This window comes from Aythya ferina (assembly GCF_964211825.1).
Source record: "Aythya ferina genome assembly, chromosome: 14".
Classification (NCBI taxonomy): domain Eukaryota; kingdom Metazoa; phylum Chordata; class Aves; order Anseriformes; family Anatidae; genus Aythya; species Aythya ferina.
The window spans coordinates 9,491,758-9,563,846 of NC_140312.1; the positions used below are offsets into that span (position 1 = coordinate 9,491,758).

Here is a 72,089-nt window from a genome sequence, read left to right on the forward strand (position 1 = left end):
GTAATTGTCTATGAAAAATTATTGTTTGTTTTAAAACAATAAGGAAAATAAAAGGCTCGTTCAAAATGAAATGAATTTTAATAAGCAGTTTTGCAGAAGGCAGAGTGCAGCCTCATCCTGCCATCTTGATTCAAGTTGCGGATTTTTGTTAAAAAATCAGCTCTGGTAGTGTGTAAGTGACCCCTCCATAATTTAGATAATCAGAACTGGTTGAAGTTGTCCACTTGAAACACTATATTTCTATTTTAGATGATCCTTCGGAAAACAACCAAAATACCTACAGAACACGTAAAAGTGCCCAAATCCAACCTTTGCAATTATTTTGCATTTTCAATGTCAGGAGAGAAAATAGACTTTTATTTATTTGTTTTTATTGACATTTTATTTTTATTGGTCACAACCTAACTTTTCAAAATTGATCAAGTTTGTAACTTCACTAAACATTAAATAGGAAAAGGGGAATCATCTGAACACTATCCATTTTGTGGCGTGGAATAACAAAACAGGAAAAAGGAAGATTAATTGATAAGTCTACAGCATTTCAAATCTCAGGAATGTTTAAAAACACTTTTTAAAATACTGAAAACATTTTTTTTTCTAAGCTCCACAGAAGACATGGAGCTCTAAGCTTTCAAAACTTTCCATAAAAATTGCTTTTTTGTTTGAGAGCTGCTGGGATCATAACATAAAGAAAAGGAGAGATGTGTTGCAGTGTATCATAAAGGTGGAAGTTCTATTTTGGGTTAAACAGAAAAAAAAAATGTTTGCAGAGTGACAGCTTGCTCTGGGACTGGGGCTCTTTTGGGGTGAACAGTTCTTACACAAGTCCCTGGTTTCAGGGAGCAGTGGTCGCAGCTGTGGGGAGCTGAGGTTGCCTATTCCGCTCCAGTGCTCAACCATCACCCAAAATGCCATCCACTGTGTCACTTTTCCTTGCACTTTTGGTAAGCCTCACAGGCTCCTTCAGTCCCTCCCATTTCCAACAGTCCCTCTCCCTGTCTCTGTCTCCGTGCTCTCTTATAGAAGGAGACATTTCCATTGTCTCCGTGCCCCAGTCCCTGTGGAAGATTTTTTCCTCTTTTGTTTTCCTTATCATCAGGAGGAAAAGTGAATGCAACAGCACCTTGTCACTGCTCAGAGCGAGTGAGAGGTTTCCCATCGTGGGCTAGCAGATAGCCTTCGTGCTGTGCTGCAGTCCCTGATGATCTGACAGACAGGCTCAAGGCAGATCAACACTTTCACCTCTGACACTGCCAAGCAGCAGGGAAGCCCATGCACCACCGGCCTCGGAGACTTTCTGACCACCTCAAGGCATTTAGGGAGCATCTGTAAACCAATCCAGATTTGTCTGTAAGGTTTCGTTCCTACCTCCCCTCTGGCCAAGGAAAGACCGAACTCAAACCCAGCTTGATGCCAGAACAAAAAGATTCAGACAAACCAGGATTCCCAGTGGCACGAAACATCGGCACTGCCAGGAGATGACACAGCAGCTCGCTGGGACTTTCACTATCTGATCAGACAAATTCTTAATCAGCAGAGACAGTGCTCACTGTCAGAAAAATGTCACATGAGTCAGCTTTCATCCGTGGGGAACAGGTTCTGCTTCTGCAGGACTAATGGGTGTCCAGTTGTTTTCCATATTCATCGTCTCACGCTGCACTTCCTCGCTGTTCCCAGGCTCTCACGGCCCTCGTGGCTGCAGAGGCTCAGCACGTAAATGTAAGCAAGGCTTCAGCAATGGGAATCAAAGCCAGCAAAGGCAAAATTGCTCTTGTAACTAAGCTGGATAAACACGGTGGAAAGGTTGTGGTTATAAACACTTGAATTAGCTTTTTAAAAAATATTTTAGTGATGGATGTGAAAAATGCAACCTCTCATTTAAAAGCATGGAGTTTCTCAAGTAACAGATTTGATGTTGGAAGAGTAATAGATGTCAATAATTTCCATAATAAACATCCTCAGTTTAGAAGTAGGAGTAGAAACTGTCAGCGTAGTTAAACATAAAATTAAGACATGATTTCTCAACTCCTCACGAGCTCAGTGTTTTGCTGAAGTGGTTTACGAACCGCGTTCACCTCTAATAAAGTCCATGTATTTGCATATCACGACCACAAGAGAGAGCTTTAGCGTTGGATGTTGTGCACTCCTGTGGCAGAGAACTCGAGCAGCTCAGTAGCCCAGTATTAACTGGCACTTTTCAAGCCTAATGAGGATAACAAAACAAATCATCTAATCCAGACAGCACAACTATTGCCTATTTTCCACAGTACAGAAAACCTCCACGTGCCCTGAAACACAAGCATTTGAGAGGTAGGCTGCCAAAACTGTGTGGCATCTAGAAACTGCCACTTTTGTCCAGCAGGTTCATTTCTTCTGAAAACTTGATCTTAAAAATTTCTGAGCAGCCTCAGACAGAGGAGACATGATGGGATGCTTCCAAAAGGAATGTGTGCCATCCGTTCAATTCTGTCTCTACAGACTGGTCTGGGTGATATCATCTTCTATATAACCTTACATATATAAAACATATATAGCCATATGTAAGTATATGCATATATGCACATATATATGTATGTAAACCCAATCTTTTCCCTACACCACCCTTCTCTGCTTAAACAGCCTTCCTATTCTGGCCTGCTAAGCAGCTAGTCTCATTCCATTCAAATCCTTACCTAAGACTAATTTCTCCCATGATATCCATAAGGACTTTAATAATAATGATTATACTGCAGTCCAACCATCTCAAGGTCTCCACCCATCTCCTCCCTATTGTGTATTACCTTCCACTCATTTTCTCTCAGATAAAACAAACTCTTGAGGGCAGAGACCTGCTGGCTCTTCTAGTCTTCTTCTGGGTGTTGTAAAAGCAATAAGGCAATATCACACATAAAGCACAGTATTCAAATGATACTGAGTCAGATGTAAATGAAGAAAAGCAGGTCATTCAGAGTTACCTCACCATGAAGTGTCTAGATGCATTGCATTCCTGCATCTTCCCGGATATGGCATGTAATGAAAATGGTGAATAATCTTGTATGTGTATTATACCTTTCATCCCAAAGAGCACTCAATTACTTTACTAATTGACTGTGCAAAGTGTCTACATGAGAACCTCTTTGCTCATCAGCAATGATGCAGCCAGAGCGCCAGCAAAGCACAGGGCTGGCACAACTCACAGAAAGATGAGACAAACTCACAAGCTCTGTGGGAGGCAAAGCAAGGGGAGAAAATGAGAGATTTGCAGATGACCTTTAACTTGATGTTTCTCTGCCTTTGCCCAGTTTCATCTGAACAACTGTTTGATTGTCTGTGAGCCATGCCTTTGCACGCAGTCACCATTAAGCAGACCACATCTGCAGGGGCTGATGTGATGCTGAGAGTTGCTTCTTCCCTTTGCACTGGAATAGGAGGGCCTGATTCTGAAAGATGCCGAGCATTTATGACTCCCTTGGATTCAGCAGGATCAGCCTTATCTGTAGCTCTTGAAGCTCTCTGAGAGTGTTGGCAAACGTTGCTATTTGCTATAGCTATGTATTAGTTTATTTTTAAAACATAGCCCCTGGATGTTTCCAAGTTAATTTTTTTTTTTTTTTTTTTTTTAATACTGTTAACTATTTTTAACTAACACCTCAGAATGCTTCCTTAAACTTGCAGTGGCCTATTACGTATCTGGAAACATGAGAACAACAAATCTTTGCCCCAGATAGAACACATTTTCAATACCGAAACTCTTTATGATGCAAGTGATTTTACTATCTTTGTCTTACAGAAAGGGAAACAGAGGCACTGGAAGAGAAATGACATGTCTGAAGCTAGTCATCTACTAAAAAAGCACACGAGCCACCCAGGGTTGACGCCAGCTTTTGAAAAGATGTGCCTCCTCCAAACAAGTATGCTTCAAAAAAGTCACTCTGGTCCTACTTAGAACAGCAGGATTTTGAATAGTTAAAGGAATCTGCGCTCACAGATCTTATTGTAAGCATGGAGCCAGATATAGCCTCTCGTTTTATAACATGCATATGCATCTTCTAACAGGCATTGTCTATCTCTTCATCTGTACCACACTCATCAGATTACACTATCTGAAACTTCTTTTCCCCCCAAGAGATCATAAAAGTTTCAGCATTTACTCAAAATGTTTTGTCGTGTTTTCAGTTTGACAGACTGTGCAATGGCTCCAAAGATAACACAGCAGCTGCCAGCGCTTCTCATGTGTTGAGCGGAATTGTAGATGCCTGTCTACAATGGCATGTTTCCTTGGTAGTTTTACATACTCTGAAACAGAATTTTCCAGTCTTCTCAAATATGTTAGATACAGGACAGCCAGCAGCTATTCAGGTTACACAACAGTGACATTTTTGAAAGCTGAGAAGAGGCAAAACAACACTCCTTGTAATGCAGAGCCTCCAGTAGAGCTTCCCTCCAAAGCATGTTTGGTTTCCTTACCCTTACCCTCTGCTCAAATCCCTGAATTAGCTGTTTGCTTCCCCTATTCACTGCTTTGCTTCCCTTCTCCCTCCCAAAGGCTACAGTGCTGCTCCCTGCTCCTGCTGTCAGTGCTGAGAGCTTAGCAGGAGACCCATGGCCTCCAGCTGAGGCTCTCCAGAGAAGTCTCTTTGCAAAGATGCCTGAGAGTCAGATGCTCAGAGGATGGGATATCAAGAGCCTGAACTGGCTGGGACATTTTTTCCAACTTCCCACCTCACTATAACTGCCCAGTAATTTCTCCAGCCCCCGAAACTCACGCTGCCTTGCATGGAAAGGGACTGTTTTCATTTATACATCTCTGGTGCAGGCAGTTCAGTGCAGAGGCAGAGGGCAGGGTGCAACAGTAATTTACACACCATAAACTTTTGTAGGTTTTATTCACCTCATTGGTCTGGTATTAAACAGCATCGCGTGGTAACTGTGTAAGCTGGGAGCTATGGTGCCGGTTGCTGACTCTGAGCACTCTGGCATGCAGGAGTTTGCAGCTCCCTTTCCCATCAGCTGTGGAAGAGCAGCACACATCAGGGAGAGCTGTTTGTGATGGATAAGGGGTGGGAACGGCATCTCCACCACATAGTCAGTCATGTATTTATTTCTGTAATACTTACAACTCTGCTAGAAGCTATATGTGTGTAGCTATCTATATACAAAGAGACAGTCCTTGCCAAAACCCAAAACGGCACAGATTCTGCCAGGTGCTGCTGACGGTGAAGCCCATTAAGAAGCATCAGACAGTTATTCGTATGAGAAAAAATCTCAGCATCGCTCCTTCCTGATCAGGGCAAAACCGCTTGGAAACAACAGTATTTTATCCTTCATCTGAGGGCTGGAAAGTGTGTTTGAAATGGGAGTCCAGAGAGGTGAAGAAAGTGTGATTCAGTCCATTTATCCGAATCCCATGGGGCACATGGTGATTCATTTTCAGGGAATCCCTGTATTGATACATCTGTCCTGTGCGTGACACACAGGGTGTAATAACAAGGTTAGAGAAACAGAAAGCAGAAACAAAACAAGCTTGATTAAGGGACATAGTCTGCAAACCTGAAGAGGAGATGCAGAACTTTACCACCTGTAAAACCAAAGCAAAACTTCCTGCTGGAAACAGGGATGCTGAGGCTCCTGCTACAGCAACTGAACTTCTGGCTGGGGTAATTCCTCTCCAGTTCCCTTTCAGCTCCCAAGGGAAAGGTCTCAGGAAGCTCTGCTCTGACTTAGCTGGGTGTCATTGTCTACGTGAATGGCCGATGGTCTTTTCAGAATTTCCACCAGTAGCACAGATAACATTGGTGTCGTCTCATGTTTTATTTTATTTTTATATTATGTTATTTATCTTAGTTAGTTATTGCCACTGTATCCTAGCACCAGAGGATTCTTTTGTGAACCCTGAAAATATTCTTGCTGAGTGGCCATTTTACTGGGTAGGTGTGATTTTTTTATTTTATTTTTATTTTAGTCAAAAAAAAGGGAAAAGGTTCAGGCATTATTAACAGCTCAGCCCTTTCTCAACCAGAAAACAACTGTAACATAGAACAGCTGCATCTGAAAACAGTGTTTTTAATGTTCCTGTGTTGCCTCACCTGAATAATAGCATTCAGGGCTTTGTTTCAAGACCTCATTTGTTATAGGAGGTTAAAAAAAGACACATGCAAACAACCCTATGGAAACTTTTGCCTACAATAAGTGTCAAGCAGAAGGAATGTTATTGATTGCAATGGATTTACACCCATAATGAATTTGGCCGGCTGGTCAAAAGTCTGGTGGGTGTGTAAATGGGGAGGTGAAGAAGGGAATGACGTACGTAGTGGTTTATCTGGAGAGTGGAGCCGCAAAATGTTGTAGTTACACTTAAGTTTTATTAAAAATGCCATTCTAACGAGCCCTAGTGGCCCCAGCACATGGAAAGTGGCTTGCTGTGTTTTGAATGGCACTGAGTAACACCCCAGGGCCTTAAATCAGTTCAAGATGTGTTGGTGGCGTCTGATGTTAAGCATAGAAGGGAAATTCAAAGCAATATAGATTTAACCTAGGGACCCTTCTTTTGCCTGATGCTTATCAATAATGCAAGTGTAAGTAAGAGCCAGGAGAAATCTGGTATCGAGGCAGAGTATTATATGAATGTGTGATTTTATTAATAATATTTTTACTGTGAAGTTTGGATAGCCAATCTAAGCAGCAAGACGTTGAAATGTGGACAACAAAGAGAGAAAATCAAATATTCCATCCTGTGTATTTCTGCAGACACCACTTGATGTATTGTGCCCAGGCAAAATTAAACTGGGGGAAAAGTAAAAGAAACAATGTTTTTGCAAGGCAAATGGAGGAAGAATCAACCGGAGAGTGGGTGACAGAGAAGTCCTGCTGCACATTTCAAGTCATAGAGAATTTGTTACACCCTGACAGCTGCCCACAAAGGACACTAAAGACAAGAGGAAAGGAAAAAAAAAAAATCCCAACTTTAAGTAACTCACATATTTCTTTGCTTTTATATGCAATACCTTGCTAAGTAATTTAGAGGTGGACTACCCATGTTAAGAAGAATGGACCAGATGAACTCTGTGTCTTTAATCCAGGGCTGTTCTTCCAAGCCTTGTCATAGCTTTGACACTTCTGCAGTAGTATAAATGCCAAGAAATATTTGCCAGGTGTCTGGATTTCATGTAAACTGCACACATTTGCCACCTGCTAGAATCAAACTTGTGCATTCCAGACTCTGGTGTGAAAATCAGAAGACAGAGGTGTACCTCTGATGCCATATGGGTGGTACAGCACTAGCATGATGAGTTTGGATGGTTACATTTGTCAATGGCCATAATGGTAGCAGGAATTTGAAATGTGCTGAAACCCTGAATGTCATTTACTCTCTGTCTCTATGGTCTGGAGACAGACAACCACTGAGTCAGGAGCAGCAATCACTAACTTATGAGATGCAATTAGAAGGGAACTCCAACAACCACCTAATGAAATGCCAGGGACTTGGCACAAATACCTCTGGTGAGACAATGAAAAAGAAGTCTTAAACTCTTACCCTAAGCACTGCTTGCTTCCTTCCCACATTGACAGCTTTAGCAACAACGTGACTTAGAGTGTCTAATTATAGGATAATTACTGTTGTTGCATTTTTAAAGGTCAGTCAGTAGAAGCTAGGACCCTAGGGGAATGGAGACAAGAAAGGTGAAGAAGGAAATGGGAGGAGCAAGGCTCATGGACTTTTTGACCAAGTGTAAAGAGAGGGGAGATAGAGCCTTTCTCTCTAACTGCACTACAACATGAAGCCCTGTAACATTAATGGCTTGTGCCCATGACTCCAGTCCTCTTCTGGTATAAATGTGAGATAAGACTCAGTCCCTGTCTCTTACCTTTCTCCATACCTTTGATGTAAGTAAATCAAGCCAGTGTGGTGATATGGCCAAATAAAACCAAGACCGGTCATTGCATCTGAAACTATGTGCCGTCCTTTACTGCTCCCAGGCTGCCTCCATAGTGAGGAGGCAGTTTCTGGGCTAAAGCTCATTTTTTCTTCCTAAGATTAAGGAGAAGAATTGGTGAAAGAAGGAAAGCAAGCTCCAAAGATAACTGATACAGGGAAGATGGATTTAGAAACTGAATTGCACAGTTGCTCCAATGTTCAGTAACTACCTTCTAAGAAAGCAGAAGGTATAGTAATAGTTCAGATGACTGATAAATTAAATATTTTAAATCCACAGGAAAGAAACCAGCCATGCTATTGACACACTGTTGATCCATTTGCTCTTATTCCTATTTGAGCTACCTGTCCATTTTTTTAAACAGAGATGTGTGGGCCACTGAGAGGGTTACCCACACTTTTCCGCACATTTGTATTTGATGTTTTAAAGGGAAGGCTAATATTTGTTAGCTGTCACTCAGCTAGCAAGTGCACCCTGTAAGTGTATGCTACACCTCTAGTATATTCTTAAGCACTTTTACATTGCAGGAAATCTTCTGGGATCCTAGCCAGCAAATAATTTAATAAATAAACAAAACTCTGTGCAGAGATGCTGATCAACATCCACTTCAAAAGCTGCAGAATTCACTGTCAGAAAACATGAGGCAAAACTGCAACTAGCAGAAGGAATACTTGGATTCAAGTAATTGTCAGGGTACAAGTGGGAGAAACTCATTGCTTGGACCATCATCCCTTATATGAATAATTGATTGATACTGGGGAAAAAAATGAGGCTATAACAAAATCATGAATTAACAGCAATAGTGTTTTCAGGAATCTTGGACTTGTAAATAAGATTGGATCAACTGGTTTATTATTTTTACAGGACTTCAAAAAAATATGTTCAAAATTCCTTACTGCAATTAGTTAAATATATCTTAGATCTGTTATTATTATACTTTTCCAAATTATCCAAATTATCATTTCACTGAAACTGGCTAGATGTGGAAGTATGGATGGATCTGAAGTTACCTGAGGTTCTCCAAGGAGCTGCCTCATTATTAACTTGTGAGGTGACAGCCGCAGTAAGTCCATTGCCTGTTAACCAACACAACTTTTTACTCTTGGTAATTCACTCATTACTTCTGTCACTTCCATGCTAGCAGGGAGAAAAAGCCTTCTAAAAAAATAAAAAATTAGATTTTAGAGTTTTCAATAATAGGTTGAACATTAATTTAGCTTCAATCCACATGTATTATTTTAGTACCTTGTAGAATTTGCTTCATAAACATGAACAAATTCAGGGCAGTCACAGAATTCTCTTCTGAATAGCTGATACACAGAAATAAGCATGACAATAACCAACACCATAGGAATTGACTTCAGTAAAAATTATCAGATCAATCAAATATAAATCCTAACCCTGCTGTTGTCCTCTTCAGAAATCCTAAACTTTGTTCCTAATTTCAGCTGCATTTCTAAAACCATTCCTAAACTTCAATATTGGACTATATTACGCAAGTAAAGAGAGGAAGTCATTACCATAAAATGAAGAGAAATCAAAGCTTACAAGGTAAAAATGGGAAAGAATGACTCAGCGAGAGGAGCAATAGAAGAGCTCTGCATAGATTGATCATGTCAAGAAGAGAATAGTTTATTTTAAATCGTGATTCACAGGAAAGGTACAGGAATTAGACCTATAATGGGGGAATAAGCTGAATATATGTGAAAACATACAGGGAAACCTACTTTGATTGCTAAAACAAGAAGATTAGATTTCTAAGTGAGAAACAAGTATCCTCATTTTCAAATATTGGAAGTTATTTATTAAAAAAATATTGTGGTTCATAAAGGTTTTACAAGTAAAAGACATTTAGAGATGTGATGTTCTTCTAAATTAAATTATAAGGGAGGTAAATAGGGGCCTACATAGAATAAATCATCCGCAGTGTGACATTTCTGAGTTCACTTCAGTGTTCACCCTTGGTACCCGTCTGTGTGTCTGAGGAGGGAAAGAGCAAGAGTGAAGTACCCAGGTAAACAAGCATATTGTGCAACGCTGCATCTGGAAAACTGTGTCAGCCTTTAACTTGTTTAACTGGCCCTCCTATGGTAGTAACACATCATTACTGCTTTCCGGTGTTTATTAATGTCATTTTTATGGTTTATTTGTAGCAAGGTTCAAATTCCATGTAAATAGATGTTTAAAAAAATCAGGGGTTTCATAGCCTTCATTATTACATATTGTAATAAGGAGATTGCACTGGATATGAATGGGCTGGAGAAAGAAGGTAATGGAGCAATGGTGTGAATAGATCTGTGGCCTTACACAGGATCCCTACCTCATCAAATTCCCTGAAATCCCATAGCTAACAAAACAAACCTTCCAGTCAAACCTGCCTTTTCAGACTAAAGATGCTCAGTTTTGCTGCACTAAGGATTTTTCTTTATGCTGAAATGGTCAACACACTCTGAAGAAAATTGGTAGAGATTCATTACCAAGCGTGGTCAAATGTCCAGGACTTCTCAGAATTAGTAGTCATTATTCCTTTAATAACAGTGTGCAAGGCAAGGCTGTCATTCCCAAGCCACTCCTGGCCTGTTGGCACAGACAGACTGCAGCATGCAGTAATGTATTTCTTCTGTTCCCTCCAAGGGAAAGGATGCAGAAGAATCAAGCATCCTGAATGACTAAGCACCCACCAAAAAGGAAAACTAGAGAGTTACTCATGAAACTGAGACAGCAGTCATTCACTGCATGGCAAGAAAACTGATTTCCTGAGCTCAAAATTGCCCTTGGAGAGGCAATAAAGATCTCTCCAGATTTTTTCCTCTTTTTTTTTTTTTTTTTTTGGTGTGTGTGTGTTTTTTGTTTTTGTTTTTGTTTGTTTGTTTCATTCTTTCTTTTATGAAGCCTGAAATATGGATATATGCATGCCATCTGCGTAACACTGAAACAGGCAAGAGTTGTGAATATTCTGAAAGATTGAGTTAAAACTTCCAGTTTCTTTATGAATGTAGGAATATTTTCTGGTCTGGAGACTGATCATTTGCTTTGTTTGCCTCCCAGTTTGACCTGAACACTCTTGGCAAGATTCACGTATTTAAGTTAGGTGTTGCTTCTCCCAGTTGTGTTCCAATACAGGGAAATCTACTTTGATTGCAAAAATTGATATAAAAATCTCACACTAAGGATACTAATTTCTCTACAGCAATGCAAAATGAAGAGTTTAAAAGTGCTTAACTTGATTTAATTTGAACCAAAGTATTCTGTGACTTCTCCAAATACTTAGGAGAGGACACCAAGTCATTTTTTCAGATAATTCCCAACATAATTTCAGTGACAAATTCTAACTCCATAGGTTGCCCATGGTCTGGTTTCATAAACAAGATCTATACTTCAACATGGGGACGGATTATGAGAAGATTAAACAAATGACATGTTAATGGTATGAACCTCCAGCACTGCATCCCAAAGGGACAGTCCAGCTGCAAAACTTGTTTCTTCTTTTATTCCTTTCATTGCTGTTGAAGGAGGGGCAACATATTTATGGAGTTTTCTTTGTAGCTTGAGCAAGTCTGTATTACTGGTTTTTGTCTGTAAGACTTATTTGGGACAAGTAGAGGGAACTGGCTTGGCAAATTCTATTGAGGAGAACTAGACTAAGTTTACAAATTGAATCCAGGGAGGCATCCTTCTCCTGCTTTCATAGCTCAGCTTGGTTGGAAGATTTAAACTATACAGGCTTTATTGTGGAATGGAGGAATTGGGTGTAGTTTATGGTATAGCTTGAAATTTCAAGACAGGTTAGCTACATTCTAGAAACTTACCTTGGAATTTCTTTTCAGCAATTCTAGTCTGTCTGTTTTTCTTTCTTTTAGAGTTTTAGAATTTTAGAATTTTTATTCAAGGTTAAAAGCTCATTTAACTCTCAGGATCTTACTAAAGAAAATAAGATAATTCTGGGCTATACCCTAAAACTGATTGAGATCTGTTGTCATGATGGTAAGAGACATTTTTAGACTGGAATATATCAAATTTGACAAATTAAGCTGTTATTCTTTTATGAGGTTTTCAAAATATTCAATTTCCTTTACTGGATTACCTGAGATACCTTTGAACTTGCAGATCTACATGTTCATCTTTCACTCTATCTTCAGGGTAAGAATTGCTTTCAGCTAACAGAGAGAAGATGTATTTTGTCTTCATGCTATGTGTGACTTAAGGTCAGTTTTTTTGCATCATTTCTAATTCAGAAATCACATTTCTCTTTCAATGAATATTCTCCGTGTCTCTTCCCAGTTACCTGCCAGCTTATTCAGGAGGCAACTTGAATAATCCGAGCAAAAAGAATCTGAATGCAGACAATGGAAAAAGACCGAAGATTTTCGGTTGTGCTGCTCCGGTGTGTTGTACTCACCCGGTCTGGCTTAAGGCGGCATCATTTCAAAGGCAGAGATCTGTAAATGTCTGTTTGCTCACAGACACAGACATGCACAGGGGGTTCACAGAAGCTGGGCTGAGGCAGCTTGCTGTAAGCATGCTGTAAGGCTCAGTCCTGGCTGCGAAGGCAAGATGACCTATGTATGCCTCTTTCCTCTCAGGATGAAATAGTGCTAGACCTCCTCCCAGATCATGCTTCATTCCATCAGCAGCCCTGCTGACTTCACTGCGACTATTCAGTCTGGTTAGAAGACTTGCAGTCTGGCCCTAATTTCTCTGCTTCTTAATATAGGGATGGTAGAGAGACTTAGTCAAAATATCGAGAAGCCCTAGACAGTTACTACCAATTGCAACAGAAAAACTTTGCAAAAGCAGATCAAATCTGGCCCTGCTAGCCCTCGCCTGCCAATGTTTTGGCTCTGGGTATTTTTTATGTTCCTTTCTTGTCACTCTAAATCAGATGATTCACGCTGGTAACATGTTGTATCGCTTATCCAGTAATGCAACCTAATAAAACCCTGCTTAAAACCATTTTCCTTAAAGAACCAGAAGAATTTGTTCATTGCAGAATCAAACCTGTGTTCTTAATAAAGGCAGATTGAATAAAACAAGCCCTGTGAAGTAAAGGGACTAATTTAACAGCTCGCTGATGAAAATCTGTGGCTAGCTTCCCCCTCCCTTACCCCCTTGCATGAGAACAGATGGTTTAACACAAGTTTTGAATGCAAAGTTAATTAAAAAAAAAATCCATTCCTCTTACAATCCTTGGGCTAAGACTTTAAAAGTTCCCTGCTAAATCGGAATGCCAATGCTCTTATTTTGAGCTCTGTAATAAGGAAACAGACTCATTAATGTTCTGCAATTATTGAAGTAGAGTGATGGTCATGGATTAGCCCTTGAATTGAGCACGGCAGGCTCCCTTGGCAGCCAGACTTCAGCATGGAATTTGAAAACCTCTGTTTTGTTCCATTTTCTCCACTGCTCTGAGTCTGGTGCTGGAAGCAGGTACAGTCACCTTGATGGACACGTCCCCAGAGGGAAGAAAGAGGCATTCAAAATTTCCCATAACAAGAACAACAGCAACTTATTATGTGTTATGATTTGATTTCAGTGACCTCTGAAAAACATATATTTTTTTTCATCCTGAGCTGGGATGCAGCTAGTTTCTGGAGTGGAACATAATAATTTGTTAATGACAGCAACCTTGCATAAGAACCAGCACAGAAGGTGAGAAAACTGAATAAAACAAGCCTTGTGACGTATAAGGACTAATTTACCAACTTGCTGATGAAAATTTATTCCTAGTATTGCTGCAAGATTCTGTCCTAAAGACCTTCCAGTCTGAAAAAACACTAAATAACTGGGAGGAGTTTGGAGTAAGTGAAAAGTAATTGTATGAATCAGAATCATATTGGTTCAATGCATTTAATACTTTCACATGTTGAACACCAGAAGATCTTTAAACAACTAAATGCATCTGGAGAAGAGTTTTATTTTACTTCTCACTCAAAACCAGATTACCTCCCAGTACTGCTCTTTGAGACTAAATCCAAATGAAATGTTACCCTGATGTTTTCTTCTGTTATTTTCTTCACCCAGCTTTCTACTCAAAAACTGATTCAAACACCCTTAAGAGTAACTTTTAAGAAATGAGGATTTCCCAGACCTACAGGGATGTCTTCTCATTATAGCACAAGTCCAAAATTATGGTGGATTTGAATAGGATCAGGTAATTCTGATCTTGTCACAAATCCTGTTCCTAATCACAATAGGGCCAATACTAGTAGTTAGTCAAGTCATTCTTCTGTCCTTGTTGAAGTGTAACTCAGAGGGAGATCTAATTAACTTCCAGGAGGCAGAGTCCTTCTAGTTACCTTACCCACTTTTGATTATATCTTTTACAAGCTCCAGCAGTAACACTCAGAAACTGAAATGGACACAGAGTGTTTGTTTCACAACTTGTACATACAAAAGAGAACTAATTAGTCATTGATATCTAGACTATGAATAGAAGGGCATGAAGGGCATAACTCCAGAGATTGTTTTTTGTTTTTTGTTTTTTGTTTTTTCCTGACTTTTTTTTTAAGTCACATGGATTTTTGCTCCACTACTTAATCATGGATTGCAAAACCCCAGGAGCAATTAATTGCAGAGACAAACTCTTACCCTACTACAGTCTAATTCCTTAATAGCATCCTTAAATCAAAGAGATGTCTAAATGTTATCACACACACCTATGATTAATAGCTCCCACAATCAATTACAGATGCAAACATGCAGGAGCAGACTTGGCCCATAATGTAAATGGATTGAAGGTACCATATATGTGACCAAGAGGAGTTCAATATACTATACATATATATATATTCTAGTGCTGGTATTTTATGGAGATAAAGTCTTTACAGTTTATCCTGAATCGAGCAGATTAGCAAACTTTAAAGAGACTAAGCACAATCTATAGACAATTGTTGAATAAATATTGTTAATAACATCATATCCTTCTAGTTCAGGTGTGGCTGATGCTTTAATTGGCATGAGGTCTTATGGTAATCATGGCTTATTGGAACCAAAGGAAGTCTTTTGACACCCAGTCTACTTTTTTCCTTCTTCATTGCTCCTCAAGTATTTTTTCTCCATGTCCTAGGAATTCTAATGGACTGTGGTGAAGAACAAAGTGCTAACACAAAAATCTAATGGGCATTGAAAAGATGCAGTAAGAGGAGCTACGTTGGTAGCTGGAAAGGAAAATGGGGCAAACTAGTGTAAATCTCTTCCATATGAACAAGGGGTAACTGGGAATCGTCTTTTTTCTTTCTTCTGTATTCCTCACCTGCACTCTCCTCATGTTTTGCCCTCCATGAGACCAAAACTCAGTGACTTCTCGCCAACACCACAGAAACATCAGCCAAATTTGGCAGACCACAGTGAACCTATGAATCAGTGCAGGCTTACTTAAAATTTACAACAAAACCCCCATACTAGTTGAGTTTCACATGCTTAAGTGCTTAAAGAGAGAAGTTTCTCCCAGTTCCAGTTATCAAGAAATATCCTCACTTTTCAACTCTCTAGCCAAACTGTTGGTCAAACCACACAGCACCAAGCTACACAAGGTACTGGGGAGCAAGTCTGTGTTACCTCTATTTCCCTTCTCCCAATCTCCAGCAGTGCTTCCAGCCACCTTAACTTCACAAGCTCGGATCTTGCATCATACAGTTCTCCTAAACTGCCTCATCAGATTTTCAGAACCACGAATGAATGAACGGGGTTTTCCTTCCCACTAATGTTGTGGATTTGTATGTGCCTCTCTAATTCTGAGCCTTGCATTGCTAATCCCATTTTCTAAAGGGCAAATTATTCCCATAAATGTTAGCTGTGGGCTCTGCTTCATATACACTAGTCTCCACTGCTGCTATCTCATGCAGGGCTGTACTTGTGAGGAATTGTGGCAGGCTTAAATGCAACCCAAATGTGATGTAATGTGTTTTCTCCAACTCTGCACCTCCTTAAACATTTAAAATTCAGGCAGAAAAAATAAAACATATGCAGACATAATATCTTCACACAGAAGAATTTATTCTTACTAAGTCATAAAGAATTGGTGGTTGCAGAGGTTCTCTGAGTTGTTCTCTAGACACGAGCATTAATGTCTGAGCAGCATAAATGAAGGGCTTTCTTTTTAACAAGTTTTCTTTTCACTGATTCATTATTATTAAGGAAATGGGTGAATCAGCTAGGATAAAGCAAGGACTCATTGTGGACCTTCATCTTTTATTAGCTGCCTCCTGAGGGAGCCTGATTGGAGCCACAAAACTGAGGTCTTCACCTGACCTCGCATGCTTCCCCCACCAGCCAAAGGTTGTTCTGAGCTTGGTTCTTGTTTTGGCCTGTGATAGAAAGTACACATAACACAGGGCAGCTGTGAAATATAGATCCCAAGCCAAAGTCTGATTTATGAAAACCTCATTCAGAGCGGTCCGTATGTAATGCTTTGGGCTGGAGCCATCTTACCCAGAATTGGCATCAAATGCCTCTTAAATGTTCCATAAGAATTCGGTTGAATTTTTTGCTTATTTTAGTTTTTGTTTCTTCTTGCTGACTTCCTATATTTATTCTGTCTCTGTACATCCTCATTTTAATAGGAAATAGAAACGGAAATGTTGAAATGTTCTCAGAAAGACTTTGTTTTGCTTTGTTAGTTAAAGTATTAACAAGCTCAGGAAGAAGCAAAAAGATTGAAGGCTTCACAAAGAAGCTTATAAGACAAGACAAAAACCTGTTTCTTCCTCAGGAGTATCCTTACTACAAGTATGGTTTATGTCCTAGCAACATGAAAAATGTGGGGTTTACTAAAATTTAAATGGTCTATAAAATATTCAGGTTTGGGTTGAAACTTTGAACAGGGGTACTAGTGCAGAGGTTCAAGTAAACCCACAGCTATCACAGTCAAATCAATAATTGCACCTTCCAGAATGTGGCATCACTCTTAGGAAGGGAGAGATAAAAAGACTGGATTTCTCCTCCCCTGCCAAAATAAAACACATAAAAAATAAAATCTGCTATTAAACTGCTAGGAGTTGAAAGAAATAGTGAAAAATATGTATTTCAAAGCTGGTTCTGTGTTTGGGGCCCAAGATACATCCTGGCCTCTAAGTAGAGCCCGCACACTCTGTTTTCTCAACTTGCATACAGGCTTTGCAGAATCCCAGTCCTCTACTGGAGAATACACAGCAGCAGTACACCTCCCATTAAAGGTATTTATGCCATGAAGTCTGTTTTGTGCCAAGGGGCTGTGATTCACATGTCCTAAGGAGATGGTGTACTGTGCAGCCTGCTTCCCAAGCAGAGCAGGGTGCCTGGTTCCTCTTGTGGGATGGTATGGCTCTCCATCATAGCAAAGGACAAGATTTCAAATTCAAGTGACTTGAAAAGTGATGCCTTCCCACTCAAAACACCACCCCACCACCTCCCCAGTCATGGTATGAGATCTCTGAGAATGCCGTTTCTTGCTTAATGTGGCGTACTGGACAGCAAGAGGGGACATCTCTTTCTTGGCATATACAAAGAATTTGATCAGGCTGCCCCCAAAGCCCCATCTGGCAGCTGGACATATCTATTCAGAGAAACAGGAGTGGGGTTGCCATGAATCTGAAAATGGGAAAGAAAGCAAAAATTATTGCAGAGTCCTTCATGTGTGAATTAACTCTTGTACTTCAGAGTGATGCCTTATGTAGGCAAGTTCATGACATTTGAAAAAACAGCAATAAATTCCGGCTTTCTACATATATACATACAAGTCTAAAGCTCCACTACAATGCACTTTAGTGTTTGGTCCCTACTTTAACCCTTCCTAGGCAAGTCAGCAATGGACTGTACTATAGCTTCAGTACAAAAGCTTTGTTTCCTTTTAAAGAAAGCTTATGTTGTAAACAATGATCAAAAGGAACCAGGAACAAATAGCTGTATGGAAAATGTTTGCAATGTTCTTTGGTCTATTCACTTCCCTGAGCCCCTGTGTTTTGCTGTCGTGGTTGGCCTGTAATTTTCAGGCACTTTTGGAAATGATGATGAATCATAACATTTTCTAGATCTCAGAGGGAAAAAAAAACGGGGGGGGGGGGGGGGGGGAACAGTAAGAACCTACAGTAGCATTTCCTTGTTAAATATATGTTTGCAGCACAACATGAAATGCTGGTTTTAATGAAGAGCTGCAATTTACTTATCTTTTGAATGGATCACTTTAAATGCATGTTGGAAAGTACCTTTCACCAAACTGCCCATTAGAAGTGAACTACAAAGTAAATGGATTGTATATGGGAAGCATTTCTTATCTCTCTGAGTGGTGGAATATACTGCCCGCAGAGGCTTTTTTTTTTTTTTTTTTTTTTTTTTTAAGTAGAGGATATTTAATGACACCTTTTAAAATTCTGATAAAATTAACATGATGTGTTTTCTGTCTGCTATGAGAAGATTGTCTAACACTTTAAACAATGGCAATCCGATGGTTACAGACACGGCTGTACAAATTAGATGCTTCAAATAATAGGCAAGATCCCAGTTATGCATCTCATCCTGTTCCACTCTTTTACTAAGAGGCAATCAATGCTACATATTATGGGACAACTGGAGAAGAGTGTATTCACTTATACTTGGTATGCCAGATTAGCCACTGATACTTTCAGGGGGATACACTAAGTATTTGAAGATCTGGTGGCTCGCCTTTGCCTTTTGGGGAGGAAGGGCAGGATCTGGATCATATTTATTAAGGTTTGCTCTTGCTGAGCAACGGACAGGCAGTCAGTATTTAGTTAGAAGGGGATTATGACAGTCCATTTTTTATTATTTTTTTTGCCATTGTGAAATATTCTAATGTGCTGTTTCCCTTTCAGCTCACTACAGCCACAGCTCTAATGTCACTTATAGTAACTGTGGAGAGGGCTGAACTACCTTCAGAGACGGCAAAGGTCATCTCCATATCCACTGCTTGTGGAGCCCACAGTTCCCACACAGTTGGAAGTTGGTTTGATGTAAGGCATGGCTCAGGAGGAGATTTCTGGTCAGAAGTCTAAAATTCAATAAATGCCTGGCCAACAGATTTTGCAAAAAATAACCACTGGGATTTTACTGGGCAGCTAGGAGTTCCGATCTCAGAACTGTCTGCTCACACACATTTCTCTTGAGGTCCTTTCTGAATACAGTAAGGTGTTATCAAAGCACCTACATCACTATTGTCATACCACTAAATGAAACAACTTTTTTTTTTTCTTTTTTTTTTTTTTTTTCCTTCTCATGTGTTTTATGTCTTTAATTGGAGCTATTAGTGTCAGGCTGCCTGACTGTCCCAAATAGAGGTGTATGCATTTGGCTTTGTAGACAGTACAAATAAAACAAATAAAGACAAACAAATATTCTCATTTACCCAATTACTTCTACAAGGCTGTTAGGCCTGCCACCATTAAAAGATCATACTCAAGCATTAGCCTGGCATTGTCTCTGTCATGGCACCAGAAGCAGACACATGCGTCAGACAAGAACATCCTTTCCTCCCTGCACATCCTTTTCAAGTAATAGCTATTATCCTGATGACTCATGGACAGTTAAACCACCATCACCATCTCAAGGAACAGAGTAGCAATATCTGTTGTTGGGCTTGGCAGGATCCTTTAAACTCAAAGTGGTGTGCTGTATTTAGTGATGGCAGCCAAGTTCAATTAAGTACCACTTGACATCTCTTTGGATGCTTCTCCAAACTTAATATGACCCTCTTGGAACTGAAAATCTCACAGAAGCAGGTTTCTTCAGGAAATTTTGGTTATAATTTTAGTTCTGGATGGGGCTGGATATGAAAGTGAGGACAACCTTTCACTTCAAGCTCCGTCACTACTGTTTCTGGAAGTTTTAGAGCATGCAGGAAGGGAAAACCTCTGGACAACCCTGACCAAAGACAGGAAAAAGAGCTTTTTGCTCCACGTTTTGGGCAAAAGATAATCTTGGGGCCAAAGGGAATAGCCATCTTATTTTATCTGAGCTGACTTCTCAGCTGCTACTTGAGCCTCTCTAGTTTTTCCCCTCACTAGGAAACAGCCTGACTATAGCCATTGCCTGACTGGTGAAGTCAGGGTCAATTTTTTCCATCTGGACTGCATTAAGAGTCTTCCATTTGCTCATCTCCCTCCCCCCAAACCAACCGTACTCCTCCCCGGCCTCCCTTCTAATGCTGGTGTGCTGCCAGGCATGTTCCGTTTCACCCACAGCCAAAAGGCAGCTTCAGTAGGATCTCATTAATTCACACTAATGATGGGGAATTTGGCAAATTAGTGAACTGACTTGATCCTGCTATTATTAATAGCTCTGCCATTGACTTCAGGCAGAAGCAGATTGAGTCCCTGAATTGATAGCTCTCCTCTGACACCAAAAAGAATTTGTTTTATGAAGTAGACTGATTTTTTGTTTGGATGATTAGAGTTTAGTGCTGGTGCATACTACAGTAAAAAACAATGAACTCCAATTAATGTGATGGTACACAACAGCTTTTCAGCTGTTAAATCTTTGTGGAGAGGAAATGAAAGCAAAAAGATGAGGTTTTCTTCCCAGTCAGGAAAACGCAGCAACTTAAACACTGAGATTCACTCTATGCCTGTTTGGCCATTAAAAGCTTTAGCTCAGCGAGGATTTAGCTGATGGGACTCTGCCAGAGATTTCCATGTGACCTGGGTGAATTCGGTGCTTTTTTTTTTTTTTTTTTTTTGTACCTAAGCTGCTGAGCTGCCTTCTACAAAAAAGGAGATAATCTTTCCTTTCTACTGTGTTTATCTATGTCACTTGAGTGATGATATCATAAAATCTAGTCTGTAAGAACTCTGTGCTATAATGATGTTCTCCTAGCAATGACAAAGAAAAATCAATGATCTAGTCATCTAGACTTCTTACAGACTAGTCATTTCTGTCATCTCTTCTCAGTTAGTAGAGGCTATGTCAAACTTCCAATCCAACCACAAAACACAATCATGTGAGTCCAGGGAATGACAGATGTTACATGTACCAGTACTTAGCAGCCCCCTGTGATACGGCAAAGGAGCAGACCCAGCACCATTAGCTGAAGGTCTGTAGTAGCAAAAATGATTGTTGCCTTTTTCAAGATGAATGTATTTTAATTTACAAAGAGCAAAGCAAATATATATGCAGGCCTATTCTCTTAAAAGCATGAAAGAAGATGACTGGATTCTCCCTTTGGTGCTTTCCTTCCTAGAGGCAATGCATAATCAACTTTTGGTCTTCTCAACAGTTTAAGCTAATAAGCCAGACCATGAACCGGAGCAGCTGAAGCACAGACACATGTTGCCTTCTGCCAACTTTTGGGAGTGGGGCGAGGCAGACAGCTGGAGGCGGTAACGTCTTAAATCACTTCCATTGTGCACAGCCTGGGTGCTATCAAGGGAGAAGTGAGAATAGGGTGAGACTAAGACTACAGTGGAAATAAAGCCTATGTTTCTACCTCTGTCCATTAATGGACTTCTTTATTTCATGAGCAGGAGCAAGTGAGTGGGGACCGGACCATGAATCCACCTTGCTGGTATTCTAGCTGCACATGTTGGAAAGGAACTGCATGGCCCATAACACAGGTTATGGATAAATAAACACCCCTGAGCTTAGAGGAACACAAGCCTTGATTCCTCCTGACTTTATTCCAAGAGTATTTGGTCCAAGTAGCAAGGATGCAGGGACTTACATTTGTCCCTCTAGAGAAGCTAAAGGTAACTTCCAGCTCACAGAAGTAAATCACTAAAGACAGTGGGTTGGTATTTCTAAGCCAACTTTTTTTTTTTTTTTCCCGTCTATGGCAACATCATCACATGGTGCTTACCAGTAGCTGCTCTTCTTTATGTTCTTGTTGTTCTGGAAAGAAAAAATACTTGCTGGGAAATCACCTTGAAGACAGTTTCTTATCTCTCACATCGTACATAATCTTGCAGTGAAAGATGGTAGTACATAAAACTGGCATATCACAGATATCAGACACGCAGTTCCCTGTTTAAGATCGAGACTAGAGGAAGCACTGGTCCTTATTTCACCAAATGTGAACATGTGTGAAGTCCAAGTCAGAATCCACCAACACTGATTCTAACGTGTAAGATTTCTGTTCACTTATCTTGCAGGACAGAAATTAGATATTGAACAAATATACTACTCCAGATATTTTGGGAGATTTTTGTGTTCTAAATTCATTGGTGATTCTGCTTCATGCTGTGCAATTTGATCCTCAGCCTTTGCTGCTCCTTCACAAACCAGTTCCCACTCCAGTTTTCAGTCCTAGTGGGGCCAATATTTAATCTCCCCGTAGCTGGCGCCATGCAGCATTTCCGTCTATCTCTTCCCATGCATTGTATACAGCAGATTTTTGTAACATTCCATTTTCATTCCTTTTCCTTCCCTTCCCCCCTCACCCCAAACAGCAAAAAGTCTTAAAAGAGGGGAAATGGTCAGATCTGGAAAAAAAAAAAGGAAATCTGCCAGAAGGGATTAGCTGGAGTATGAGTAGGCAGCTGTGTGCTCTGGAAGGAATCTGGTCATATTTGTTTTCCCTTGTTCTATTTTTCCTAAAATTTCCTTTAGTTTATCCCGAGTTTGGCTGTGTATGATGCTAAAGTTAGATACCATTTAATGAGACTTTTGATTTCCTATGGACAGTGAAATACTTACTAGCTTGACTGACTTCCTTAGGCTCCAGAGTTAACACTCCAATGACATAGAGTAAAATAACTCTCTCTCCCCAAGGAACTGTAGGACCTGGCTTTTCTACAGGCTCAGGAAGTCTTTTATGATTATAGTATTTGCATTATATTAATTTTCAGAACTGTCAATGCTAGGAGCATTTTCAATAGCGACAAAAGTGTATGTACTTTTATTTTTATAAATGACAGCTTAGATTCTGAGACAACTGTGAGCTGGCAACCTGGCTAGCTGAGCTGTTCCAAACTGGCCCAGTTTGACTTGGCATCAGCAAGGAGGAAATGTCTCATTCTGCACTTGGCTTGCCAGGGAAGGTCTCATTGCTTTTGTAGCAGTGTAGAAGGAATGACTGGCTGCTGCCCTTTGCTGCCGAGTTATGAATCGTGCTCTCTCTGGGCTAGGAAGTAAAGTCTCTCCCGTGAATGGGTCTATTTGCCTGTCTACAGTACCACCCACCCTCTTACTGGCACCACCACCCCAAACCTGGAAGTGTGGCTGCACATACCAACTTCAAAAGCAAGCACCACGTAGCATCTAGCTGAGTATGAATTGTATCAAACATGAATTAATGGCACTGTTTTTCAGGCTGGATTGAGAGTGCAAGAAACAAAGATGCCTTCTTCCAGGCAAAGATATCAGCTCAAATTTCACCGTCTAAATGAAACTACTTAGTTGTCCCCTGATCTATTTTACTGCTTTAAAAAGGTTGTCAAGAACCTGCTTTGAGGCTCATCTAAGTAGCTGAGAGCTACTTTCTCCCTTCCTTGCTGCTTGCCAGATTTTAGATCCATCTGTTAAAAACACGATGTGGACTGGGACTCTGATTATAGGAAAAAAACAGAGAAAACCATGAGGGCAAAGCCCCTGTTGTACGCACTCATGGACCACTCATCTGCCAGGCTCCTGGGCCACGGCCAAGCCTCGGGCTTCCTCCAAGGAAGCCTGGGGAGGTGTTTGTACACTTTACTGCCTTAGATAATGCTCTTAACCACATCTTGGGAACTGTCCCAGAAGACTCTGTTGGTGCCTAGATCTGCCCTTTGATGTTCTCCAAGTCAAAGGGCAGTTTGGTCCAGAAAGTGGCCAAGAAAGATGAATGCAACCAATAAGTATTTCCTCAAGCAGCAAAACACACGAAGCCTACTTCTTGGTAATTGTGCCTCATAGCTGCCATCTCTAGTGTCTGAGGCAGAAGCTGCTGGGATATTTATAATGTTGCACTCTCTCTCATTTAGCTCCTCTAGTGTTTCTTAAGAGCTAAGCTCTGGTTACAGCCTTAGTAGGGATTTAACAGGATCTCTCTCTGCTATCCAGCAGTCTATTTTGGCGAAAATCACAGCAACCTGATTATTTCTGAGACCTCTGCCCCCTTGTCAATTTTGATTGGAGTTGGCCCAGGAGTTCAAAAGGCTGTAACAGTTTGATCATATAATCCTGGCTTCCTTAGGAAACCAAGCTAAGGCACAAACAAACAGAAGTCCTTACAAAATATTCCTTTGACAATTGATTTATTTATTTTTTTTAATCAACACCTTGACTGCTATGAAGATTTTTACCTTCACTTCCCACAAAGATTGTCTTACAGAACCATCACCAAAAGCATCAGAAATGGCACCAGAGTGGCACGGCTACAGGTGGGCTTACATTAGGGTCTGACTAATGTGCATCCCAGTGGGAGCCATGGGAAACCAGCATGGGACCCAAGCATTCAGACAGCATCCCCTCCACACCTAAAGCAAAAAATGACCACTTACAGAGTGATTAGCATACAAGTTTAATTAGAGTAAAGCTCAGAGTTGAGATATTTGGTGGATGAGAGGTTCGAGGGGAGAGGAACTCCCCAGATGGACAATTCCCCTCTGATGTGTCCACCCAGCTGAAATCATCCCCCCATCTCCAAATCTGGCAGCCTGGCATCAGGGATAAGAAACAACACTTATTGCCAGCTGTTTTCCAGCCCAGATTGGTGGGGTTACTTGTCCCAAACAGTGCAGGGAACTCTCTGAATCACTGAGGTTCCCCAGTTCAAGTGCTGGGAGTGGAATAGAGCAAAACTCTCTGCAAATCACACTCTTTGCTACATCCAGCTCAGCACAGCCTGACTGCAGAGCAGGAGTGCCTCGTTCGGACTCCTCCAGGCTGTGGCCCGCTTCCACCTCTCTCTGCTCTCTTCCCCCTTGTTGCTCTTTCCATAAGCACTGACAGTAGATCTGCTGAAGGGGCAATTTTTACAACCTAATCCTAATAAAAGACAGTGGCTGCCAATGCAGAAACTCTGGACTCCAGGAGCATGACTGGATGGTCTGAAGTAATATTTTTTACAAACCCTTTTTGCATCTACCACTTTCAACATAGTCCTCTAAAAATGGAATGGCAAATATGCCAAAAGCAATTACTTATGCATGTTCAGCATTATTTGATCATGGTCAATTACTACCATGCTCCAAACTAGAGTATTGAAAAACAAATCTTCCCCCCCCTCTTTTTTTTTTTTTTTTTTTTTTTTAAGTCATCAGGAATAACATTTTCACGTTGTTGAGTGATGATACCTCACAATGCTACCCAGCCTGCTTAAACAGAAAACATGCTTGTGGGGGGCTCGGAGTCCGTGGGCTGCAGGGAAAGGCACAGAAGCAGAGGGAGCTGCCTTGTCTGCCGAGTGGGATGTGCTGAGGCCTCAGCACCGCACAGGGCTCCGCATTTTACCGGGCTATAAATAAGCTAATAAATGATCGGGAATAGCCTCTCGGAAGGCAATACCCGCATCTCTCCTTTCCTCAGGCAAAGGGAACAAGATCTCTCTCTCTTTTTTTTTTTTTTTTTTTTTTTTTAAACACAGCTTTTCCCTCTGCAAGAGGTGTACGTTTAATTATAAAAGAGCCTTTTTCGGTTGTAATCTGTTTCCAGTTCAATTCCTTTGCTGGATAAATCCCTTAAACGTGTTGTCATTCCTTATTTATTGATTGCAGGTATTTGGGGTTTAATTGAGCAAGTCGGTCGTGGCCCAGGGCAGGAGTGGCGCTACATGAGCAATTAAATCTGATTAGCCCGAGCCCTTTAAGCCCCAGCTGGGTGATTGATAACCGAGACCAACATTCTTCAATTGACTCGCTACATCAAAAAGGAGAAAGGCTTAGAGGAGAAACGCATGGGTCCAACATAAAAAATAGCAAAGGAGCCGAGCAGATTAGATTTGCAAAGGAGCTGAGCTAGCGGCGAAGGGAGCAGGGAGAACAGACCTGGTCAGCCCATAAAATAAATCCATAAGTGTCTCCTCCTTTAAAACTCAGCCAAAGGATTTTTTTTCCTTAAAAAAAGAGAAAAAAAAATGCTGAAGTGACCCGGCCTGTGGCGAAAATGGGCAAAGGCGGCGGAGCTCGGATTTTAACACCCCTCAGCCTTCGGAGCAGAGCTCCATCCATAAAGCTGTCGTCTGTTTGTTAGTGTGTTTGTCTGCTCCGTCATTACGCTTTTTGCCCGGTAGTTTAAGAAAATAAACTAGCAGGGAGAACAGGAGTGAGTAACCCCCATTTATCACGCTGATGGATGTCCCGTGTCTCCCGCCGGGGGGGCAGTGGCCGGCCGGGGGCGGAGGAGAGGAGAGGAGGAGAGGAGCGGGGTGCCCCAGCCGCAGCATCCTCCTGCTCCTTTACTCAGGGGTGACCGGGTGGTACCCACCGGGAGCTCCGGGGCAGGGACACGGCGGGGATTTGGGGTACGGGGATGCCCCGGGATCCGAGTCACAGCCCTGAGAGCACCGCAGCTCTGCAGAGCCGACACAAACCCGCTTCGCCGTGAAGGGCTAATGAATTAGCCCAATTAAGCTCTCGGCAGCAGCGATGGAGAAGCACCCCGCAACAAACGCATCCGTCGAGCCGCGTGGTTTTCTTTTTGGCATCGGCAAAAAGGGGAGGGCGTGAGGGGGGGGCTGACGGGGAACCCGTGGAGCCTCCGCGGTGCCAGCCCTCGGGGGTCCGCCTTACTCGCGGAGCCTCTGCGGCACCGCCCGCCTCGTCCTCAATTACGGCGAAGGGGAAGGCCGGCAGAAATCAAAGCGGGACGAAAGGGTGAAAATCCGGGGGGGAGCAGCGCAGACCCCTCGGGGCTGAGCCCCGGGCTCGGGCGGGCGCCGCAACCTCGACGGGGCGCAGGGTGCGGGGTGCGACACCCGCCGGGGCACCGCGGGGCCGGGAAGGCTCCGAGGGCGCTCCCCTCCCGCTGCCGACTTTTCCCTCGGATCAAAACAGCTTGAAAGCAGCAGAAATCACTGGGGAGGGGAGGAGGACGTCAGCAGGAGCTGGACTTCTAAAAACCGTTCCGCCCCATAGGCTTTAATATTAAAAACCCCCTAGGAGTCTCAGACACTGTATTAATTAGTGCAACCACCCATGAAAAGTTGGGTTTGGAACAGCATTCTTTGCCCTGTGTGAAACAGCAACCCTAATAAACAATTGTTAACTTGGCCTATTGCCTCTGGTAAATTACACAGCATTAAAAAATAATGCTTTTCATATTAGGCAGTAATTAAAGGTTGGGACAGCTTTAAAACAAGAGGGGGAGGGGGGGGAATCAAAGAAAATATAAAAATGTTCTTTCAAGAGTTATGGGAGGCTAATAAAGTATGTCTGTTATAGTGCACCACTTTGCCCCCAGCTACAGCCAAACTGGAGCCACTGCAATTGCCTCTCAATAAGATAATGATATTCCTTTCTCTGCTATTAAAAGGCTCCCAGTGCAAACTTAAAATGATTTATTTAATTTAAGAAATTATGAGGTGTAACTTCAAAGCGTAAGCCGTTAGTAATGGAAAACACCAGGTTGTTTAAAATTATAATAATAATTGTTTGGAATACAGTGACATCAAAGTGCTTTCATCACCAAATAAAATATAGCACAGACCCCCAAATCCAGTGGAGTTTATTGAGTAGACATTTTTTGGTGTGTTTTTATTATTTCCTTATCAAGAGACATTATTTTAGCAGCTCCTTTTCTCAGCTTTGATGTTTTGACAGTCTTAAATTAATTTTATTGCATTTTTTTGGCTCGGAGATGGGAGATTATTCTGACTGCTTATTTTTCATTATGACTTTTTTGTTTTCAAGAACCGGTTTGTTATTTAACACAGCACCTTGATAAGCGCAGTTGAAATGAATTGGCCATTACAGGTCATTAAAAAGCAAAGAATTCTGTTTTCAAGCAATCCATTACACGTCTGGGAAAATATTCCTACTTAAAACAAACTTTGAGTCGAACGCTGGCATAATCAGTTTAATAAAACGGGTAGCGCATACTTTTAAGGAACGTGTTTTTTTTTTTTTTTTTCTTTACGAGATTCTTGCTTATTCAAAACACAGCCATCTAAGAAATACATATACACAACATTTTGCCAAAACGACCTGCCTTTACAGTAAGACTATCACAGAATGTTTTTAATTTCCTTCAACAGTGTTATAAAACATTAATCGTACATACATTGCTGAGAGTTTTCCTTCCCAAGCAAAGCAGAATTATTCCAATCCCCTTTTAAAAAAAATTGGTAGCATTTTAAAATATACTGCAGTTGCAGCTTTATAGACCGGTATTTCCACTAAAACAGCAGGGACAGAATTGCTCTGGTGTTAAAAGACTGAAATATAATGGATGGAAAGATTTTTATTCCTTTCGTGCAACTAGTAGCACCCGCCAAATGCCTTATGGATTACGGTGGGAAACACACATCGAGGGACTAAGGAACTCAAAATCAAACCAAAACAACAACAAAAAAAAATGGACAACAAAAAAAAGACCCCAAAGCCGCTCTTCTTTCACAGTGGCGTCCGACACCGAAAAGGCGTGTGAGCCGTGCGGCAGTTCGTTCCTGGGCTTCCCAGTGCGGGGATGAACGATGCAGTTGCCCTCAGACCGTTAATGCAATTCACTGGAAAAAATGTCCTCCCTGCTCTGGCAGGGAAAAATCGGAATAACCTCTCTGTTTTTATTTTGCTAGAGGGACTTCTTAGGCAAATAATGTGGGCACTGCTTAAAGTAGATTAACTTCCAGAAATGACCCCCAGAAAAGGCTTTTTTTTTTTTTTCTTTTTCTTTTTTCTTTTTTCAAAATCCTCTTAATGGTTATTGATCGTAGGCACGAGAGAAGTACAGCAACCCTGAATAGTTTTTTGTTTTGTTCTGTGATTTTTTTTGTCTCGTTTAACGACTTCTACATCCTTTTTATAATTTTCTAATAAGCAGATATATGCAAATCTGCGGCGAAACTAAACTGGGCATGAATAGTAGGGGGAAATACGCTCAAGAGAAAGCAAAATGATGACCTTCTGCCTGAAGAGCCCCGGGGTCGTTACGCCTCGGACCCACCGGAGGGGCTCCGCGGGTCCCCGCCTGCTTGCGCGGGAGCTGCGCGGTCTCCTTGGGGTCTCCTGCTGGAGCCCCGGAGCGGGCCGGGGGGCACCGGGGCTTTGTGGGGCTCGTGGGTCGCCCTTTGGCTTCCTCTCCTCCTCCTCCTCCTGTGCGTGTACAGCACTCCCGCCCCCCCCCCCCACCCCCCGAAATCCTGCAACACCCCGGGCGTGCGCGAATCTGGCGATCCCTGGCAGTGCCCACGGTATTTGTGTGCCGGGACACCTGGAGTATATAGGGAAATAGTTGGCCAGTATAGAGATGCACGTGTGCACACACACACGCGTGTCCCCGTATGCTGCGTGGGTGCGTGTAAATCCCCGGCGCAGGCTGCCTGCGACGCGGAGACTGCCCGGGGGCTCGGGGCTGGCTGCCGGGGGAAGGATGCCGCCGCCGGGCTTCGCTTCCCCCCGAGCTCTGCCCGGCCCGGAGGTCAGCTACGTCCCCGTCCCCGGGGTCTCCATCCCCATCCCGGGTGCCGCGGCGATGGAGCAGGTGGCCGGTCCTGCCCCGCTGCCGGGAGCCGGTGCCCAGTCGGGAGCCGGCTCCTTCCGGGCGCTGCGGCCCCGGGAGCCGGGCCGAAGAGCCGGAGGCCTCCTGGTGAAGCCTGTGCCTCCCCACCGAACCCGGTACCGGCTGCCCCTGGCCTCGCAGCGAGGCTCCCGGCGGTGCTGAAGCCTTGCGCCCTCCGGCACGCCGGCTCGCAGACGCGCCGTAGCCACCGAGCGTTCCTCCTTCCCCATAAAACGCAGGAATTCCGGGCTTTGACAAGGCAATGTGACAACATGAAATGCAGGCTCCAAGCGCCCGTGGCTTTAGGTAATGAACGCTTGGCCGTAGCGAGTCAGAGAGCCCATTCCTAACTGTTTATGTCAACAAATCCATACCTCGTGAATTAAGGTCCCGGGAGACCTGCGCTGCGCCCGGCTGGCCTGAGCTACCGTTCAGCAGGTCGGGATTTTAGGGATCGGGATAATTTATCGAGTTGTTTTTAATGTTTATTATTTATTGCTCTAATTATTTTTCACTTTCTATTGGAAATTTAAAATATATAGATGTACCTGGAACAGATGCCAACTCCTTTCAGTCTCACTCAACTTCTAATCATCGCATCTGCTTTGTGTCAGAAAATACTTTGGGAACAATTTAACTTTGCATTAAAATAACTAATTAAAGCCACACCTCCACAGCCTCTTGCGAAAGTAGAGGAGGAATTTCAGTAAGTGCATCGCGTTTAATGGTAGCATTCTGATTTCCCTGCCTTGCTGTAATTTATTCAGTTACAGATCTGCCTGCGGGGCAGCTCCCATTAGGCCGATGATGAAGTCTCATGAGTAAAGCTTGACACCTCCCTCGTAATAAAATATAATACTCAATTAACTCGGCCTTTCTGAAGGATTTAATTGGAACAAGTTAATAATGGGCGCAGGGTGAATTGTCATGCCATCCGCAAGCTCGGGGAAGGTGTCACGGATCCGTCCTGCCTTTCCCATACCAAAGGTTGTAACCGAGTTTTGGAAGCTTTTCCTTCAACACCCTTGTGTTCTGCAATAAATCTGTATCCATTTAAGGATCTATCATAACACACACAAAGCTCCTGCGCTCAGAGTTTCCAGCGAAAAGATTTAGCTGTAATCCCTGACACAGCTGATTTATACTGAAGGTTAAAAAATACCGCTGGTTTATTTATAACCGGCCCGGCCCAGCTTAGAAAGCACTCGGCACAATTGGAGAAGGAAGGAGAGGGGCGAGGGGGGCTTCGCGCTGCCCCGGAGTTAAGGGGATAACGCTTCAGAAAGGGAGAGCCCGAGAAAGGAGAGGTTGTCTCCCGTTTTTTATCCGGCAGTAAAAGCTAATTTGAAAAGTCTGCGTGGAGATTGGATTCCCCCAGCTTTGTTCCCTACAGTCGCGAAGCGGGAAGGCTAACAGGGAGCTGGCCGAGTGGGGCTGGCCGGGAAGGATCCGCTTTGCCCGGAGCCCCTCCAGGCAGCCCTGCTCGGGAGTTGTTCTATCCCCCCACACCCCCCCGGCCCTTTCCTCCTCGTACAGCCGAGGCCCGATCCTGCAGGGTGCTGAGACCCCTTCCCCCGGAGCCCAAGGACCAGCGTGGGGCAGAGGAAAGCTTTCCTCCGTGCATCGGAGTGAGGCTGAATTAAATCGCCCAGCTGCTCCAGTGGAGGTAAATGCACCTCCCGGCCCAGCTCGGAGCCCAGAGGTCGCTCCTAAACCCCTAAAAGACTCCTACAGAAAAATGCAAGGTGCCGTGCTGGGCCAGCAGGAATGGGATTTGGAGACCCACGGTTCTCTGTCCCTGACCTCCCGGGCACCCCCTTCATCCCCGCACACCCGAGGGCCCCCCACCAGAGAGGGCTAGGAATATGGTTAGGCACCTGTTCTCCAGGCAGCACAGGAGAGTCCCTTTAGGGAGGCTGCCCCAGAAGATAGGGAATAGGGTGACAGCAGGTGGGAGTCCTGAAATGCCACTGTGATGGAGTATTGCAGGGTCCCTGCCCAGCCCTCACTGCACTAAAGGACACCCAGAAGTGTCTGGGGCTGAAAGCAGCAACCCGCTAGAGATGGCTTTGAGATCAGGGGAAAGGCGAGTCGAGGGGAGAGGCCTGAGCAAAAGAGAAGAGCTCACGAGCTAAGAAAAGCAGTGGAAACATCACCAGAATATGATGCTGTAAAGAACAGAGGCGCCTAAAAGGGGTTGTTAAAAACAAGGAAACCTCATAAAAGGTTTGGCTTTCGACTTTGAATTGTTGACTTGCAATTCACCTTCATGTGCTGCAAATTTGGCTTTAATTCAGATTCAGAAGGGGAAATAATCATAAAGGCAACCAAAACATTCCTTTGAACTTGACCCAGCACTGCAAAACACACACGGAGAGAAGTTACCTTTTAAAGAACTCCAAACACTCACAGACCCACACGTGATTAAACATGTTTTTTTTTCTTTTTTTCTTTTTTTAATTTAATTCGAAATAAGAGATAAGAAATAATAAATCTTCAATAAAATATATAAAATTGTACAAGGCATCCCTTTCAAAGGGACTTTCCTATAATGGAAGATTGGGGGTGAGGGGAAGGGAGATAGGAAGTTCATCTATAGTGAGTCCCGGGCGGTGACAGTGCCTGGGTCAAAACAAACTATAACCAGCAAAACCTCGTGGCTTTTTTTCATTTTACTGCCCTTTTCTTTTTGCTTTCTTCTCAACATGCTAAGAAAATAAATGCAGGACAATCTCTGCCTTCAGTGCTCCATAGACTTTGGAGGAATTTTCTCACAAAGTTCAGCAAGAGTAATACACATAATACAATAGTTACAAGGAGAAGCCCGGGGAAGACACTGCCAGCACTTGGGGAGCTCCCACAGGGACAGAGGTTATGCAGTCTCTTGGCACCCCACCATCCTACAAGTAATGCTGTTGGATTTTGATACCTGGATCTCTCCTTAGAAGCATGAGTCACTAACATTAGCATCCTTTGCAAAGGGAAGAGAGGAAGACATGGGGGATTCTTCTGTTTAATATAGACTGTTGTAATTACTAACAAAAAATACCAAACGTCTCCACAGAAGAGTTTGACAGCCCTTGCTCACCACCACTGTGGAAACAACCCACGTCTTCTTTCCCCAGAAACTGCCTTCCTCCCTTTTGAATGGTTTTCAAAAACCATTGCAGAGCCACGGTTACCTGGCTGTAGACAAAATTTTCTAAGCACACCAGTAGGAAGAGATAAAGACTAGAATGCCTAATAACTTTCCCTTGCACTCTACCTCCCCTCACAGTGCTTTACAAACAATAAATTTGAATTTATACAGATAAAGGCATTACAAGAGCCAATTGTGGATAAAGCTGATACTTTAATTTCTGCATTTAAGGGCCCCTCATCTTGTTGCAAAGGTTCGTCGATGTTTGGGATGAAAAACAAAACAAAAAAAACCTTTCCCTACCCCTAGAAATGCAGGAACTTGCTGGCTCTGAACTTCACTCAGACTCTACCGGGGCTAATTTCTATTTACATGGTGTCTGTATCTAAGGGCTCTGCTTTCTTTAAAAAACAAACAACAACAAAGAAAACAAAAACCCTCCCGAACACCTCAATTATACCTTTTTATTTCCCTCCCCCTGCCCCCATAGTAAATGATGACACTTGAGAGTGTGGGTTTAGGGCATGTACCCCTTTTACTTTAAACACATGTTGGGCCCCATCATGTAAGGTGTTGGGAAATTCTTCCTCCATAAAACATTTTTTTCACCCATTCCTTTTTATTCTATTTTTACATGCACTGTATAAAAACCCTACATTTGCTCAAATGTTTTTTCTTTTTTTTGTTTGTTTTTACATTTTTTTTCTTTGAGGATCAGACTCTGAGTGCTCAGAGCACTCTCAGAAGACACCCAACCTGTAGCATACAGGATGCCTTGCTTTGCTAACGCGAACTCCTGTACACTCGGGATGGCATTTAGAAGCCTGCAGTAAGAATGGCCAGTACTGGTTGGGGTACTGCCTTCTCAGGTTTGGACAAGATCCACCAGGAAGTCTGTCTTGCTGTCGCTTTGTCTTTCTGATCTTCTTAGGATAAGTGGTACATGCTATATCCAACAGGAGTAGCATAGAGTCCAACGGGCGGGATAGGAAGCACAGGTCTGTGAAAAGGGTAGGATGTTCCATACAGTGAGGCGGCCTGGATGGGAGAGTTGATGGGGAAAGGGAGGCTGAACCCCGACGGCAACATGGGCTTCGCTGCCATTTTGAGCTTCTCTAGCTCAGCCTCCTGCAGTCTCTTGGCCTTGGCCCTCCGATTCTGGAACCAGATTTTGACTTGGGTCTCTGTAAGGTTGAGGGAGCTGGAGAACTCGGCTCTCTCGGCAATGGACAGATACTGCTTCTGGCGGAACTTGCGCTCCAGAGCCAGCAGCTGGGAAGTGGTGAACGGGGTTCGGGGCTTCCTGTTCGTCTTGTGCTTCCTCAGGGTGCAGGCAGTGGGGCTCAGGTGTCCTGCAAGGAAGGAAAAGGCTGGTTACCACAAAGGCAGGGAGACCTGGGTGCTTTGGAGAGACATGCTGCACTTGAGAGACCCCAGGGGGATACATATATGGGGTGTCCCATCAGGTGATACCCTCAGAACAGGCCATTTTTACAAACGGCACTGCAAATCTCTTACTAGACAAACTTAAGTTTATGGGATTTCAGCAGATGTCCTGGGAACTGAAAGTTAGGCTCTGTGATTTTAAGGGAATAGCTTGTAGGCAAATAGGATTCAGAGATACCCAGCATATCACTTTAGCAGTCACAGCATGGGGAACTAAAGCACACAAAATAGCTGTCTTGGTAGCTGCAGAACTGGAGGAATAACCCCAATACAGCACAAGACAAACATGCAGGCAGAAGCAGAATATTCACAAAAGCACTGTGCTGCGAGAGACAAGCCCATTCCAGGATTCCTCCACCAAGAGTAACAAGTCAACCCTGTGAGAGTTTATCCCAGCAGTTGAAGAACAGGATCTGATAATTTTTATGTTTGGGATAATTGGGTGTTATTCTTGCTATTTCTTCTACCATTGAAATCAAGAGCAGCTTTCCACTCTACTTAATAAGTTTTGTTTGTTTTTCCTCGAGCAGTAATTTCTGTTTTCAGCAAGTATCATACTTTTCATCCAATACTTAGTTCTTATGACATCTGCCATATTTATGCCACATAGCTGCAGCATCTGTACCCAATACAAATAAAGAAATCTGCTACCTTTCGTGCTTTTCTTATAACGCTAACCAGGTTAGGCACTTGTTCCAGAGATGGCACATGGCTGAGTTGTCTTTAAATTAATTTTACATTTCTATAATAAATTAAAAGAATGATTTAAAAGCATTCTGCTGTTTTGAAAAACTTTGCAATTTGGCTATGTTTGGAATCACTCCCGGGACATACAAGGCTCCCAAGCCTGATACAGAAATTGTCACCCAGTCTCTCATAAGTAGCTCCTAAATTTTGTACATGTCTGGTTCACACACTTCTCAGTATTTTCAGAACCGTTTTAACTTTCACTTATTTATGTGTTTATTTTTAAATAAACTGGTCCGCGAAGCTGATTAAATGAGTATCTTGCAATTAAAAAAAGTCTCACGAAGAAAGCGTTCAAAAATTCAGAAAGGGGAGGGAGAAAACAGCTCCATCAGAAAAATCAAAGTTTCTCTTCTTACTATTCTAGATACTGAAGGCGAAAAAAAATAAATCCCTCTCAGAAAACAACTTGTCAAATGCCGTCTAACGATCACACGAGAGCATTTTAATAACTGAACTGCTAACTGTGACATTTGGTGCACTCCTAAAACTTGACGCAAACTACACTAAATTCACTACCGATTACGCCGCTATTCCACTCTCTTTTTAAAACGAAAAAGATTTATTTTCCGGATTTCTAAAGACCCAGCTATAAGCCAGCTGCTTCCAGAAGGGATGGGGTTTAAAAGGGCGACGGTTGCTCCGGGATCGCTCCCCATCCCAGCGCCTTCCCCGGGTTTCAGGTTAGCCCGACTCATCCCGACTTTTGCTATGCGCGGGAGAAACTTCAAAAAAGTGCTTTTAAGTTAAATCTCAGACAAATAGTGCCCTCGGAATAAACCCAAACGTCCACCAGCTTTTTCCCCCAGCTATCCCCTAAATGACAGCCAGCCTCTGACAAGAAGCAGGGACGGTCGCCTGAGCAGAGCCTGTAGTTCTGTTTACCCCGTGCCAGTCCTAAAGCAGTTGCTGCAATTATTTGTTCCGCTGTTTTTTATTTTGATTTTTTTCCCCCCTTGTTTATTGTCTGTTTTCTGTCCACCGGCTGACAAAAATCATCACTTCCTTAGTTCATCCCACCTGTAATATTAATAATCATAGATCGAGGAGCTCGTCCTAACATCAAAGCCCTCCACGGACAGAGGGGCGTCCTGCGGGAGCACTGCTCATTACCCCGCACTGTCACCGCGGCTCTGATGGGGTCGAGAGCCGGAGAGGAGGGAAATGAGAAAGATGATCGAGGCCGAAGGACCTTCCCGAGCTAAGCCTCCTATCACTGATCATTTTTCGCCCCATATCCCCCTGAAATCACGGGACCCGAACTCCCTAGATACTGAAGTCCTTTACAAGGCTATTTTCCAGATCTCGACAATTACTTATTTTAATACAGTAACAGTGGAATTTCGGGGGAAAAAAAAGTATCCAGAGAAGATTAGGCCTTGTCTTGTAAAAGAGGGGGTCTGGGTAGGAACACAAGCTTCTTTTCCTGAGTGCGCGAGGGTACATTAAAGTCGCAAAGAGGAGCTACCCCGCAATGACACGGGCGGCCTGTTTTCCTCCCGATCCCTCTCACGGGCTTTCTTCCAGCACGTTAGAAATCTAATTAATTCGGGGTAATCGCAAAGGAAAAGAAGGGACTCAAACCAAAAACGAATTAACTGTCTCGAAACGAGATGAGTTATAATAGCACTAAACTTTCTTCTTGTAATATTAGTTTATAGGAGCAAATTCTGCAAGAGCGTCCTGATAAATAGTTCGCATCTACAAAGCCATTAACTTGCATAAAGCAGAGAATTTAGTTTTCATCAGGCAAGCCAGGGATGCATAGATTAGTGGAGATCGATCTGCTAATACAGGTGCCTCTCCATCAAGGCTCTTGGCGATGGGAAGGCAGAGTCAAGCACTGCCGGGCTACGCTTTTCACCTTTTCTTGGAGGTAGTTTTTGGGCTCTTAATTTCTTTCTTTTCTTTTCTTTTTTCTTTCTTTCTTTTTTTTTTTTTTATTATTTTTTTTTAATACAATTGAAATTTTAAAACAAAAACGGGAAGTGGGAGATCTTGCCAAAAGCGAAATGCAACTCAACACAGACAAAGCAGCGCGGGTCAAACCCCAAAGGGGTTTATAAAGTGACCTGTCACCTCCGAATTTGTGTCCCCACGGCGGTGGGAAGGGGTCGGGAGACATGGCGGGGGGTAAAGAGGGCAGGCCCAGCCCGAGAAACTTTGACAGGCTGCTTGCAGCGAGGATGAGAGAGGCAGGACAGATCCACCGGGCCAGGAGAGACCGCAGTGGGAGACAGCGCACGGAAGGCGCGCAAGATGCAAAGGAAGGAATTCCTGGGATTTAAGAGCGAGAAGGAGATTGCTTTGAACATTTCGTATAAGCGAGAAGGAGATGGAGAAATTCCAGTTCTCACTGCAAGGGGATGACAGAAAAGTACAAAGTGGCAGCCGGGGAGCCGAAGGTGGGGAAAGGGAGATCCTGATGTTTGTACAGTTTTTTAAAAAAAGTATTTTATATTTACATATATACAATCATATATAGATGCGTAAATATATAACTTTGGAATGTACATAAACACCCAAGTAACATGAATATAAAGTGTAAACACAGGCAGAAAGCAACATCTACAGAAATATAGCGTCTAGATGGATATAGCCAACGTGCTGCCGCGCAGCTCGGTGCCTGGGGAGCCGCACGGCTCGGGGCCGCGGCTCGGAGCCCGGTGCCCGGTTCCCGGTGCCCGCCTCCCCTCGCTCCCCATCCGCGGGGGCGCCGCGCAGCCCTGCGCTGCCCTCCGCCTCTTCCCCAGCCACTCACTTGGCGGAGGCGAATATCTGCCGGCCTCTTGGATCCAGGACGTGCCGTCCTCCGAGTTCTCCGATTTAACCGAGGCGGTGTCGAAGGTTTTTGTAAGAGCCCCGGGGGGGCTGTGCGCTTCCCGGGAGCCGTGGCCCGGCAGCAGCAGGTTCCTGGAGGTGCCCACGGCCGCCCCGTCGGCGCTGCCCCCCGCCGCGGCCAGCGGCAGCTCTTTGGGGGGTTTCTTGTCGGACATGAGGGCTTCCACGCTGAACGGCAAGCTGGACACCTTGACTTTGTGGTGCTCCTCGGAGCCGGCCGCCGGGCCCTCCTCGTCGGAGGAGAAAACCTCCTTCGCCTTGGAAGGAGAAGCCATCGCGGGTGACGAGGGAGGCTGGAGCGGGGCCGCCCGGGGAGCTGCGCTGCGCCTCTGCCCGGCCCTGCGCGGGGACTGCGCGAGTGAGGCGCTGCGGAGCCGCCCCCCTTTTTTCCCCCCTCTGGGGGCTCCCCGGCTCTTTCCTCCTTTGGGAAGTGGAGTAAACGCCCCGCGGGCCAATCAGAGGCCGAGCTGGGCCCTGACGTCGCGGGGTGACTCATGCCATTGGCTCGGGGGAGGGAGGGTGGGGAGAAACTTTATTATTTATTTTTATCTTTTTTTTTTTTTTTTTTTTTTTTCGTTCGGGGCTTATTTTGCTTGGGGTGTTCCCCCTCCTCCTCCCCTCCCCCTCTCCCCCCCCCCCCAAGTCCCCTCCGAAATGAATTAGCGCTTAATGACACGGGCAGCCAGCGGAGCCGTGCCATTAAGGAGCCGTCCAAAGGCTATAATCAGAGCAAAGCAAGAAAAGAGCCGCCGGGGTAATTAAGGGCTGATGATTAGGCGAAGAGGAAAACTTTAGAAGATCGCGGCTCTGCCTCCTCTCGCCGCCGGCCCGGCCCCTCCCGGCCCTCATCGGCCTCCCCCCGGCCGCGCCCCCGACGCCCCCCGGGCACCGCCGCGCCCCAGCCCCGACGCCCCCTCCCGGGGTCTGCCCGACCCCGGCCGCATCCTCTAAAAACGAGATTTATTTTTTCCCGAGGGCACTGTGTGTGTGTATGCTAAGGGTTTTGGACCCTCACTCAGCGAAGAACCGCGGCAGCTTTTTCCTCGCATTTTTTACCCCAAAATAAGAGGGGGTTGTTTGCGTTTCCTCGGCAGCAGGAGCCGAGCTGAGGGAAAACACGCTGCGGAGGTTAGATCTCTAATTATTATTTTTCCAGCGTCAATTACACACGTGATGAATAGATGAGTTTTAATAAATTAGGGCCACGCAGTCCTTAATTAAGAGGCATATCAGGCTAGTACTATGAAAGCGATTCTCTCACTTTTGGGCTTCCTACCAGTGGTATGAATAAAGAGTATCCTTTTAAAAGCGTTTCTAATTACGGCGTGGATAAAAGCAAATGCATAGTGTTCTTTTCGTAATTATTTTAATCTTACACTGGGCGTTAGTTCATGCTGTGCCCGTAACTTTCGCTGTTGTTTTTTTTTTTTTTTTTTTTTTTTTTTTTTAATGTCCAGAAAACGCAGAGTTTGGGATCCGTCTTGGTACTAGTTACAACCGAGGCTGTATAACCCAAAACACGCTGGAAAAGTGGCAGAGCATCTGTCCGGTCTGGTGTTGTGCGCTCAGCTCCGCGCTCCATGCCCTGACTCCAGGGGAGGCTCAGACAAGGCTGTGGGCTTGGTCCTGGACAGCTGCAGGTCTATGCTCCCTGAGCCTTTTCGGTTATGTCCTTCCACAAAATATGCAGGTTTTCACCAGGTAATGTGGTACTCGCTTGGGACTCCGACCTTCTCGCTAGCCTATGCAGCAGTCCTGGATGTTCCCGGTCCCCTTAACACAAAGCACGGTGTCCCACTCACTCCGCAGCCGGGGTGTTTGTGACATTTCCTAGAGGACAGTTCAGAATATTTTTGGGAGAGGAATTGGTTCTGCTGGGATTTTCTTCGGCCCTTGCTCCTCCAGCCAGTCCAGGCCAGAGAGCACCTTGAAGAAGGGGCTGTGATGAGTGAGCTGTGCTGGTCCCAAGGGTCCTCCTGGCCCCCCTTCATCCACCCCCCCCCCCCTCCCGGCAGCCTCTCCAGCCTCGGTAGCCCCTCGCCAGGTGTCACACACGACAAATTGGGACCGGGACTAGTGCTTGTGGCATGGGAAGAAGAGTGGGAGGAAGTGTACGAGAAGCCGAGTTACAAAACCCCACTGATCAGTGGGGCTAATAGTAGGGTTTGTACAATCGTCATTTATTGCTGGTAGGATTACTGCAGACTTCGATGGGTTAACGATTAAAGCCAGGCAAGATCTGCAACGAGATGTGATGCTTTTCACTAGCCTAGCTAAGCCGAATGAGACAGATTACGTTTTGAGCAACAGGACCCTGATGTTTTTATTTTTTTTTTTTCCATGGGTGAAAATAATAGTTTGTCCCACAAACTTATGCGTCACTTGTTCTTTCTGCTATCCCCATTCTCCTTCAGCAGAATGCTTCTCTGTGCTGAGAGATACTCGCAGAGAGATGCAGTTCCCAGCCCCGGCCTTGCAAGCTTTCTTGCTGCTGTGGGCTTGAGTTTGTCCCTCTTCTCCCCTCCAGCCCCCCCTTTCCCTTCCCTTCTCCATGCTTCCTGCACAGTGACAAGTAAATGAGAATTGATGGACATACAAGAACAATGCATGTGTGTCAAGAACAATGCACCATCCGTGGAAAGCCATTGTGGGGCTGCTGAAAATGCTACAGATAATTATACCGCGCTCCCAAAGTCAATGCCCGCTGGAAGGGCGCCTGGGGAAGCAGAGCTCGCAGGAGGGCAGGTCACGGTGACATCGAGCTGGGGCTCACGTCCCTTGGGTGCCGCTCCTCTCCGAGGCTGCCTGGCTGGGGCCTAGACGCTGTCCCCATGGATATGGGGAACTGTCCTCCTTTGGGAAGCTTGGAGGCAGGAGGGGGACCACGGGACATGCTTCTCAGGGCGTCATGAAGCAAGGAGCACAAGTCGGCTCGTCCAGCCCGGTTTGGCTGGCTTGGGTGCCACAGGGGTGCTGGGGATTGCAGAGCACGGCAGGGCTTGCTCATGTCGTTTGCCTTTCTTCAGCCTTAGCCCATAGAGGGGTTTGAGCATTTTTCCGTCTGAAGCCTGAACTTGGAGGTTTCTCTCCTCCCTCACCCCTCCCCTCCTTCATCCTCCTCCTATCAATTAAACATAGGAGAAAGAAGCCCCGCACGGCACTGAATGCCGGGACGGAAAGCTCGCAAGGACAGGGCTTGAAGAAATTTCTGGGAATTCAGGCTTTTCCCGGACCCACGATTTCAGAAAGAGCGCCCAGCCTCAGACCAGCAGGGAACTGATCCGTCCCGGGGAACCGACGTGAGTCCGGGGTCTGTCCCCCGCGTGGGGGTCCCCTCTGAGTGTCGCCAGGGTGTCCCCGCTCCCGGGGAGGGCGGTCCCGGTCTCGGCCGTCGGGGCTTGGCCGTCGGGGCTTGGCGGGTGCCTCTCTGTTCTCGGGCTGGCCTCTCCCCGGGGCTGTTTCCCAGCCCTACACCCGTGTGTCCCCCTCAGAAAGCCTGGCAGTGAGCACGGGCGGATCCCAAAGATGCCCCGGGAGCCCCCCGCGCCCCCCTTCCCTCGGTCTCCCCCCATCCTCCGGCAGCATCAGCCCCTGCCAGCCGCGGCGGGGCTCTCAGCTGGAAAGGGCCGGGGAGGGAGGGAGGGCAGGGGGAGGAGAGACGTCGCAGACAAACTGAGGCTGTTTTGCAGGCGCCAGGAGCGGGGAGATGAAAGGGAAGCTCCTGGGGGAAGTGGCTGTGCAGTTTGACCGGCTCCAGCAGCAGCAGCAGCAGCGACGGCCCGTCCCGGCCAGCTCCGCCTCCAGCCTCCCCCGCTCCCCCCGGGCTCCGGGCTGCCCCCCGGCCCACCTCCGCCTGCCTCTCCCAGCCCGGGGGCGGAGGGAGGCGACGGGGAGGCACTGCCGCAGCATCCTCGCTCCTCCATCCGAAGGGCCGCGGGCAGCATCTCCACCGCGAAATGCCACGGCGTAAAGTTTCTGAGGGCTGCCCATGGTGACTTGCGGGGAGGTCCAGGTTTCTGCAGGGAGATCCCCCTCTCACCGGTGTAAATCCGGAGGGAGACGATCCGAATCACTACGGGAATGATGCCCTCCCTATAGCACCAGCCCGTGCCCTTCTCAAGGGAATAAAATACCCACGGGCAGTGGGGAGCGTGTTGTTCTTCAGGAGACACAGCCCCCAAAGAATTTCCTCTACTTTTATGATCGATTTGGTTAATAAGATATTTTCTAAAGTGGAGGTACTAGTGTCTTCTTTTTTTTTTTTTTTAAATTATTATTATTTTTATTTTATTATTATTTTTAATGAGTCGCCGTGAACCTGATGTGTGGAAGTCCTTTAAAAAAGGTTTTTAAGTTAAGGCTTCCCATTTGACTAGAAAAAAAAAGGCAGGATAATGGCATCAGAGTGTGCATCAAGCCTAAGTACTACCCCGAAACGAAGTGTACGCCGAGATAATAAGTAGCAGTTTGGGAAAGATTTTTGTCTCATTGCCTTGCTCCAGATTAGACCTGAAACCAAGAGAAAGGCATTGCAATAATCGAAATTATCCATTTATCCCCAGACGCTAGAAAGGAATTAAACCGAGCCAAACATCAGAGCTTCCGAGGGTCAGCTCTGGTTATAGCCACTTCCATCTAGGTCCTCTTCTTGAGTCTCTTGGACTCCTATTTCCGAAGCTGTTTTGACGGATGGAGGAGCCCAGCTGTTAGCTCCAGAGCCAACTCCCGGGCGGTTCGGGGTGCGGGGGAAGGCTTCCCCCGAGCATCCTTCGGACACCCCGGGGGGGCCCTGTCCCTCAGCTGAGGCCGGGGGAGGGCTCAGCCTGCCCGGCACACGCAGCCCGGCTCCCGGTGCATAGGGAAGGTGGCTGCGATGAAGCAAAGTTGCGCTATATTCCGTGCTGGAAATGGGCAGTAAGTGCAATCACGCGTTATAATTGTCCTCTGTGTCACCCGACAATGGTTCCTATTTATCGCACTGGTGTCATCCACTCGTTAAGACAGTGAGCGTACAATGAACCGTGATTATTGCATAATACGAGCGTCTCCTCTCCCACCCGCCGAGGGTTGTTCTCTTCCTCTCTCTACGCAGGTATTTCAGTTGCGATCAGATATTTATTCTCTCGTTGGCAAGACGCAGGGGATAGCTGGGAGAGATCAGATGTCTCCCTGCTCAGAGCAGTTAGCAGCTTTCCCCTAAAGGACTGAAAACGATTTTTTTTTTTTTTCCGAGGTAATAACTTTTTAAATAAACACATGGGAAAGTTTAAGGGGAGGAAAGAGCTGTTTGCGAGGATATATTTACATGCAGAAAAACCGCCATCGAGACGATGGGATGGAGGCTCGCCTTTCGGAGGCGGTGCACGGAGAGGCTGCGGAGAGGAGTGGGACCGCGGGAGTGCGGGGTGCCAGCTGCTGTGAGCGTCCAGGGGGACCGCGGTTGGGACCCCGGGTCCCAAAGGGTCCCCCTGTGTTCGGGACACCAGGGCAGGACCTTACTTCCCTCTAAGCGAGTGCAGCCGTCGCTGCTTCCCGAGAGCGCAGAATCGGGCCCCGGGAAGAGAAACCGTGGGCACCTGCTGGCGCCGTGCTGCTGGGAGCTGTCCCGAGCAGACCCAGGGGGACACCCCACATCCACTGCCCGAAAAAAACGTGGACAAAAAATTATGCGTTTGCCCCCAGACGGGCCAAGGGGTGGGTGCCCGGCCGGCCCCAAGCCCCCGCCCCGTCGGGGGCTGGAGCGGCACGAAATCCCCGGGACAAATATCTTGGTTCTTTTTTCTCTCGTTTTTTTTTTTTTTTTTTTTTTTTTTACCCTCTTTTATTTATTTCTTTTATTTTTTTTTTTAAATTATTATTATTATTTTAAATTTTCTTTCTTTTTTTTTTTTTTTTTTTTTTTTTTTTTTCCCCAAAAAGGGAAAAGTGATGATCCGTGAGCTCCTTTTTTCTTTATCCCGGCTGTTTTTCCGTTCGCAAACGATTTCCATCGAATTTGCTCAGCGACTTTTAGCTATCGCATAGACCTTCCGGCTCGTCTGGGCTAGGAATATCTCAAAACGATCCACTTCAGCGAGGAAAAATATGTGTAGAGAGTTACATACTAAAAGCTCCTGCATTGATTTAGATTCGAAGACCCGATTATTCCCAGAGACCGCCCACGCACACCCATCTTCCCATACAAACCATAAACCGAGTTCATTATCATATGCACTACATGCACATAAAAAACTTTTATTTGTCATTTTTCTCACACATTCGTTTTTCCTCCACAAATCCAGGAAACACAAGACGGGATGGGAGATGGAAAATGCACTGAATTATCCCGTGCTCAGACGGAGCTCCTAAAACAAATCCTACTATTTATGCAGTAGAATCACGGCGTGGGGATGTGTCCCAACCTTCCTGCAAGACTCAAATTATGATTATCTGCCGTCTGTTATTTTTTCCACTTGTCTTCCCGTCCTTATTTTCCTAATCTATCCCGAGTCCCCTGAATTATCAGATTTATCGCAGCTTTGCGATTGATTTTTTTTTTTTTTCTCCAGTACTTGCCGCATCCCTGTTTGATTATCCAGGTTGTTATAGTAAGCCAATCAATAAACTGATTTTGAGCTACAAACTTAAATTTGTACAAACTGATGATCGGAGTGCCCGACTTTGGGATCACCTGGCTGATTTCTTTACTTCTCAAACAACATTTATTTAAAGAAAACTTGCATTTCCATCAATCTTTTTTTTTTTTTTTTCCAATTAAAAAAAATATGAAATGAGATTAAGGACCTTTTTTATTTTACTTGGTAGAGTAGAGGCGGGAGAGTGCTCCACGGAGCAATCTGCTAAAGCTGTTTCGGCACTAGGTTGAGTTGTGCCTGATGACTGGGACGAGGGATGCTCTCAACGGGACTCAACCTCTGGCTCTGCCCGCAGCACCGCACCCCGCACTGCGCTCCTGCATGCGTGGGGCTGCCCCGGAGCCCTCCCTTGTGCGCCCGCTGTCCCCGGCCGGTCGTGCTGGGCGTGAGCTCACGGCTGGCTGCAATCTGGGATCTGGAGAGAGCTAAAAATCCTCAGTACAAACGCGCTTTTACACCCAGCCCTGTCCAGCACATTCCCAGCGGTTGCACGTTCTTACCCAGGGCACGGGATGCGCTGGGGTGGGCAGCGGAGGCTGGAGCGAGCAAAGCACATTCCGCTCCGGATTCCAGCCAGCCCTCCAAGGTTACAGGGAGTTTTTTTTTTTTTTCCCCCCCCCGCCCCCTTTCCTTTATTTAATTACATTCAGGGTTCTTTCACGGGGTTCGCAATTACTCTGATTGCATTTCGAGCTGATATTAGCTCTGCAGAGAATGCCATCAGGGTCCCGGAAACGTTACGCAGGACAGGGGGTGGGGAATTTATTTGGATGCTCCTAATTCCTCTGCAGATTGTATCGGCTCCAAGCCTTTGGTAGGAGGACAACAATTTTCATTTGTATAAATATATATATATATTTGTGATGCACGGAGAGTTGTAATAACCAAATCAAATAATATTTTAGGATAATACAGATGCTGGAAGGATATTAATTTAGCAGATGAAGAAATTAAATCCATACAACAATTTTTATAGGGTTATTTTGCACAGCCTCTCAGAAATCAGAGATGAGAACCACTAACTCATCCAGCTTACAGTCCTTCAGTCCCTGCTAGTGTAGCTTTCCCTCGTTCTATACATGTACAGCTGCTCATATAAGCTAGTTAGAAATATCCCGAGTTGTGTTGTTTCCATATTTCCTCTTTTGGAGAATGCTCCTCTTTCCAATATAAGCACTCTTTCTGCCTATGCACTTAAAAATACATTTTAAACAACCTCATTCATTGTCTCTAAACTATTATTATCATTGTTATTAATTATTATTTTGGTCTAGCTCAAGGTGGCTGCTTGCCAACAGAGGTTCTGGGTAGGCAACACTTTCAGAGACGATTTGCCATCAGGCCACTGTAGTCTCTTATATAGGGTTTTGCCTCATGTAACAGACAGTCAGGTTTTGTGTGCTTTTTATTAAAATTCCTCATTTTCTTGAGAGTGCACAATCCCAATTTGTTCCACTGGGAAGTTCCTTTTATATTCATAAATAATATATTTCCTCATTTTCAGAAATCTCTGTTTTGCTACAGTTGAATAAGATTTTACGTTTTTTATGACACTTGTTTTTTGCAAAGTGGTGCTAACAAGACCACTATGATTAGAGATACTCTCTGTATTTAAGAGTTTGGTTTGTAGCTGGACCCTGATCCTGTCAGTGGCTTGGCATGGGTCAGCCTCCACAACCATGCTACATAACAATGTGGTTCAAAATATTTCAGAATGCAGGCAAACAGCTTAGTATTGATTTCCTGAGCATTGTGACAATGGTGAAGAAGCACGAGAAACAGAATTCTGTACCAAGCAGAGATATTTTTGCAGTGTCAGGGTGTTTGACTGTGATAACGGTGAGCTCTGGATATTTAAGGTTCAGTTAATAGAGGTTTTATTTCATTTGATTTACTCCAGATGGTTCTCAGCCACAACACAGAGACTTAGATAGCAACCAGAGCTCCAACATGCAGGGGTATCTGAGTAATGAATTTTCATTTGGCCCACAACAGATAACAGCTCAGGCAATGCTTGGATCTGTAGCAGTTGGGATTCCAGAGCCGTACATTGCACAGGGGGAGGAGAGGGTGAGGGTGAGGGCTGCTGCTCTTTACTTTACTCTTTTCACTGCTGCTCTGTTAAAGCCTGATCTACATATGCCAAGAAAACCATCTTAAAATTATATTAACAGTTTTCTAGGTTGCGGAGGGATAAATCTCAAACTAACACCAGTCAAAATAATTTAGTCATCCTTGGTCTGCTTTGGGGGAACATTCAGTAGTGGTAATGTTGGTTCTGCTTCTCTGTTGTTATCAGCTTGGGTCCAACAAAGCCACCCTAGTTATGATTTAACCCCATTTCAATTTGAACCAGCCCAAGATCTAATATGTTAACAAAGGCATTGCATGATCCAAAATTCCCACTAGGTCTACAGGAGCATGAGCAGTACTCGCTAAGTTTGCAAACCATCTCTATGCCGGTGTAGAGGACATCAGAAAGTAAAAGTAGTGTTTGTCTCTTTAGAAATTCCATTTGTGCTCTAAATCATACAATTTTTCTCGGTGTAAATATATAAATTCTTAGTTTATTCAGGAAGATTTTGATTTCTTTGGTCATGTTTCAAATAGGACTACACTAAAAATGTGTATAGTTATGAGAAAAGAGAAAATGTCTCGCTGTGAACAACGACCAGTTAGCAATAAAGGAGAATCTGTCAGGAAACCTTGGAGGTAATTGCTAATGGTACGATTAGAGTTATTATTGGTGTGGTAGAATTCAAAGAGGATAATGCAAAAGGCAGATTATACTCAATAAATATGAAAGCTGTTGATGCCTTCTGGGAAACACTAGCAGCTTTTCTCCACAGCAAATTCTAATAGCAAGTGTAACATTAATGTTGGTAACTACTGCTTTGCTTTCCTTTACTTGCAGAAAGACTAGTGTGTAAAATCAGATTTGGAGGGGTGGGGGGTTGAGGGGGAAAAAAGTGTATTTTCCTTCTGCAGATCTGTCTGCAGGAAAATGCAGAGTGTTCTCTTTCAAGGTGTTGAATGCCAAGAAAAGCAGCTTCTGCAGGCTACAAACAGCACAGAGCAAATCACGGGGTATAGGTGTCCTTGATTTACCTTCACTATTCCCACTACTGCTTGGATTCAAATGCAGAACATCACTGCAGGCAATAACTTGGGCCAAAAGGGTCCTAAAGGAATCAAAGGACTCATTCTTGGTTTTGCATCAGACCTGGCGTGGGAAGAAAAGCAGATTAGAAGAAGGTAGTAAATGTCCACGTGGAATAATGCTTGCATGACGTGGCGTCTGCTGCCCCTTCCTCAGCTCCTTGCCCCTGAGCAGGTTCTGCTCCGACCATGACTCAGCCAAGCATGGTCCTGGATGCAGAGATGTACCATGGCTTTGAGGGGCTGCCTTTCCTCAGCTGGGCTTTGCACCCACAAGATGAGCAAGGGAGAAGGAGAAACAGGACAGGGTGAGCAGCAGCAGCCACACCTGGAAGGAGGGCAGCTTCACCCTCACTCCTTGTTCAGGATCTCTTCCAAGCAGCCTGTGGCCAGGGAGCAGGCTGTCTCCCCACTTACCTCTGTTGCCCCCACATAGGCTTGAAACGGTGCCTCCAGCCCTGGGCTTGATTCAGCAGACGCTGGAGCGGTGCCTGGGTGAAAACGGAGAAGTTGTGAGCTCCCATCTCACCTCGCTGCCGCCTCCCCTCCCAAGAGAAACATCTGCCCTGTTTGTCTTGTCTTGCCCTCCTTGAAGCCTGGTTTCACAGTTCGTGCCAGCTGTCACTTCCACTGAAGGGGCCGGCTTCACAATCTGCAGAGCAGAAAGGTCCCTTCCAAATCTTCAGACCCAATGCCACTTTTCTCTTCAATAGAGTTTTCTTCAGTCCTTCTGTTAGGCTGTAAGTTGGCTTTTACATAACATATTGTAAGTTGGCTTTTACATGGCTTATCAGCGGTGCAAGTTGCCCACTGTTGGAGGCAGAGGGATGATGCTAGCACAAGCTCACATAGATGAAGAAAGAACAGAAAGAATTTCCTAGCCACCAAAAATCATGTGCCTGTCAGAAAGGCAGATCAACTCTTCTCTCTCTCTCTCTCTCTTCCTTTCTCCCTCTCTCTCTGTCTTTATTTTTAGGTAAAGGTTTCCAACAACAATATAAAAAGGCAGGAGAAACATGAGATCATTCAGTGTTGGGTTTGAGAGAGACAGACACTCCTTCATGTGTGTATTCTCCTGCTTGCTCTGTGCAATCTTTAGGGAGAAGCATAAATACTGAGTAATTTTATTAACTGGCTTTTCTATGGGCTTGTTCAGGCCAATTTTGGATTTTATAAAACAAATAAACAACTTTTTTTTTTTTTTTTTTTTTATCAAGAATGTAAGAAAGTATAAACAGGTAGATATTAAATTTTCAAATTAAAAGAATTATCTTATGTAATTAACGTTCTCCCCTCCCCACCTCCCAAATTCTGTTGTGCCAGGAATGAAAAAAGATAAATGCAAATGACAGTAACTTTTTCACTTCCACAATCCAGGCAAAGTGAACTGGTAAGAGGAAAATAACCTGAAAGGGAAAGAAAAGTGATGATTGAAATGTTTTCTTGTGTGCAGGTGTTAATAATAGCTTAAGAATTTATTTTATTTTATGTTTTGTAGTTTTAGGCTGATGAGTCTCCACTGACGTTTTTGGACTGGTAAAGCAGACATCTGGGCAATTTTGATCACCCACTAAAAGGAAAAAAAAACAAAACTGTGTTTAAAAAAGGACAACAGAAGCTGATACCAGCTTTTTCAGCTCTAAAATTTACTCAAGATATTTCAAGTAATGTCTTTTTGACTTTTCTGGAGTGATGTCTTGAAAATATACTATTTTTTCCTTTCCGAAGATGTTTTATTATGCTGAAGATAGCTGATGAGATAAAAAATGGATAGTGCCAGGGTTTCTTTGGTTACCTCCAAACAAACTGTCTTTACATTGTTTGAATTATATCTTCATCAAACAATAACATTCAAACCCTTGAGATTTGATCCCAAACATATTTAAAAAGTGTGTGAGTTTATGTATAACACACGTATATATTTGCAATATATTGCAATCTAGCAACTTCTTAGAATAGAATTTCTAATGTTGAGATTTCCAATCACTGCTTAAATTATTCAGACTTAAATTAAAAGCTGGTTAACACAAAGAGAAGAGCATAAAAAGATTATTGTCTAACCATAGTTTTATAAATCAGTGGTTGAAACAGAAACTAAGCTCTGGAGCCCTGACTTCCATTTGATTGAATGACTTCTGAATCACATTTCCCACATCCAAAGCTAGATCTGTCTAAGTTAGTTGCAATTTGCATTTTAAGTCAAAGGAAATGCAATATCCAGTTAAATATACATTTCAATTGAAGTTGGTTGATTCAGTCTTGCCACTTGCGAGTGCTTTGAGCCAGCAGAATTCTCCATGGAGTTTGCAGGAGTGGCATTTAACTTGCATCATATGTGGCAAATTGCTTGGTGCAATTTAAGCAGTATTAACCTAAAGGGAAAAGAAAGGTCTGTCACTTAAATTTGGGCTGACTCCTTTGTACAACGTCGTAATTGGCAACTTTGCTTTCATCCTCCTCTCGTTTGTTTTGTCATATTTGACAACGTACACATTTGAAAATTAATGGGTTAATCACCTGCATAATGGCTCTATACCAAGCGCCAAAAGGATCTTCCTGGATTTTGTTTGCAAGTTTGAATAAGCACCTTCATTTACACTGCTGGGAGAACACCTTTATAAAGCAGGCTGGTTTGAGGAAGGAGAGCTACTTCTTTCTCCTTTGAATTCTGGAAATGCTGAAAACAAGGTTTCATTTTGGATTTTGCATTTATTTTAACAGCAAAATCAGTCAGAATCCATGTTTATTCACTTCATCGAGTCTGTTCTACTTTAAAAATATATACTTTTAAATCAGTTCAATTACAGTGATGGATTAAACACAAAATTTAAGCACACTGTCTTTATTTATTTATTTTTTAAATATGAAATATGACTTTCCAAACCGTCGCTAAATACATTGTTATTAAAGAGTGATATTAAAACATGGAAAGAGTCTTGAGAAAAAAAAAAAAAAAAAAAAAAAAGCCTGATGCTGGTGAAAGTGGCATTATTTTAACAATTACTATTATTATTTTTAATTTCCAAGCAGTGTGGTACAGTGTTTTTATAAATTCTGTTTCACCTTGTGCTGACTGATGGCACAAGCTTCTGGAAACATCTAATTGCAGCTCTTCAGGCTCGGTAGCTTATCACAACCATTTGAATAGTCACTCCTATACAAATACAGGAGTAATATGATACCAAGCCTTACACCCTCAAACCATAAAGTAAACTTGTTTTTCCATGAAGCAATTAGAAGGATACATTTAGACATATCCTTAAAATAAACATCATAAGCATATCTGAAAACACTGTTTAGTGTTGTAACTTGTGGGTTCTTAGAATCAATTCACAGTTACTGAAATACCAGAGAAAATATTGATCAATGTATGCAGGGAACGTACATGGGAAAGCCAGGTGTAATTTCTGTTCTGGCCCTAATTTTGAACAAAGATTCCTCTTTTCTGGTTTACAACCTAGGACAGGGTAGGTATCATAATACAGGAAAACTCCTCAATATCTTCCATACTTCAGGCCCTGGCATATTTATTTGCTTTTCTGTATACTGTCTTGAACTAATGTTCTTGTTATGAATGTTAATTAACTCTTTAATATAAAAAAAGACAAAACCTTCCTGATGTCAAATATCTGTTATAAAGCCACTTGTATTTTTCCAATGGCCTCTCAGCCAGCATTGATTTGGGATCCAGCCCTGCAGTGGTCTGTGTCTTCTCAAGGACACACCAGGTGTCCATGGTGCAGACTAGGGGGATGGGAAGCAGACGAGGCTGAGTGTAAGAGCCCTAAGATCATAAAAGTAAGATCATAAGACTAAGATCATAAATGTAAGATCATAACCTGAACACAGCAGCAGGAGGAATAAACATTCACTGCATACAGTGCTATTGCCCAGGGTATGCATACCTCAAGGCACAACCCTTTTTTGAGTGTATCAGCACCCCCCTGTTTCCTCCTTCCACCCCCTTGGTGAAAGCCATGTCTGCTGTTCAAAGGAATGAGCACAAAAGAGGCAAAATCTGTACCAAAATTTAAAGATAAGCTTCAAAAAGGCAAAGAATCCCAGCCCATTTATTACATCTCCCTAGCCAATCATGCAGCATTTCCACCCCCCTAAACCACTGTTTTTTTTTGCTTGCTTATTTGTCTTTTTTCAAGAATTTTCAGATGCCAGTGTAACCACAGGTTTCCTGTCAGAACTGCTACACTGGAACATCTTTCAGTGGATCCAGTGTACTCTGTAGTTTCTGGAGTTTATAACACAGCCATAAAAAATTGCTTGAGGCTGAATTTTGGCATATTAAGTGTCATCACAGAGGTAATTGCTTTTCTTTAAACACCTAGGAAAAAAAAAAAAAAAAAAAGCAACATCTGAAGTTGCCAAAAGGCTATCATGTCCAAACACCTACACTTCCACAGAAGGTTTTCTTGGCTTTTATTCTAGTCTTTCTTTGCATTTTTTTCCTCTCAGCTGCTTTTGCAATTGAATGTAAGCATCAGAAAACAAGTGAGGTTATTAACCCACAAAAATGTGTCCAGTTAACAGAATGTTAGGAAACACAATGTCTAGGACAACATGTCCTTATTACACCCTTTTCTAACACAACAGCTTTTCGGCTATTAGAGGAATGAGTAAAGCATGGGACTGAGGTTTGAATATGGCCCTTTTATTAATCCATTGTCAGCTCTGACAACAGAAAAACTCTAATTTAGTTTATTACTTTAGTCCTTCAAACTTTGTTACATGTCAGTACATTCAGACTGACACAGTAGAGGTCACAAAATAAAACAAGGAAGGTTCCACAGTCAATTTTCAGGGTTAGTTGCCTGTCCCTCACAGGAATTAGCAAAAATTTGAGGATGAGTCACCCCTGAAAAGTGCTCTGGGTTCCTAATTTTGAGAAAGCTTCTGTAACACTGTGAGACAGCCTGAGAGATCCTGACTTTCAATTTGCAAATGGTATAAAAATACTTAGAATTCACAGTTGCTTTGGTTTATTTAGATATTTGCAAGTTGGAATTGGAAGATTGTGGATGAATTAAATAATCTTAAGGAAAAGAAAGGAAGGAAGGAAGGAAGGAAGGAAGGAAGGAAGGAAGGAAGGAAGGAAGAAGGAAAGGAAGGGAGAAAGAAAGAAATTATTCACTATTCATGCTATCGTCTTGGTTATGGTCTTAGACTTCTGAAAATTCCTCAGGACCCAGCCAGTCTCTTCACAGACTTGTCATGAGGAGTTTTGAACAGCTGAGTGACCCTGCTGCTCTCTCTGCAGCCTGTGTTAATCAGTCTTGTTCTGGTTAATTTTGCGTGGCTGTCTCTTTCAAGTACACTTGGGATGTGCTACTGTGGAGCTGCTCTTTCATTTATTATCCCTAGGCTTGCTCTGTTTCCCCAGCCCATGCTAGAGCTCTGTCTGTCTCAGTTGTGCCACTGCATTGCAATACTCAGGTGTCTGGTGCCAGTATTTCATCCTGTCTTACTGATAGATATACTGTTGTCTTTAATTAATTTTTTTCTGAGCTGAGTGATATGTTGGTAGAAAATGGAGAAGAGGAGGCTCAGGGGTGACCTTATTGCTCTTTACAGATACCTTAAAGGAGGCTGTAGAGAGGTGGGGGTTGGCCTGTTCTCCCACGTGCGTGGTGACAGGACGAGGGGGAATGGGCTTAAGTTGAGCCAGGGGAGTTTTAGGTTAGATGTTAGAAAGAACTTCTTTACAGAAAGGGTTGTGAGGCATTGGAACAGGCTGCCCAGGGAAGTGGTGGAGTCACCATCCCTGGAAGTCTTCAAAAGACGCTTAGATGTACAGCTTAGGGATATGGTTTAGTGGAGGGCTGTTAGCGTTAGGTTGGAGGTTGGACTCGATGACCTTGAGGTCTCTTCCAACCTAGAAAATTCTGTGAAATTCTCTGTGAAAAATAATGTGTATCTCTGTCCATAGCTCTTAGGCTATGATTTGGGAATGAAATTCGGGTGCTTTATGCAAAGAGGAGTGCAACAGCTGTCATCTCCTTGTGGTTCAGTGAACATTGCCCCTGTTCCTGGCAGCTCTTGCTCTGCTTCTGTTTTCTCTGGGACATCCTACAAGTGTAAGAGCTCCCTTTCGACCCCTGCTAATCCAGTCCGGGCCTCTCTAGCATTGCTCTTGCTGCATTCTCCATGGTTGTTTGTCTTCTCCAATCCTTAAGAGACAGAGTCGTGGCTCAGGAATGAAGACCACATCAAAAAGGTGCACATGAAACCAATACAGTTCTTTCCAAGAACACTGCACGCTTGAATACAACCCTAAACAGTCATACCAATTAACATGCATATTCCAGCATTTCCCATAACTAAGTAAGAACGCCTTAGTCTGTCAGCACTTCAGGAAATTTCATCACCTCACTGTCCACTTCTTTCTGCAACTCATTAAAAAAGCCAACACATTAAATCTCACTGCTCTGCAGCTCTGACATGAGAACAATCCCTGGGTTTGTCTTGCCTTTGCTCTGGGGGTTACTGTGTACCGGCTGTTACTTTGCTGTTTTAAGCCAAGAACATGCTTTCTCCCTCATCCTGAAATGCCAAAATGCCTGTAGCCACCCACCATGGAGGAGCCTTACCTAAAGTCTTATCGAATCCCCCTGAATGCCTCGCTGCCCTCAAATAAATGATTTCCATTCAAACACATGTGTTTGCCATGACCTGCATTTGAATTTCTCATGAAGAAATATTCATAGTCAATATACCTATCTGGCCAGGTACCAGGATTACACCACATGGAAGCTATGTCCGTGGTGCAGATAAAGCGATGTCTCAGGCAGGGGACCCGGGGAATTCCCTGCAGTGGACGGACAAGCACGACAGCTGATGGCTCAGGAGCTGCAAAGTAGAAGTCTCTGTGGAAGGTTTTGATGGAGGGCCAGAGCCAAACAATAAACCCTGCTGTGCTTCAGGAAACCATCAAGGGTTGCATGACAGGCCCTGCGTTCATAAGCAGATAGGTAGGTGGAAAGGAAAGGTAATTTTGTGGTTAATGCTACATAGTCTCACACAGGAAACATGGGTGAATTTTTAAACCATGGACATTGTCCCCAGCTTTAAGTAAGTCATAAAGCTTCTCTGGGTCTGAGGTTGCCATGTACGAAATGGAAACAATTGTATTTTCTTCCTTCTCCTCTTTGTAGCCCAATCCCCTGCCTATTTATATGAGCTATTATATGTTTGTACAGTACTTAGCACAATGAGATCCTGTTCTTGTCTGAGACCTCAGAGAACTCTGTAACACAAAGGTTGGGTTAATGAGAGAGATAATAAACCTCACTGAAAAAAAAATAAAAAGAAAGAAAGAAAAAGAAAAAGAATTCTTGTCATTTTTGTTGGAATTCCAATAATGACCAGCTCTGAGACTAAACCCCAGGTGACTCATAGAGCAAGGAAAACATGCAGCAAGTTTTTCACAGTTGGCCTACAAACCCTTTTTTTTTTTTTTTTTTTTCTTTTAACAGCAGCAGCAGCAGTGCACTTTCCAAAGATCACAAATCCCCTGCTTTCTGAAAGTGGAAAAGAAAAAGACACCGTCTTCAGTGTAATTTGACACTTCCAATTTTTGACATTAAGCTTTTCTTCTTTTGGGTGTTATTTGATATTCTGCTAGTGCTTCCGAGATGAATAATGCCAGAAAAGTGCTCTCATCTCACGACACAAAACTCGGTGTTGCACCCTAGTAAAACATGACGTTTCTTGCAGGGACGAGTCTCCCACCTCACTGCATGGTTTGGAATTGGCCAGCCGTTGCAATCCCCCTCCGGCAGGTTTTCTCATCCTTTGTTGGGAGCAAGTTTTGACAACAGCAATGCTAATTGATTAAACGTTCTAATCAGAGATTACAGCTAAAAGAGAGATAACATTTTCATTTCTTTGTGTCTCTAAGAACATTAGCCTGTAAGGATCTAGCCACTTTGGCTGGGAAACTGTATCAAGCTGTATTAATTGACATTTTTTTTTTTTTTTTCCTGAATCCCTGATGTCAGGTATTTAAAAAGCTCATTCAGAATTATTTACCATACCTCTTTTGCTGGGACTCAGGTGCAGGTAATTCTCTTTGAAAAAGCTTTTGTGTCTTTTATTTTCCTTCTTATTTTGTCATTTTTACATTTAAAGCCAACTGGTATTCACAACAGGTATTTGGAAGTGTAAACACTCTCATTGAAGAAAATTATATGTGTTAAGGTATGACTAAAATACCGGTGGTGAAAGGGGCTATGGCTGGAACTAACATTTTCACAATTTATCTTAGCTACATACAGACTGACAGAATGCAAACATAAATTGCACCTTGAAGAATCATCCTGTTCTGAGATAGAACAGAATATTCTGAAGTAATCTACTGCAGTTAATTTATTTTTTTCTTTAAAACCTTTCCAAGGACTATAAACTAAGGTGCATTATAGGCACAACACTTTGAGTATGAATACGTGCTTTTCCAGATTGAATTAAATAGTTCAATGAATGGGTGAGGAACTCCTGCAATCACAACCTACTTCTGAAACTGATTTTCTGCAGGCCTTGGGCAAGGCACCTCTACTGCTCGAATATCAGCAGAAAAAGAGAGTGTTATGTTTACTAGTGGGGAGACCTAGTGGGGAGACTGCTGGAAGTACAGTTTGCAGAGAGAGCTGGTTTCCTCAAGTCCTCTGAATAATTTATGTTTTCAGTTGCAAAGTAAAATATTTGAACGAAGTGGAACTTCTGTAGGATTTCATTAATGTAATTAGATGCTCAGCAGTGGTTGATACTCAGATTAGTTTTCAGATACTGATGTTGCTAGTCATATAATACTGTCATTTTTGTAATTTAACCCAGCTGTCAACTCTCCTCCTAAAAAAAGGGCCAAGATTACACGATTAGAGAAAATCTTGTAGTCCAACTATGTTAGCACAAAAACTCTTCAGGAATGTAACAAGGCAGAAGATAACACAAACATAAAAATACGTTTGTGAATAGGAAGGGTAATATGCTGGGCTAGATTTTGATCTTTATTAGACTAGTGTAAATCTGGAGTAGCTCCATAGACCTCAGTTGAGTTGCTTTGACCTTGCAGCAGATTACAGATACACAGTGTAAATCACCAGGAAGATAGCTTTATATCTTTACGAGGAGAGGTGGGTTATAAATACATGCAGATATTTATGCAAACATACGTGGCACGGAAACATCCCAATGGTTGTTTTTATATGAACATGTCCAATGTTTTTTAATGCAACCACCAACTCTGGTGCCTCTACAGTGATGTCTTCACCTTCTTGACCTCAGAGGCTGTACAATACTCCTAAGAAGTTAAACTTTAAGTAATAACAAAGGGATTTTATATATATATGTATTTCTGTAAATGTGCTAGGAGAGAATACATATACAAAGCATCAAATATATAAACTACATGTGAAGCCAATACATTGGTATAATTATTTCTTACCGAAGACTTATTCTCTCTCTTTCTCTCTCTCTCTCTTTTTTTTCTTTTTTTTTCCTCATGCCATCTAATCAGAAAGAAATCAAGCCTGATGTTTGCACTTCTGTGCTCTCATGCATTGACTGTAGTGATAATTCATATTATCTTTATAATTTCTTTAGCATTTCTTTTCCATCCATTGTTAAGAGCCTGGATCTCCATAAGGAAGTCCATTAACTCAAGGTTTCCTTCCTGGTGAGAGACACTCTCTTCTCTGTGTAGGGTCCGTCGTATGAGTATTTCTCATGACAGAGGGTATGGTCATCCTGCTGCACCCAATGTCTACTGCTTCAGCAATGTATTTGAACCTTAAAGAAGCAGATGAGACAAAAAAAAAAAAAAATCAAATTGCTGTATGAGTATTTATTGCCAAGAGAGAGGAGCTTATTTATTGCTCTCTGCTGGACTCCCCCCAAGAGCTCCAGATCTGCCTTGCACTGGAGGGCCTGGAGCTGGGCACAGCACCTCAGGCGAGGCCTCAGCAGGGCTGACTGGTAGGGGAGGATCACCTCCGTGACCTGCTGGCCATGTTTTTCCTAATGCAGCCCAGGATACCAGCGGCCTTCTTGGCCCAGCTCTGGCTCATGGTCAGCTTGGTGTCCACCGGGACCTCCAGGTCCTTCTCCGCAGAGCTGCTCTCCAGCAGGTCAGCCCCAAGCCTGTCCTGGTGCTGGGGGTCATTCCTCCCCAGGACTGTGCACTTGGTTTTGTTGAATTTCAAGAGGTTCCTCTTTGCCCATCTCTCCAGCCTGTCCAGATCTCTCTGAATGGCAGGACAGTCTTCTTGTGGATGAGCCAGTCCTCCTGGTTTTGTGCCACCAGCAAACTCACTGAAGAAGCACTCTACCCCTTCATTCAAGACACTGGTAAATAAGTTAAACAAGACCAGACCCGGTACTGACCTCCAGCCTCCAGCTACACTGTGCCATGGAGCACAAGCCTCTGAGACCTGCAGTTCAGCCACTTTTCAATCCACCTCACCGTCCACTCATCAAGCCTGCACTTCCTAAACTTGCTTATGAGGATATTATAATGGGAGACAGTGTCAAAAGTCTTGCTGAAGTCCAGGTAGACAACATCCACTACTCTCCCCTCATCTATGCAGCCATTTGTCCCATCACAGAATGCAATCAGGTTGGTTAAGCATGATTTCCCTTTGGTGAATCTGGTGAATCTTTGGTGAATCTCTTGGTGAATGCTGACTACTCCTGATCACCTTCTTGTTTTCCACATGCTTACAGATGGCCTCCAGGATGAGCTGTTCCATCAGCTTCCCAGGGACTGAGGTGAGAATCTATGCATGCAGTTTGGGTTTTCTGTATAATTAATAACTAATATTAATAATTATAATATACGCAAGAAGGAAGTAATGGGAACCTTTTTGTCCCTATAGTAAAGACAGACTGTGTGGAGGAAGCTGTCTGCTGTGTTACTTATTGACAAATTGTAGTAGAGCTATTCTGTCCTCCTATAAATTCGTTTCTTTTTCATCCTTGTTTCTTTTTTTCCCAGGCAAGAAAAAAAAGGCTTTTTTTTTTTTTTTTTAACCACTTCTGATTAATGCCTTTCTCAGTACCCTCCTACCCTCTTTGAGTTTTTCATTTTAATGGCACACAGCTCAGATTTTCTTTTTCCTAGGGGAAATAAGGCTACTCTTGGAAGCTACCTCCACACCATTCGTGCAGAGTATTTCCTAGGGTGAGTTAAGGGCAAAATCTCCTCAACATTATTGCACCAGGTTTGTCATCTCACATTTCATAAATCTTTGAAAATAAGCTCCTGAAAAGCAGGGATAAAGTGACATTTGGGAATGGAGTAAAATCACAACCTAAACGTGAACTCCAGCTATGGTTGGGAGTTGGGTTACCAGCTCCTCCGTCTATTTAGAATGGCTTAAAGCTGGTTTGGAGCTGTTTGCTTAGCCCTGTTACGAACACAAGGGTTGAACTCCTGGCCCCCTCCCTCATAAATAAACTGATGTCCAGGCCAAAGTCAGATGCCCATCTTTTCTTGAAGTGACATCTACAGCTCACATCCGAAAAAATCTCCAGGGTGAGGAGGGTTAAGAAACATAAATCTTGGAAAATAGTTTATTAATACTATGATAGAAGCTCATGCCTATGAAAGTCAGCAGGATGGATTAGGCTGCCTGTGTGTACAGTAAGAAGGTTTTTTTTCCCTTCCTCCCCCCGCCCCTTTTTAATTAGAACCAGATTTAGAAAGTGGGACTTTCCTGAATAATCAGCCACAGTAAACCTTTAATCTCAGTCACCTCCGTGAGAAAAGAATAGGAAATCGATGTGCAGAAAGAGGGGGGGCACAAATGAAGGGAACGGCAAAGGAAGGACAGGTCACTGACTTCACCCTTTAAGACTATTGTTATTATTTTGCTTATGTGGATGTGTGTTATACAGCCCAAAGAGGCTTTCCCTAGAGCATTCTTCACTGAGAGATATTGGGAGCCAGAGAACAGGGATGCAGAGTCACAGATAGAGAGTTGGCTGAAATCTTTTCCTATTAAAAAAAAAAAAAAAATCATATTTGGTTTGTGTTTCCTTTTCATAAAATTGATGTGTGTGAAGCCAAACTCTTTTTTCAAAATAAAATAAAATAAAAGTGGTCCCAAAGGAAAAAAAAAAAAAAGTATGAGCAGTTCTGGGTGCTGGTCTGTGTCCAGGAGAGCTGTTCTGGATCCTGTTGCTGCTCTCTGGGTGTGTCCCAGGCTGAGCCACATCCCTGCATGGGGCCACAATTACTCTAGTTTTAAAACAGGGCTCACAATAACTGAAACCCTCTGCAATGTACCTGGAGGTCCAGCAGTAAAGCAAAACAAAACTAAGCAAAACAGAACAAAACAAAACAACAACAACAACAACCAAAGGGGGAGGAAAAAAAAAAAAAAAAAAGAAAGGAAAAAATTAGAAAACCCACAGCAATGAAAATGTTGGTAGCACTAATATAGCAATAATACCTCTTAGTGCCTCTGGTCTACACAGACGGACAGGCTGCCTTCATGCTGATGCCTTGTTTGTTTTTCCCACCCTTAGCAATGCTTCAGCAAGAGATCTGTGCCCTTCTTAACTCTGTCTTTGAATTTCACCTCCAATGTTTCACCATAATTAAAATTGTGTTTGCTACAAGCCATGACTTGCATCATTAAGCCAATGGGTCTTTTAGATGTTGTTTTCCACCCCAAACCATGGATTCTGTAACCCTGGCCTGCTTGATCCTGCTACTCCATAAATTGTAACAAATTCAATTGCGGAAACACTCATAATAGCCCAAGGAAGGAGATAAGCCCACATTTTCAAATGGCTTGAAATTCTTTGAGCAGGAGAATAATATGTATCTTTGTCACAGTAACTTTTACATTTTTTTTTCCTTTTCCTTTGTCCATTTAACTTTTGCTCATGGGCAAAGCCGTGAGTTTTGCCTTGACTGACAACCCCTCTAGGTTAACATTTTCCTTCTTCAAAGTGTTGATAAAGCACATGGTTGTAGCATGGACTTCTTCAGTCTTTAATGACTTCCTTTCTTCCTTGGGGATCTGCTGAGTATGTTGTCTAACTGTACACTACATTTCCTGTATATTTCTGTGGAGTAGTTGTTTTTCAGTCTGCAGGAATCCCCCAAGCTCCTCTGACTGCAACGGACGAGCACCACTTTTGCAGACCCAATGTCATGCTTCCCAGTTGTTCCACATTCTAAATAATTGACTTATTAAGCACAACATTTTGCAGAAATAAACTGGTGATGAGCTGCCACTGAAAACCTCCTCTATGAAAGCGCAGGCCCATTGTCAGGGACAGTAGAAGGCCAATGAGGCACACATTAGCACCAGAACTGGCAACAGAACAAAGCTGGTTTTGGACCCTACTTCAATCATTTCCACTTGGAAACCCCCCAAAGCCAATAAAGCAAATATGTTAATATGATTAGCTTGAAACAATCCAAGAAAATGGTTTGTTTATACATCTTGGCACAGCTTTTGACAAGTATATAAGATAAATCAGAATAAATTTACTTTAGTGAACGGGTGTGAAGCTCTCAATTTACTTAGTGCTGGGACTGCATCTGACTACGAGCAAGAAAAAGTGGATCCTGCTCCATACTAATTTTATGAGTAGAAAAATAGGTCACTTTTTTTACTCAGTTTATCCACAAGAAATGCTCTTCATTTATTCACTTAGCACCATTTGACCTGATAACTGTCTAGTAAAACAAAACCATAAAGGGAGAAAAAATACTCATATGGAATTAAATTGCTCATCATTAGTAGCCACTGATTCTTCTAGATTAGGACTGATCTGTGATTTCTTACCTCAAAAACCGCTTTTCATCTCTAGACATCAAAGTGTGCAGTACTCTTGAATAAATGGTGGTAGAGTTTTTGAAAAGAGGAGACAGACATAGTACAGAAATGAAGAGCTGTTTGTTTCTCTCGGGTTTATCTTCTAAGATAGAGAAAGAACCACCACTTGAACTCATCTGACTTGACTCCAGCCCTGTGCTTAATCCCTTATGACAGTGGTTTCCCCCCCTCTTTCCTAAACAGAGGTGAGCCTGTGGAGCAGAAAAATTAAGATATTTCAGTCTCACCCATACACTACATATTTTTCTTAACCATTTCTCCCCCTTTTGTAGGGCAAGAATACTTACAATACGTGACTTTGGCTCCTTAATTTTCTTCTCGTCTCATTTCTTCCAGTTTTCATTTGAAAACAAAACAGTATTTGTCATCTGAGAAATATCAGAAAATTTCTAAACATAACTGTTTGGATGAGATTTTACAGGTAAGTTTTTAAGGTCTGAGGTGGATAAGCTTCCAGCCTCACAGAAATTTGACTCTAGTATTTGTAATGATTTTTTTTTTTTTTTTTTTTTTAAGTTTCTCAGCCTGTAGGAAGCATTGAAGTTAATACAGGCTTGCACTGTAGCTCTGCTAGGTGTATTTTCTCCAAGTAGAATGTGTACCATGTCAACATTCTTCAGTGTTGTAATTTTTTTTTTTTTTTTTTCCCAGTGAGAATTAACTCATCATCTGCAAAGTAGGTTAGAATTTGTTCATAAATCATTTTGCTGCAGGCTAAAGTTTGACACACAGTATGTAAACATTTTCTCTGGGAAAAAAAAAAAAAAAAGACAAATATATTATGTCATTTTTTTCCCCTTTAGGACAAGGTCTCTGATGTCTACGTTTTATGGATAAAAACAAATTTCTCCAAATTACCTTACACTGCGCTATTACATTTTCAAGGCAAGCAATCACCACAAGGTTGAGAGCTGCAGCCAGATCAATAGTGGGACAATTTCAAAATTTGGCAAGGGATCAACTGGAAATTCAGATTTTTGCTTTGCTCCCGTATCAAGCTGCCTCTTTCTCACCTACAGGATTTTCAGGATTATGACCTGACCTTGAAAACCCTCCAGACGTGGGTGAGTTCTGTTCCTGGGGAGAGCTTGCTAGATTCACCCTGCAGAGGCTGCACAACAATTCTCTCACTTGTATTTCAAATCTCCCTCACTGTGGCAATGCTGTTGATTTGCTATTGTGGCTGAAAATTTTTGAGTAGTGACTCATCACCACTCGAGCAATATGCTACATTTGATCATGCTTTTTAGCAAGCAATTAGGAGGTGGATGCGAAAATAATTTGTACGTTTGTCTGTTTGTTGTTTGTCTCCGGCTCTTCTGTAATCAGTTACCTCCCTCCCTTCCGCTGCGGGCAGGAGGGGCCCAAGAAATTCGGCTGTGGTCCCTCTGGGCAGGCTGGGCTTGAGCTCGGAGGTGCCTGGGTCTCAGTGTGTGCTCTGGGGAGATGGGAGAGGGTTATTCTGATCTGTCATGCTGCTACATGTCCTCTTCCCCAATGAAAATGCTCTCCACTGACAATTACCACATCGCTGCAAACAGACTGAGGAGAGACATGATGTAAAAATTAAATTACTTAAAACATTTTTTGGGCTAACACTTGGCTTTATATAAACTCAGAGACAATCCTATAAGGCACTCAGGGCAGATTATAGGTTTGGGCAAAGCTAGAAAATTGCTGCCATTATATTGTTATTATTAACACCTTGTAATTAGCCCTAAGGAATCCTGAAGTTCTCTCTCCTGATTTGGCTTTAATGAAGGAAAATTGCTACCTTTGCAAGTTGGATGGCGCCCGCTCTGATTAGTCTTAAGTATATAGGACTATTATTTTGAAAATGTTTGTTGTCATGTGAATATTAGTATTGCATGGAAAGGGGGGAGGGGAGTGGGGTGGGCTCTTTTCTCTCTTGGCTGGGATGAGTCACATGTTCACTTTAGTTACGGTCATCCCCTTCCAAATCAAGAATGGAAACCTTGTCACGGTATCCCGACCACAAGCTAATGAATTCAGGAGGATCCTGTGGCAAGGGCTGCCAGCTGCCCTACCTGCTGATTGCATTGGCTGATGGAGTAATTGTTGCATGGAGATAGTTTTATGATTGCTTTGAGAGTCTGAATGAGATCATGCATGAGTTAGCACACTAAGTGCAATAAAAATGATTTTATTTGCATGTCCCAGAGCCTTTCCTGATTCCTTTACTGCTTTCACAGGCAATGTCTTCCCAGTGAAATCAAGCCAACATTAATAAAACATCCCTTCCATACATCTCCACTCCTCTCCTCCCACATACTGTATGCTTTCATTACCATCTCTGGGAAAAAACTGACATTAAAGAAAATTCATCTGATCTTATCTGTAATTAATTTGTATTTTGATAATATAGAAGAAGAATTTTTGCATGTAATGACTTACCTGTTCATTATTTCTCTCCTTTGAACTCCTGTGACCGCTTAATAACTCATGCCAAAGCAGAACTGATTATGACATTTTCCCCACCCACCATCCAGGAAGGTTGAAGGTGTTGCCTCTCATACTTAGACAAATTGCTCCAAATAATGACTTTGTGCAAAATTAGTCATACATAATTGAGAAATTCTATAGATGAATAGGAAAGTAACTCGAGATGAAGTTATCATTTTAATGTTTTTTAAGTTAACGTGGGATTTGACATACCGGTTCAGACCAGCAGTCCACCTATAACAATCAACTGTCTTTTGTGGGAATGGGACCAGAGCCCACTCCCTCCGGGAGCAATGAAAGCCTCTCAGCTTGCATCACAGAGGATCCAGAAAGGCTTGGGGGTACACTGTGTGGCACCAGGGAGCATGGTGTGAAGTGACATCAGCTGCGCTGGTTGTAGCACCCAGGAGGGCTCTCTGCCTGCCTCTCAGGCTGCTGTCCCTGTTCAGCCTGTGACAAGCTGGCACTGATAGATTCTGGAAGCTGGCGATCATTTCTAATTTGACTTGTATTCATGTAAAATGGCGACATGGCATAAAGCGTCATACAGCCCTACCCAACACTTCGAGACACTGTCACGACAGTCAGAGATATATCAATAGGTTTAAAAATAATTTTAAGCCCGCTGAATGCATGAACTATGGTTTCAAGCTCCCTTTTGCCAGCATGAGTTTTAGAAATTCCTGTCCTTCCTCATTCCTGGGAGAAATCCAACCTTTTTTTTTGTGCAAGTGTTCGATCCAATAAGCAGCTCTATAATGAATGATAGCTCACGTTACATGATTCAAGTATCACAGGTGGTACCAGAGAAATCAAATTTAAGAGAAATAATAATCTGATCTCAATTCAGCTATAATGAGTGTAAAAAAAAATGCATAATATTACATCAAATAGGAGACATACCTTCCTTTCTCCCTGGGGAAATACCAGCTTACAACAAGAAAGTTTTACCTTTTTAACTGCCCATGCCTGATCAGCAACACAAGTGTTCAGCGACCATGAAATTTTCCAGTTCCTCTTTTAGAGAATGACAGAAAAAAGGAAGAAAGTGAAGTCACAGTTCCAGCAATGTAAGGGGGATATTTGTAGTTTTCTGTATTAGAAAGGAGAAACAAAAAATCCAGAAAGGGGCTTGGATCCCAGAGATGTGTAGGGGCAAAGTCAGCATGTGGAGTGTCTGCTTCAGCCCGTTGTAAAGCTGTGGGTCAGTCGAGCAGGTCAGTGTCTGAAGGTATTCAGATTTCAGAAGCTTGACTCTGGCCTCTCATCCTCTTGTGGATTATCAGAATTGCACTTTAAGTGTGTCACACTTGAAAAACAAACACATTTTTTCTTTTGTTTATGACCTTATTCTCTGCTCTGACTTCTTTCATCATAGTCCAGTATATTAAATATAGCATTTCTTTTTGTCTAATTTACATAGATTTTGAATTACCAACGTTACTGCATCTCTCCTTTCTTCTTTGCTCCGATTATCAAATGTTTTCTGTACCATAACTCAATCTACAACTTGCATATTGAAACAAGAAAAGTGGGTTAGGGCAATGCATTTAAATAATAATAATAATAAAATCTCATAATTAAAAACGGAAAAAGTTGTACTTTCTGCATGAGGAATCATGATGGACATGAATACAGGCTGCTTTTTCAGTTTCCCAATGAAACTGCTGGACCTGTTTCTGGCTGCAGGGAAAGGTAATCACATTCTGACAGTGGAATGAATGATAAACATGATAAAGATAATGCTGATGGACAGCTAATTGGCATGGCAATATCCAGAGCATGTTAAAGTTCAGAAGAGGAGTTTCAATTGCTTTGTGGGATATTAACCCAGGCCCCTAATGGGAAAGAAAATCATCAGAAACAATTTATTGAACTACATGTGTTTGTTGCAGTGTATAACATTTAGAAAGGTGCCTGCCTGCTGCCCACGGTGCTTTTGGTATTATTTAATTAAAATAATGTAATGAAGACCAAACTAGCATCCACCCACCCACCAATCCTAACCTTAAGAGGCAGGAGTGGCCTCAGCATTTTTTTAAACAAATTCTTTGCTAGGTCCTCGTCTCCAAGTATTATCATACACCTACTTAGAGTATATAGCAGGTTGTAGACAGAAAATGGAATCAACATGTGTCATAAATCAAAACAGAATAAAAAAAGGGACATATGAGCTTTTAATTCTTTGACTACATAGGATGCTTTTAACACAGGATGAGGGAAGCCATATGTAAGCTAAAGTCTATGGTTAAAGCCTTAAGTAAACAAACCAGTCCTTATAATGACATTCAGAATCCTGGTTGGCTTTCATCAATAATAGTCTGCATTACCCATAGGGCAGGCTGCTGTACAGAAGAGAATGGAATGGTATATGGGATTTGTGGAAGAGAAAACAGCATCTTGAGTGAAGCGTGTTCTCACTGTATTGTCACCTCTAACTCCCCCATGGCTGCCAGGGAAAGAACTGATTCATCACGGCTGAACGGGTGGGTGGCCAGGACCAGCAAGGAATTAGAGATTCATCTCACTGCTGTTCAATTAGGCATGTTCTCTGAGAAAACAAGTGCTTATGATGCAATTTGTAGTACAAGTTCTGCTTCCCTGAGCAGAAATGCTTCCTTTCCACAATTTTAACTGACTCTGGGAGAGGGAATTCTGCAGTAGTGGAACATTTCTAGTGGTGTTACTGCTGCAGCAGGTGTTTAGAGCCCATTTCAGCACACTGAAATTGGTGTTCCACCTCTTCACTTGCCTGCATACTTACAAAGGATTTTCAGCATTCAGCTTTCACCATTGGGAATGGTGAATTCATGTGCAAACCCAGCCAAGGAAAATGTGTCATTGAGTGTTCTGTTAGAAAGGTGGAAAGGCCCTGTTGTGCTGCTCCACAATAGTGCTTGTAATCACGTGCTAAAATAATTTCGTTTATGTCTATGACACATCTCACTTTCTTGAAAATCAAAGGATGATGGTAACATCTGCAAATCTGTTGCAATGAGCCTTCTGCAGACTGAAATCCTCTTAGTACGTAGAAATGCAAGACAGCCTAGATTATTTTCCTAGCATGTAGGCACCAACTTGATCTGGAAGAATCATGTTAGCATGTGAAAGAATGAAATCTGGATGCTGTTATTCTGTGAAATGGGACAGGGAGAAAGATAGTGAAGAAGGCTACACAGCTAGGTAAATGCCTCTCTCATACATTGCTGGGGAAAGTACACTAGTCACATATTGATGCATATGGGTAAATATGTGGCCCCTGTGTCATCCCTGATGATCCAACCCTAGAATTAATTTTTTCTTTGGGATCATTTGTAAGATCTGAAAGAAGGATGTCATGGATGATAGCTCTTCTTCAGTGTGGGCAGCTATCAAGTTTAGTTAAAATTAAAAAAGCTAAGACTAAAAAATCATCAGAGACTAATTGGTCATTTGAAAAAAGAAACAACTTAGACATTTTGTAAATTCAGAAAGGCTATCTGTGTGACAAAAAGAGCCTTTCTGTTCTTTTTGTCTTTCAGCTGCTGCTGCTGCTTGTTTCAGATCACAGCAATGGACATCCCAGCATTGCTCTGCAGGATGACAGAACAGTAGTTTCAGTGTAATGGTTTCAACGAAACGAAACCAGCTTCAGCTGCTTAGCACAAGAGCTCGGTGATGTAAGTTCCCGCAGTAATTAGCTTGTTCGTCTCCTCTTCCAGCTTCATGAGTCAGCTGCACGGATCAAGAAGGAGTGAAAAAAAAAAAAAACACAAAAGACTTCTATAAAGATTCACAACGATTATTTTGCAATGACTAGAAGCTACCAGGGATGCTATAATTGTAACACTTTGCAGGGTGTATAATAGTGTGACCTTTATATAAGGAGCATTGCACTATGATCTTTCCAAGCACAGAGGAGAAACAGTGAACAAAGGACTGCTCAGACTTCTGAGACTTCTCCGTTTCTAACTTATGATTACCTCATCCATTTACACTAGGTGAGGAGAGATTTTGTGTTCTTTGAGTACATGTGCTACTTAGTTCTTTGGCATAACCATCTTTTTATAGTTTCTGCATCCTTTAATCCTGGCTGAGCTTAGTACCTACCTTTCTGTCTATCTCCTGCCTGCTGGAAGGCACTGGTTTTGTATTGTCCATGTTGCACTGAAAGCACATGAAGGGACCCACTGTCATTGACATCAGGAATTGGAGGATAGACATGATGCCCTGATGATTATCTGTGCTCCGGTGTTTCTTCTCAGGTAACAGATATCAAGAAGTAAGCATCGCATTTCCTCAGATTAGAGCAGTTATTAAAAGAATATTCACCAAAGTGCATCCCCAACCATGCTCTTAACAGGAAATTTGAATAAATATGGTTAATGTTTTCTGTACCATAATTAGCTTTGAATTTTGTTTTCCCTAGAATGGAGATTCTTCCAGGTAAGCACATCACCTTCACTCGAGTCTCTAAAGCATCTAGGATGTTTTTGGTGCCAATTAAAAATGAGAACTATTAGTACAGGTATGCCAAAGGCCGAGGTTTTTCTTTATGCAGGCAGGAAGGCAGCAGGGGCAAGGCTGTACAAGGCATATGAACTAAGGAAGGGAGTCCTTCCAAGCAAATTATTTGTGACTGTTTACTGAGAAAGTTTTTTTTTTTTTTTTCTTATTTCTTCTGAATTATCCAGGAATTATTGAAAAACAAACAAACAAACAAAAACAAGAACACAAAATGAAATAAAACAAAAAGAAACAATACATTTGTTCATTGTTTGATGATTGGGAACATATGCTCTCAGGAAATGTCATTGTGGATCAATCAGAAGTCCAGCAAGCCAGAGGGTGGGATTTCAAAAGTGCCTAAGTGAATTAAAACATAAATCCCAGAGAATTTCCACCAGACAAAATTTCCTCCAAACCCTCATTAGTCAGAAGTTCACATAAGCCCTGAAGAATGTAGGTTTATAGCTCTCTCAAAACTCTTATTTATTTTTTTTAGTCTTTAGTATTATACCTGGCTATTCTTGTTACTGATATAAATATCTAATACCTTTTTGAATCCTTCTAAGCTTCTGGCCTCAGCAAAACCTTGTGGCAATCAGTTCTCTTGGCTAACAGTGCCTTCACTTTGTACGCCAGTGGATCGTGATGGATTTCAGTTTTGGTGCCAGATGATGGTGTCCATCATATGTGACAAAACATATGAAGAAATCCAAAGAAAAGGCTACAACTGGGCAGCTTAGACTCAGGCAAAGTAAGAAAAAAAGGATTAAAGAAATCAACAGCAGAATTTCAACATGCCTAAATTCCATCTGGAATTATCTCCTTTTGACTATAAAGAGAAGCCAAGAGCAACTGGGCTCCTGATTTAAGAACGCAAATTTAGGTGAGAAGAATTTGGCCTAAAAATATTTAGAACCTCCAAGGTGAAGGAGTGGTGCTTTCTGCCTTCAGAAGAAAGAATAAATAAACAAGAAGTAGCTCTCCAAAGCCACACAAGTCTGGTAGAGCTCTTCAAGAAATATAAAGGGTGTCTTAAAGCTTTATGTACATCCAGTTCCCCTTCCTGGTTCATGTAGCCCCTCAAGAAGTTCTGCAGGAAAACCTCCTGCTTGTATCTTCTGTTCTGTCCTTGCAGTAGCTCAGCATTTCTCTTTAGAGAACAGAGATTTTATTCCCCTCTTAAAATAACCCAGCACCCATACTTTTACTTTCTGAGATTAAAGCTGAACCTGACTGACACAGGGATTAGGATCAAAGGTTAAACCCATGTCAGACTGAAGATAAAGACGCAAAAGGAACAAATGGCTTTACCAAACACTATTCTTTAAACTGCTTCACGTCAACAATTAAGCTGACTCTTCATTTAACATTAGCTGAGAACTTGTGCAGTTCAAATGAGACATGAAGTAGAGGTTTTCACCTGCTGGCAATTAAAAATAAAACACAAAACAAACAACAACTGTAGGGAAATAATTGTTCTTTTTCTGACCATTTAACTGTGCTTTGTATTGCACAAGGCTTTTTTTTTTTTTGACATTTAGAGTGTTAGCCATTGTAAATGAGGTAATTGGCTTCAAGATACAGAAAGCTGCCCATAACAGTGAAGGAAGAGAAAACTTTAAAATGCAGAAATTCTCTTTCATTCCTCCTTTTTCCTAGTGTTACAAAACCTAAGTAGTTGTACATTTTAACTTGAAGTCGTCCCCCCCCCCTAAATAACTGAAGAGAAATAAAAAAAAAACAAACACAAATGACTAAGAAAATAAGGTTGTGAAATAATTTAGGCTGAAAACAGAAAGAAATAGCATCACTGATTTGGAAACAATGGATCAAAGAGATAAGTAAGTAACATAAAGAACTCCCATAAGCTTCATCAGCAGTGCAAATAACCTCTAAAATAAATGAGACTGGAACATTTAAGTTGAAAGTTTCCTTTAGGGTTGGGGAGGGTTGCATTTGGAATCCAGTTGGCATGAGAAGAACCTTGCTTAGAGTGAGATGTTTTTTGAGGTCAGGGCACTCAGATTTGGTGTTTGGAGAAAAAAAAAATACTAAAGGGGAGGATAGGAGACCTCAAGGAATATGGCATTTTTTCCTATGTTTGAAGTATCTGACTTTTGGCAGGTTTCTTTCAAGTTGAACTGACACTGAAAACATGTTGAGATTTGACCATCATTAGCCCTAAAAAAGGATCCCTTTGGCTGGTTATTAAAGCTTTGATATAGTATCTGATTGGAAATGTGAGGGAGTTTCTCCTGATCTGCCCTTCCACAGACCTGAACGCCCAGGAAGCTGAGGGCAAAGATGGCTCTGTCCCCCTTAATTCATCCTTTCCTCATTCCAGTTCAGTCTGGGACTCCTATTAGTATTACCACAGTGTAAGGGGTAACTGCTTAAGGTTGTTGTATTTGGCTTGGTATAAGTCAAAGCTATAGCCTAGGACTAATTTTCTTTACAAGAAAGGATTTTTTACTTTGAGCAGCCACCCCCTGCCTTGCCATTCTGACCAAACAAAATTTCAATTTTGCAAACTGCTTAATGAAGCCTAAAACAATTCATTTTCTTCATTGATGTGAATTCCCCTGTTCTTTTTCATCTCTCTTCTGGTTTGGTATGCTGTAATCCGCATTTTCCAAACAATGGAAAAATTCCCCACAACGTATCTACTGGTTCTCTGGAGTGATTGTGTAAGATGTCTGTAGATTGGAGAAACCTTACCATCAATGGAGTTCTGGGTATCTGCCTATCTAGTTATCTGTCTGACTATCTTCTATCCACCCCTATCTATGCATCTATCCATGTGTCTATGCATCCATGGATATTCATGCATCCATCTATCCATCTGTCTCCTCAGAGTGCTGAAAATATATTTCATTCCACTTTAGAGAATTCCTCTGGTTTGCCACAAATATTGGAGCATTTTACATTCTGGCTTTGAGATATCTTTAGATCAGGCTTTGCACGGTGTTTTACAGATCAAGGACTAAATTCTGCTCCTGCAGAATCTCTTGATGTTAGTTGTAACTAGCATTCATCCATGTAGGTAGGCAGTACAAAAGGATGACTTTACCAATTGCTGGAATGCAATCACCTTTGGGGCACAAAGTATCTGCTATTTAGCAACCAGTGTCCATGTTCCAAAAGTGGAAGTGAAGAAGGGCAGAATCAGATCCAGCTGAAACTGTGAGAGGGACTGTGGCAGGCAGAATGCAATTTGCTTCACATGAAACTCTCAACCCAGGGCTGCTATTATTAATCTTGAGAAAAATGTCATGGGACTTTTAATGACCAAGAGTGGTCAAAAACCTTGGTCTTCTGTCTCATTCAAGTAACAGAGCCTCCAGCTCTACCTGGCTTTTAACATCCAAAGACAACTGATCAGCTCTTAATTTCTCCCAGTAGCAGTCCTCTTCAGAAGAGCAATCCAAACTTGGCTGTAATCAATGGAAAAACAAAACAAAACATTTTGCGGACTTTGCAACCAGCTAGGTGGATTTTACTGATAAAGAGGACCGATGTTGATGAAGAGGATGATGTGTCTTTGCTGCTGGATGTGCCAGCCTCTTTGAGCCTGTCATCCCCTTCCGTTTGTCTGCAGAATGATGAAGAACAAGGAAGAATTAGATGGCCCTTCATCTAAATTGCAGTTAGGCGCTTTTTACAGAATATTATATGGATACTTTTAAGCTGTTTCATGCAAGTATGATTACTGAGGAAGTTACAGTCACTTCACCCCACCCCTGCCCCCCAGAGTGGTACATCTTAGAGAGGCATCATGTCAAACAGCAAGCCATGACATTCACAACCATGGGCTGTATCACAAGATAATGTATCTGCC

The 72,089-nt window shown here is 42.9% G+C and overlaps 1 protein-coding gene across 1 annotated transcript; it reads right to left on the bottom strand.

Annotated features, from left to right (window-relative positions):
* Nucleotides 1-32,204: 32,204 nt before the first annotated feature.
* MSX2 (msh homeobox 2) lies at nucleotides 32,205-38,029 on the bottom strand. Its single transcript, XM_084536192.1, has 2 exons — nucleotides 37,565-38,029; nucleotides 32,205-33,962 (listed from the first exon to the last, which is right to left on the bottom strand). The coding sequence occupies exons 1-2, from the start codon at nucleotides 37,917-37,919 to the stop codon at nucleotides 33,538-33,540; spliced, it is 780 nt and encodes a 259-aa protein (XP_084392318.1). The 5' UTR covers nucleotides 37,920-38,029; the 3' UTR covers nucleotides 32,205-33,537.
* Nucleotides 38,030-72,089: the final 34,060 nt, after the last annotated feature.

Coding starts and splice junctions, on each gene's coding strand:
- MSX2 (XM_084536192.1), bottom strand. CDS start 37,919: ATGGCTTCTCCTTCCAAGGCGAAGGAGGTTTTCTCCTCCGACGAGGAG. Junction 33,963..37,564: donor CAGATATTCGCCTCCGCCAA/GTGAGTGGCTGG, acceptor CCTTCCTTGCAG/GACACCTGAGCCCCACTGCC.